The sequence below is a fragment of the Caretta caretta genome, chromosome 26 (genome assembly GCF_965140235.1).
Source record: "Caretta caretta isolate rCarCar2 chromosome 26, rCarCar1.hap1, whole genome shotgun sequence".
Classification (NCBI taxonomy): Eukaryota; Metazoa; Chordata; order Testudines; family Cheloniidae; genus Caretta; species Caretta caretta.
This window is the reverse complement of record NC_134231.1, coordinates 2,231,123-2,287,628: the sequence shown is the minus strand read 5'-3', so window position 1 is coordinate 2,287,628 and position 56,506 is coordinate 2,231,123. Positions and strand designations below refer to the sequence as shown.

The following is a 56,506-nucleotide window of genomic DNA, read 5'->3' as shown; positions in this document are numbered from 1 at the left end:
GCATGGCTCTTCTTGGCTCACCAGAAGGCAACTTCTTCACTGCTTGTTGCTTTCAGTCCACTAGGGTTCCAGACCAAGTGTTTGCTTGCATTACATAATTCACTACTAGACGTCTCTGTGCTATATGGAGTTTCAAACAGCATGTGGTCCCTGATAAGCAAGCTGGAGCTGCATATGGGTCTGTACTTTGTGGTTGTCTTTAATAAATTTGCCCTGCTTAAAATGGACAGTGATGACACGTATCATGACATTACATACAGCCTTTGCCTCCCCTGGATCGCACCAAGCTTCACCCCCCTGAAGCCTGATTACTTGGGCTTTATGTAGGTGAAGTACTTTGCACCTCTGACCCATATATAAAGGTTCCTTAACTGCATACACATTTTGATTGTCTATCTGGATTATTCGGGACTGTAAGAGTCAGTTAGAAGGCAGAACTTGAGGCTTTCACTTCACCATTTATTATTTTGCAGGTTTAGTTGCCAGAGTCAGGCTAAATGTATATTTGTTAATTCCTGGCTAATTTTCATTTGCACCCATGTTTTCCTCCCATATCAAAGCTTTGGAAATGAAGCCTGGCACCCAAGTATTTCTTGTTCCTTGTACTCATTAATCTTAACACATGGAATCAGTAGAATGTTAATGCTCCCAAGGAAATATGCTTGTTTGGCTATGGGGAGGGGGAACCTTTTATAACATTGGGATTTTGGGGCAGTCTGAATAAGTAGAATCAATTTATATAAACTGGCATAATTTCCTAATGAGAAATGTGATCTAATTAAAAGCAGAAAGCTAAGTAAACAGCAATTTGTTAGAGCCTTGCCTCGCTTTCTTTCGTATGGAAGTAGATGGCTGATTAACCCACCCACATAGATAATTTCCTGTGATTACAGCCTACTACAAAGGAGTATTGTTGGGTGCTGATACAGTATTTGTGTAAAACAAAACCCAGGGACAGGCTGCAAAATTGATGGGGAGAGGAGTGTTTGTGGGAAAGGAAAACAGAATGAAAAACTTGGATTCTTGAGTCTGGAAATTAAAAGAATAAAAGGGAATAAAAATGTCTGAGTTAATGAACGGGCTAGAGAAAGCCAGTTAGTTGGCTGCTTCTGTTCCCTTCACCGCATGGGACTTTGCGGTAGTGAAACAGGACTGAGACTCCTGGATTCTTAACCTGGCCTCCCTGACCAAATCTCTGTGTCACCTTGAACAAGGCAATTCACCTCTCTGGCTAAAGTTTTCCCCATCTGTACAAAGAGGATGATACTTACCTACTTCGCAAGAGGAGTGGTTGTCAAGGATTAATTCCACTGTAAATTGCAACACACCTTAATAGCCCCAGACAAAAAGTACTAGACAAAGGCAAAGTGTGATTCTTGATGCTAGTGCCAGAGGGCGCAAGATGAAATTAAGATGCAACAAGTTTAGATCACTAAGCGGAAAAGCTTCTTTAGGCATGGTACATAGTGAACCTGTGGAACTCACTGACACAGGATATTACTAAATAGCTTAATAAGATTCAAAAAGGATTAGACACATACATGGTTAAGAATGGCACCTAAAGCTCCAGTGACTGCTACAAGGGTTGAGCAATCTTCATGTTTCACAGAACAGGCTGGCCACCGTGAGGATCAGGAAGGAATTCCCCTTATTGTTCTGTTGTTCAAGTGCACTGGGGTTTTGCTTCTCGTGAAGCATCTGGTAACAGTTACCGTATTAGATGGATCATTGATCTGTTCAAGGACAGCAGTTCCTATCTTCCCATTATACAAACAAAGCCAATGTTACCTGAGCATATGACTTAAAAAAGGAGGAAGGATTGATTTGCGGCTAAGGCGCTGGTCTGTGACTCAGGAGATGTGGGTTCTGTTCCCAGCTCAGCCCCAAGTTGCCTTTGTGACCTCAGGCAAGTCACTTACTGCCTCTGTGCTCCATCTGTAAAATGGGGAAAACAATTCCTCCTTCCTCTCACCCTTTGTCTGTTTAGCCTGCAAGCTCTGGGGCAAGGACTGTCTCTCACTATGTGCTCATACAGCACCTTACACAACAGGGTCCTGGTGTTGGCTGGAGCATTAGTGTGCTCCTGGAACACAGATATAATCATAAGTTTCAGAGTAGCAGCCGTGTTAGTCGGTATCCACAAAAAGAAAAGGAGGACTTGTGGCACCTTAGAGACTAACCAATTTATTTGAGCATGAGCTTTCATGAGCTACAGCTCACTTCATCGGATAAATGTTTGGCCTGTAAGGCCTGTCTCCAGCAGTTCTGTCTAAAAATTGGCAGGTGACATGTGGCTATGCCATGCTGGATGGAGTCAGGAATCCCCTCTCTGGGCAGTGAGCTTTATTTACAAAGAGCTATTGATGTGTTCCTGCCTAGGGTCTTGTTTTTCTTGCTGTCTGACTGTCGAGCCCGAAGTGCCATCTGTGAGATTTGTTCTCTACTTAGCCATGACTCGACACGTACAGTTGAGGGCAGGCAGAAGCTGTGTACTGTACACTTTATCTTCTGCAGCCTTCTCTCTTTCAGAAGGACTGGTTCTTAACGGCTTATGCGTTTTCTGCCACATGGCAGCACAGGACTAGTTTACAAACCGCACAACAGGTTTAATGAAAACAGGAGTTTGGTACGTTTGATCTAATGCGAACAGAGAACACTGCAATAAACAGGGGATGGTTTCCCAATGCCCCATGTGGAATTTCCCTGTTTCAGATGCAGCACACAGGCCCACAGCTGATGCAATAGGCTTGTTTTATGTAAAGACTCTTAGTACTGCATTGGTAATCGGAATGAAAATTGCTGTTATGCTTCAAAGCGTAGAAACCTAAAAGACATTCCAAGATTCTTTTTAAACCTATTCCATCTAAAGGATCAATTCCATATCAAAATAACAAGAAGACAGGAATTGCCAGATGGGATCAGACCAGGTCTGTCTAGCTAGTACCCTGTCTCCCACAGCGGGAAGCACCAGATGCCTCGGAGGAAGGTGCCAGACCCCTGCAGTAGCAGCGATGGGATAACCCACCCTTGGGAAAGTTGCTTTCTGACTCACTGGACTTAGGCTCTTCCATCCATGAATCTGTTTAGTTTGAAGCAGACTCGGGGTGGGGGAAGTTTTATCACCTTGCTTTGATTTTTCAGACTTTGGGCCTGATTCGTCACTCTTACATCACCATTTGCCTCTGTGCAGTGTGAGAGTAAAAGGCTCCCCCCAGTGGGAGTGGAGACATCTGACTTCATAGCATTTTACATTCACACTGGACTGCTGCAAATGACCGCACAGGGTGCAAGGCAATGGCGAATCATGGCCCCAGAATTCAATGGATTTTGAACTTCTGTGTACTGAATCGATGGGCCCAACTCGCACCAGTATCAGCGCTGCAGATTCCCACCTCTTCCAGGGTATTCCATGGAACAGAGTCCACCCCACATTCCCTACTGGCCTGTGTTGCCCTTTAAGCACCCTCTGTACACTCCCAAATTCCTCCAGGCCACTGAGACCAAAGAGGGGACATGTGACAGGCTGAGAAGTTCATGTACCAGAATATCATCCATGCCAGCATCCAGAGGCCTGGATTTAACCAACTACTTCCTGCACTGAGAATTGCACAGAGAGATTCCCCCTGTTGGAGCCAAGAGAAGGTTACTGAGCAGACTGAACACTTGACAGAGAATTCCCTGGCAAAGACAGAGCAGTGAGCACCTGCATGTGTGAGCACATCCTGGGACAGAGCCCTGCAGCACATCTGAACGACACTGGCTACCACGAGCACATCACACCTGTCCTCCACACCCTACACTGGCTTCCCATAGAACGTGGAGACAAGTTTGAGGTCATTATCTTCAAGGCTCTCCGTGGCATGAACTCCTCCAGAAATTCAGGACCATCCCAGCTCTCCCTACCTTCCACGTCAAGTGCAAGGCATGTCTTTAAGCTGCCATCTCTAACACATACCTAGCAACCTGTGCATGTAGATATAAAAGAAAGAAATCTAGAACTAGACACTCCCCTGCACACACTTCTCCCCCTGGTGAGAGCAGAAGAGGAACAGTCCTGTTGCTTACTGCACGTCAGGAAGGCATTCCGATCCCATGGTGATGAGCACAGAACAAGTACCCATATAGAACAGAACAGACCAATCTGCTCTGTTCCCTGCCTTTCCCAGCATCCCTGCTCATTGATTTTCAGGAGGCACAACTGCTGCTTTGAGGCTGGGCTCAGAATCCACAGGGAGCATTTAAAAAATCGAAGAGAACACCAGCTTGAAGGCTCATCCTCTCGCTGGCACCTGCGAACTCCCTGCTAGTCTATGCTGTGTAAACACCAGACTAAGTCTTCCTGGACACCTGCTAACTGAGGCAGTTCTCCTCTAGCGTGGTTCAGGTAAGGGGGGTGTGATCTGTAGGTTCTGAGGGGCTCCCCCGCCATTAGCATTCAGAACTCGCTGAGCATTGCGTCCAGGGTTGGTCAGTTCAACGGCAGGCACTTCTGCTTTTTACTTATTCATCTCTAGGTAGGAACAGAGAGGATCTAGCGCTGCAAATGCTGACCAAGGAATGGCTTTAAAAGGACTCACTTTTTATTGCTCGGAACAAAAATATATACATACAGGACCTGATCGTCAGTGGCAGTGAGCTCTCCCAATCCCCAGTGACCTTGGAAAGGGGAGGCCATGGGCCAGCGTGTCTGTAAAATCAGCCCCCGTGATACAGACAGGGCTGGATTTTCAAAAGACCTCTAGCTCCCGGTGTTTGCAGGCCGCTGAGCACTTTCTTGACCACCCGGCACTCATTTGGATGCCTAAATGGGAGCTGTGAGCTCTGAGCAATTCTGAAAATCTGTCCCAGAAACGATCTGCTACAGGTATGAATGGGACGTAAACCATGGGTAACCGGCTGAAGTTTCCGGCCATAGGCAGGGCTGCAGAAGGGCTGGGCTGCACTGGGAGACACCAGGAGGAATTCTGACCGGCTCAGCCAGAATTCCCTCCTACAGGCTCCCAGGGAACACAACTCAGAGCAGCAGCATGGAGCAATATGCAGTGAGCTCCTTGGGAGACGAGAGCTGCAGGTGCAGGCAGGAGCCATGTGGGCTGTTGTGCACCTGAATTATGAGCGGCCTTTGGGCAGGGAGAGAAGGTGGGAAGTGTGTTCTCAGGAAGGGGAAGCGGCCACTTGGAGTAGAGCATGAGCTGCTGCCTGAGAGGGGAAGGACAGGCTTGTGGAGAAGGCAATGGCCTGGGACTCAGGAGACCTGCATTCAGTCCTGAACTGTGCCACAGACTTTCTGTGACCTTGGGCAAGTCACTTGAACTCCCTGTGCCTTGGTTTCGCATCTGTAATATGGGGATAATGATACTTCCTTCTTCCACTTTGTCTGTCTGGTCTGTTTCTTACCATGTGCATAGCATAATGAGCCACTGATCACACATGGGGCCTGCCTGTTCTGTTGTAAAACAAATTGTAATCAAACATGCCACCTTCCGGCAAGTTCATTTCCAGATACTCCTGCATGCTACACCCTCCCATTGAGACAGAGGGCCAGATCCCCAGCTCGTGCACATGAGCGGAGTTCCATTGACTTCTGGGTAGTTATGCTGATTTCTGCCAGCTGGGGTTCTGGCCCAGCGAATCCCAGCTGGAGGGAGAGACTGGATTAGAATATGCTCCTGCCGACTCTCCAGCACCATCTCTTGTCCATTCTGCAGAGTGGAACAGTTTCAGAGCACAGAATGACACTCAGCTGACCTGTGGGAGCGGGGTTAAAAAAGGAAAGCCTCTTTTTTCTCCAGGAATAATGCAGTGTCCTCCCACCCTCCCCCATCCTACTTCCTGGAGCAGCACTGGTGACAGCAGGCAGACTCTGTGTCTCTGCACCAAGCCCAGCTACTCAGGTGTGAAGGGGAGGACTGGGGCTTTCTGAAGCTGCCTGGTCTGGGTCATGGCATTTCACAGGCACTGAGGTGGTGTTAGGTATTTGCATCTGCAGAGGAAGAGGTTTGTGTGTTTAGTATTTGTTCTTTTCCTTTGTGGTGCAGAAGATGAGTGTGCAGAAGACATACGGCTGCGTGGCCAGTTGGGGGCACTCTTGCACCACACAAAGGGAACTGGGCCGTGATGAGCCATTGCAGAGGCAAAGTAAAGAGGATCCCCATGTTCCAATGGGAGCCCCATTGCAATCAATAAAACAATCACTCTGTGCAAGGCCTATGGAACACTGAAACCCCCCCAAAGTCCTCCAAGGAGGGCTGAAGTGGTGCCTGGACTGTTCACTGGCCCTCTGCACATGGGTGAATGTCAGCTGAAGGGCCTGGTTCACCCCTGCAGCCATTGCCACCAGTTCAGAGTGGGGTAAAATGCTGCCATTCTCCTTAGGTAGCAGTTACACCCACTTTCCATTGGTTTAGATGATTCAACAAGCTGCAGGGCAAGAGTGAATCAGCCCAAAATGAGCAGGGGGTTGCAGGATTGAGCCCTTAGACTGTAAGCTCTTTGACGCAGGGACCTGCCTTCTTGCTTGTCTATAAAGCCCCTGGCACACTGTGGCTGCACTATAAAAAACAATCATAAAAATGCGATGGCAATCTCCCGTTTCTTTGCAATAATGAGTTTACCAGGACCACTGTACAACAGGGTACCGGATACCTCTGGGTAAAACTGCCCTCCGACCCAATGCTTATAGCCAACCACAGGCACAGAAAGTAACCAAGCTGAGAAGGGATTGCCAGGGGGATCTTGCCCTTCCATCACTTGTGAGAGCACAAGTCCAAACGCTAACAAGGCTACGCTGTAGACCGTTAATTTTAGTGCTGCACCATAATGGGTTCAGGCTCTACCTGGCTATGGTGTGGGAGACTTTGCAGGTTCAGATTATTTCTTTTATACTTTTTATTTCCTTTTTAAAAAGTATTTTTAAGAAAAAACACATATGCCTTAGATAAACACTGCTGCCCAACCAGTGTTAGACCGGCCCACATTCCTGCATGTTGTGTATCACAGCCAAATCACACAAACGTGCTGCCTGGCGAAGACACTTCTCAGGTCATCTCTGTGTATGCAAGAATGAGATGCAGACCCTGAGGTATAGTCAGCCCCCTAGCCCTGTTCCCTTTGAGGCCTGGTCTACACTTGAAAGTTTCCCTGGTAGAGTTTGTCGATTAGGGGGTGCTTTTTACCAAAATAGTTTACCACATAAAGCCACAACAGTGAACACAGTGATAGTGATAAAAAAGTGGCTTGTACCAGTATAGTTATTCCACTACTTGTACAGAATTACCTCTACAAGTATAAATATACCAACAGAACTGTGTGCACAGGAGAGGATTGTACTGCTTTAGCTACAGTGGTCTAAATAAAGCTGCACAACTTTGTAGCTTAGACAAAACCAAAGAAAGAAAGAAAGAAAGAACTTTTCTTTCCAGATGTATTCTGTAGGTCAGTTTGCCTATTACAGCTTTTTGGTAAATGCTTTAGGACAGCGTCTACTAATATTTATGTACATTCCCTTTAAAACAATCTCAGTCAGGACGTAAATGCAAAGCCATTTCCAAGGGTGACAGACAGTAGCTGACACCTTTCCCCTGTCCTAGGTCAGCCTATCATTTGGGCATCTTCATCTCCATACTTCCTAATGGCATTTGTACCCCACAGCTGCCTTCCACAAAGCCAGCAGGGAGAGTTGTAATAGGGTGCCAGGCCAGCTGTGTCCCATAGATTTAACAAATTACGTCCTTTGCATTAATGCAAACATGTGGCCAACCTTTCATCAGCCTGCTAAAGTGCCAGCAGCCCAACAGGGGGCATGCAGATGGAAATGCTGCGGGGTGAGAATGGACCGCACTGGAACTGGAGTGGCAGGGTGGTCTTGCAGACTGCGTGCTGCCAAATGACTCATCACAAAGATGGGGGACTTTGCTCCAAGGGACAAACGCTGCTCATCTTAGCCACCTGGGTGGCTCCAAGAAAGCTTTAATCCATAGAAATACCCAGCCACCAAGTAAAACTAGACTTACACATGGCTATTCACAGCATCTAGCTGGGGCTTAGGTGTGTACATCTGTATACAGTAATGGACAAAACTCTTCATAATAATGCAGTTCCACCCAAAATACACATATGAGTTCACTCACACACACGTACTCACACTCACATGCATGCTAAAACACCTATGTACACAGAGTAACATGCCTGAATGCTAACACACATGCATATCCACACACTCTAACATGCCTGCATGCTAACACACATGCATACACACATATATCAAACACAACAAGCAAACTATAAAATGAGATGAGTCCAATAGAGCAGCTGCCAACTGCACCCAGGAGAGAAACCACATTTCAAAGGTTAAATTTGCTTACCATAGCTCGCTCTCCTTTTTTACCTTTTTATTCATTGCCTGTCAAACTAAAGCTGAATTCACACCCCCTGGGTTCCTGAGAGTTATGATTATTACAAAACATCTATCCAGTCCTGTAGATGTATTCAGTGCTTTACCAACACAGCCCCTTCCCTGAGAGCTCATATTATTATCCAACCAGAGGACAGTGAGACAACATTCCCATGTCAGGTGCCTTACAAATAAATATATATAAAAGAGGGGGGAGAAATGATCCATCCCTTTATTCCTAAATAAACAGGTGACAATTCTCTTTTTAATGGAGTAATATTAGAGGAGGCAGTGTGGTCTAGTGGTTAGCGCACTGGATTGGAAGTCAGGAGAGCTGGATTCTATTCCTGGCTCTGCTAGTGGTCTGCTTGGTGACAGTCATCAAGTCTCTTCACTTCTCTGTGCCTCAGCTTCCCCATCTGTAAAATGGAAATAATGATACTGACCTGCTCTGTAAAGCACTTGGAGATCTACTGCTGAAAAGCGCTAACAGCTAGGCATTCTTCTTTATATGGAATTTAGCATTTTATAGGATTCCCCACCTGCGTATGACACAATTAATTATTTTACACAGCTCCTCCTCCCCAGCAGATAAAGCACATACCCACAGCACCAGTTCCCATCCTTCAGCTGCAGAGACCATAGAGGCACTGGCTGTCGCAATCTAATCAACTTTTAATAGTAAACACTCAAGAGGGGTGTGCGCTACCATCCAGGCCATGAGACACACAGTTCCTGACACAGCAAAGGAACAATGAGGGCAGGAAAAATTGTAATAGTTTTTGTGGGAAATTAACATTTTTTTCTTTTTTGTCAATATATTTTCAAATTTTTCCATTAAACATTTTCAGTTGTCCCTTCTGTCCGCTCTCCCCACCACCACCATCTTTTCTGGTACCACAGTGGAAGTGCCAGAGAACACAGGCACAGAGAACCCCCTCAGGTTAAATCAATGTAGGTATTTATAGACTGTAATAAAGCCATCCCTGAACCTTCTCTTTGTTAAAACTAAATCGATGGAGCTCCTTGAGTCTATCACTATAAGGCATGCTTTCTAATCCTTTAATCTTCCCGTGGCTCTTCTCTGAGTCCTCTCCAATTTATCAACGTCTGTCTTGAACTGTGGGCACCAGAACTGGACCCAGTATCCCCGTAGCTGTCACACCAGTGCCAAATACAGAGGTAAAATAACCTCTCTACTCTTCCTTGATGCAAGCCTATCTCTAGAATCAAAGATGGTTAGAATGACTTTGAAGCTGAGCAATCATACACCATGGTGGTGAGTGCAGTATAAAAAGCCTAGGTAGACAGAGAGAGAGAGAGTAGATCTCTTGTATGCTATCCGGTTGCTGTCTTCTGTTCATTGGGGCATTTGCTTGGCTCCATATGATCCTGATATTGAACCAGGGACCCCAGAAAGGGCCATTTGTGATGCTTTGTTTCAGCCTCTCTCTCTCCCCTGTCACCTCTACAGGTGAGCATTCAGCATGAATGCAGGTTCACACGTTTGTGACCCTCATTACTAGCCAGGCACCCAGAGGAGGAGCAGGCTGTGAAATCTGTCACTGCACAAGTTTCGCGAGTGGTGCTGAAGGCCACCCAGGAGGGCCACCCTTGCACTGGCTGCCTTCTCAGGAGGCAAGTGGGGCATGAAGAGCTTAGCTGCATGGAGAAACTGGGTAGCAAGAGCCTGAACTTGGCACGGGGGCACAACTGCCTCCCGTTCCTTATGGCTAGATGGGAAGCATGTCCCAAACCATGTTTCGTTTGTTGCATGGGAGCACAGTATGGGACAGGTGGAGAACCTGTGCCCCAGAAATACTTCATTAACCCCCCTGCCACCAACCCAGCCTATGGCCATGGGAATGACGGGGATGCTGAGGGTAGCTCCCTAAGCGTATCGTTCGAAGGTACTTCCTTCCTTCCTTCCTTCCCCCACTGTCTGCCTTGTCAGTCTGGATTACAAAACTCCTTGAGGTGGGGACTGGGTGTACAGTGTAGGAGAGTTGTAGGATGTTATATGTCTCTGTTGCACGTGGTGAGGGAGCAGTGGGGTGAGTGAATAGGAAGGGGCGATCCAGGGGGTGAGGTGGGTGCATGGAGGGGATTGGTGGAAGCGGTGGGATGTGGGATGGGAGGGGTCAGTGCATGGGATGGGAGCTGGGGGGCAGTGGGACTGGGATGGGGAGGGATCAGACCTTGGGGAAGGGGCTGAGGGTGGCAGTGGGAGGGGTCGGGGTATGGGGAGGAGGCAGGGAGCACTGGGATGGGGAGGGGCTCGGGGTGGCAGTGGGAGGGGTCAGGGTATGGGGAGGGGGCCAGGATCAGTGGGATGGGGAGGGGCTGGGGGCAGTGGAGGGGTCGAGGTATGGGGAGGGGCGGGGGGGCAGTGGGAGGGGTCGGGCTGTGGGAGGGGAGGGGGGCAGTGGGATGGGGAGGGGCTGGGGCAGTGGGAGGGGTCGGGCTGTGGGAGGGGAGGGGGGCAGTGGGATGGGGAGGGGCTGGGGGCAGTGGAGGGGTCGGGCTGTGGGAGGGGAGGGGGGCAGTGGGATGGGGAGGGGCTGGGGGCAGTGGAGGGGTCGAGGTATGGGGAGGGGCGGGGGGGCAGTGGGAGGGGTCGGGCTGTGGGAGGGGAGGGGGGCAGTGGGATGGGGAGGGGCTGGGGCAGTGGGAGGGGTCGGGCTGTGGGATGGGCTGGGGGCAGTGGGAGGGGTCGGGCTGTGGGAGGGGAGGGGGGCAGTGGGATGGGGAGGGGCTGGGGGCAGTGGAGGGGTCGAGGTATGGGGAGGGGCGGGGCGGGGCGGGGGGGCAGTGGGATGGGGAGGGGTCGGGCTGTGGGAGGGGCTGGGGCAGTGGAGGGGCCGGGGTATGGGGAGGGGCGGGGGGGCAGTGGGATGGGGAGGGGCTGGGGGCAGTGGAGGGGTCGGGCTGTGGGAGGGGAGGGGGGCAGTGGGATGGGGAGGGGCTGGGGCAGTGGGAGGGGTCGGGGTATGGGGAGGGGCGGGGGGGCAGTGGGATGGGGAGGGGCTGGGGGCAGTGGGAGGGGTCGGGCTGTGGGAGGGGAGGGGGGCAGTGGGATGGGGAGGGGCTGGGGGCAGTGGAGGGGTCGGGCTGTGGGATGGGGAGGGGCTGGGGGCAGTGGAGGGGTCGAGGTATGGGGAGGGGCGGGGGGGCAGTGGGAGGGGTCGGGCTGTGGGAGGGGAGGGGGGCAGTGGGAGGGGTCGGGGTATGGGGAGGGGCGGGGGGGCAGTGGGATGGGGAGGGGCTGGGGGCAGTGGGAGGGGTCGGGGTATGGGGAGGGGCGGGGGGGCAGTGGGATGGGGAGGGGCTGGGGGCAGTGGGAGGGGTCGGGGTATGGGGAGGGGCGGGGGGGCAGTGGGATGGGGAGGGGCTGGGGGCAGTGGGAGGGGTCGGGGTATGGGGAGGGGCGGGGGGGCAGTGGGAGGGGTCGGGCTGTGGGAGGGGAGGGGGGCAGTGGGATGGGGAGGGGCTGGGGCAGTGGGAGGGGTCGGGCTGTGGGGGGGGCAGTGGGATGGGGAGGGGCTGGGGGCAGTGGGCGGGGTCGGGCTGTGGGAGGGGCTGGGGCAGTGGAGGGGCCGGGGTATGGGGAGGGGCGGGGCAGGGGGCGGGGTCAGCGATCGGCCACGCCTACGCCCTGCCGCCGCCGCCGCTGTCCCCCCCCCCGGGGCCGCGCGGGGGGCGGAAGGGGCGTGTCCCGCCGGCGGGCGCGCGGGCAGCGCCAGTCGCCATGTCCGGGAGCTGCCGCCGGGGCCAGACGGCGAGCCGGGCCATCCCCGCCAAGCGCCTCAGCCTGCCCGACGGGGCCGCGCTGCCGCCCGGCGACTACAGCACCACGCCGGGGGGCACGGTGTTCGGGACCACGCCGGGCGGTGAGCGGGGCCGGGGCCGGGGCCGGGGCGTGAGCGGGGCCGGGGCCGGGCGGTGAGCGGGGCCGGGGCCGGGGCCGGGGCGTGAGCGGGGCCGGGCGGTGAGCGGGGCCGGGGCCGGGGCGCGAGCGGGGCCGGGGCCGGGGCCGCCCGCTTGGGATCGAGCCGGGCTGCCAAATGCACAACACAAATGAATGGGGGGGGGGAGGATTTTTTTTACTTAATCTTACACGCTAGCGACCTTGGGAGGAGCCGGTTAGGGTAGTGAGCTTTAAAAAAAAAAATTCAGGCAGAAGCCTGACGCTTCAATCGGCGTCTCTTTAAAAAAACAAATAGCAGCAGCAGTTGGGCTGGTCTAAGAAAGTTTGGACACAGAAACCGAAGGTCTTGGCGTCTTTTGGGCGAGGCACCCGTCTTGTTCTCGGGGAGCACAATCAGCAGGACCTTAGGTGCCTCTTCCAATCGTTGGGCCACGGGTGCAGGAGAGTTAGGAGCCACGGATTATTCCTCAGTAGGTGTTTGCATGCCGTGGTAAGTGACAGCTGTCACTCTCACATGTTTCACCCCATTGATGGGGGAAAGTGAATGCGACGGGAAGAGTGTCGTAAAGGCAAAAAAACTGAACACATTCTTAAATGAAAAGCCTGTTTTGGCTAGAAGAAGAAGTTAAATACTCAGAAGGCTGAAAGATAATCAGTATAGAATAGGACAGATGATTAAAAAATAGCAAAAAGGGATGGGGAAATTTTTCAAAATATCTAGTCACTAGTAGTAGCCTTTATTTTCAAGAATTCTATTTAATTTCTCAGTGATCTGGGTAATCCGGAGAATTAATATTTTAATGCATGCTTCTTTATGGATTGAAAAGTATAGGGTGAGTTAAAAAGTTCCATGTAGTAATGCAGTTTGGTTCTGCTTGTTATCTGTTAACTTGCATTTTATTGCTGCTGGGTAGTTACCATATTTTTATGTTCTCATGCCTGCTCCCCTGTAATTTATTAACAATGGAGTTTTCATCTCTCTTTCCAAAACTACTATCAATAGTCTAAAATAAAATTCCTTCAAACCTCACTTTAAATGTACTGATCTGTAGACCAGCTTGAATTAAGAAATTGCTAATATTTCTTAATATAGTATAGTCTCCCTGATCGTCCTTGTGCTGATCCATAAACCCAGTAGTTATTATGAAAAGACCATTGGACTGTTCAGTAGCAGAGACAGTTCTCAAGTGCAGTCCTGTTTTACATAAATACTTGTTCCTTTGGAAGGTTTAATTAAAAAGCTTTAACAAAATGTCATCATCCCTTTACAGGTGTACTGTAAAGTATTGTAAACAATCCATCAAGTTGCACTATTCAGAATAAAGGAGCAAATTTAATTAGCCATGGAACACCCATGACTAATTTTACAGAGCCAAATGTTCTCCACTTTAATCTCCCAAGTAGTTCCATTGAGGCAAACAGGATTTAGTGCCAAAATCAGAAATCCCCAGTAACCGTCCTGGCCGTTGATGCAAATTATCACAGTTTGGTTCTGTTGGTCTTAGAGGCCTGGTCTATACCTAAAACTTAGGTTGATCTAGCAGTGTCACTGATGGCTTGTCTACACTACCGCACGGGGTCAATCTAAGATACGCAACTTCAGCTACGTAAATTGCATAGCTGAAGTCGACATACTTAGATCTACTTACCGTGCTAAGTCGACAGCTAATGCTCTCCCATCGACTCCACTTGCACTCCTCTTTCTGGTGGAGTATCAGAGTCGACGGAAGAGTGCTCAGTGGTCAATTTATCACGTCTATACTAGACCACGATAAATTGACCGCTGCTGGATCAATCGCTGCCCACCAATCCGGCGGGTAGTGTAGACAAGCCCTCAGACTGAGGGACATAGTTAAGCCCACCTAAGCACTGGTGTAGACACTGCTAGGTTGGAGGAAGAATTCTTCTATCAACCTAGCTACCCCTTTTGAGAGGGTGGATTTACGACAGTGACAGAAAAACCCCTTCTGTCTCTTTAGTAAGTGTCTGCCTTGCAGCAACATAGCTGCAGCTCTGCTGCTGTGCTATAGCGCTTGTAGGAGAGACAGACAGACCCGTAGTTGGTTCTGAGGAAGTTTGGAAGGGCAAATACGTTCTCTGTGGCTTTTGGAGATTATTACCCTGAGATTTAAAATTGGTTTGACTGTTTATGATCTCCCTGTTTCTGATACGTTCCAAGCAAACTCAGTACGTGTTTTCTTCCTTTACCTTGGGTGAAAATGAAAGAATTGGAAAAATCCAGATATGAACCCCAGGGAGTCATGTTAAGTCATTATGGGATGATACTGGAATATGATTTCTCAGAGAAAACCACAGGAGAGCTTGACTATTTTGTGTTCCTGAAATAGTCACTTTAGTCTCATGTCAATATTATTACAGAATGAGTGGGCTTTTAGTTTTTGAATAATTTATTTAAGGCCACTGATTAGGAAACGCTTCACAGCTACCAACTTTTGCAGGCTCTGTGGCAATAGGCTAAACTCCATTCTGCAGAAAGAAAGGGAAATAATTTGCTTTTTGAGTCATTGGACGTGTGCGAGTTAGCTCTCCTTTACTTCTTGACCCCTAGCTCTGGCTTTACGATGTCTCCACTGCATAGAGTCTAACAAAGATGAGCTCTTCCTTGACTAACGTGTCCTGAGGTGACCCTGGGAGAGCTGTAACCCTGAGATGTACTGCCGGCGTCCCTCATGTACACTGTTGGAAGTGGAGTTCCCTTTATCTAACTTGCTGTTTTCAGTGGCATCAGGAAAACACCCTCCAGTCATCCAAAGGAGTTAGTGAGTCCCCAGAATGTACTTTAGTGAATAGAAATGTTCCTCCTGGGAGAACATCTGGGCACTTCTTTGGGCCCTCTGGAAAGCCAGGATTCTCCATTCGCAGGAACATGTGGGCAGAGATGTTCACATTGGGCCGGAGTAATTCCTGGGTCTGTAAAATTCAGCTGCTGAAGTAGATTTAAAACCTTTGAATTGTGGTTTACTGTGGGTCCAAGCTTAGCCTTGGTGCCACCAAAATGAGCTAAGGATTCAGATGCGCCATCTCGGAACTGTTACCTGATCCTTCTGTGCTCCAAGAGCCCCATCAGAACGGGATCAGAGAGCAGGGGAAAGGACCCACTACCCTGTGGCAGCACAGGAGGTGAAAAGTGGTTTTCATTTGCAGCAGTCGGGAACAAAAAAATAAATAAAATTAAATCAGACCTCAGCACCAAGAAGTGAGAGTGGGAGGGTTGTGGGGAAGAAACAGTCATAACCTTTAAACCTACGGAGACTGTTCTCTTTAAAAAGAAAAGGAGTACTTGTGGCACCTTAGAGACTAACCAATTTATTTGAGCATAAGCTTTCGATGAAGTGAGCTGTAGCTCACGAAAGCTTATGCTCAAATAAATTGGTTAGTCTCTAAGGTGCCACAAGTACTCCTTTTCTTTTTGCGAATACAGACTAACACGGCTGTTACTCTGAAACCTGTTCTCTTTAATATTCCACTAAGGGCTTGTCCTGGATCCTTGCCAGGGCACATGGATATTGTCCTTCTCTCAGTAAATTCCACATCAGCTAATTGCTTGGGAGCTGTGGCCAGCTCTGCTTCAGGCACTCAGTTCCTTGATGTAAACACACATCATGTAGAATGTTCTTGTCCGTGGGTTGAAATGAGCAGTGGAGAGTGGGTGATTTTGAGTGTAGCACTCTGATCGCTGGCAGAGGGATTTGCCAGTGAGAAGAATGTTTCTACAGTTTTTTATGGGGAGTGTGTAGTGCTCTGGGTTGGGAAGGCTTCTCTGTGCTGTGTATGCTTCCAGCTCAGTATACCCACACCACACCATACAGTTTTTGTGGCTGGGGGGAGGCTGGTTACCTTGTCCATCTTGACCAGAAGGCAGCTGAGAGAATAAAGTATGCTTGGCCATGCTGTGAGAATGCTGAATGACCCCTAAAATGAACCAAAGGCAGAAGCTGAAATCACGCATGGCTTTTTAATGAGTTCAGCAGCTGGGGAGCTGCAGCAGGTTGTCACTGTCAGGGCCTGAGCCTGCATTCCTTGTCACCCTACACTCCCCCGAGAGTCAGTGGGAGCCTGGGGCACACAAGGAATGTGAGGTTGGACCCAGGGACCATACAGTTAACAGGTTAGAGCCATTAAACTTTTGAAGACAATAACTGCTGAGCCAGAAACGTGAGCACTTTCTAGGATTTAGTAACTTGTGCATCACTTCCAAGAGGTATATCATTGTCCTTAAGAAGGAAACTGATAGGTCAGGATGTCAAATTCTGGAAAAAAAACTCTCTTAATTAGGAGTCTGTAGTGCACTAGTCTAAGTTTGCTAGGGTTTCAAGGAGCTTTCTTTGTTGTTAGGAATGCATCCGATGAAGTGAGCTGTAGCTCACGAAAGCTTATGCTCAGATAAATTTGTTAATCTCTAAGGTGCCACAAGTACTCCTTTTCTTTCTGCTATTCAGAACCCCCTGTGCATATCTGGGGCTCTATTGGAAATGAGGGGCAAACCCATGAATCAGCTGTCGTGGGACAGGGAGTAAAGCTTGCTTTGCAGAAGCTGATGCAGGTTATTTCACCAAATGGTTCTTATAATAGCGTGAATTGAAACTGAGATTTTTTTGTTAACAGATTTGCGTGCTTCTCTGATAGAAGAGGCCCTACCATCCCCTTGTGTTGACAACTGTTGTAACAAATCAAAGCATGGTATACAGGGTATTTAGTTCCATAAGTAATAGCTCAAGGCATGTGACTCTGCGTGAATGAATGTAAACCAGGAATTGCAGTTCTTCAGCCTGTTATGAAATGTACTCCTAGTACCTAGTATACTAACTGCAGTTCTAGGAACCCGTCCTTATTTTGTAAGTCTTCCAGCTACCAAAGTCTATAACTGCAGGCTAGGGTTGTTTCTTTACCCGAATCCTGATTAATTGCACTTGTACTGGAGCATAGATCTGAACTGGCGACATTGCTGGTATAATTCTACCTCCTTGATCTGTAGAAACTAGTCACAATTATCTTCAATTTTGAAAAGGTTCCAATGTCTTGGAAAATCATTAGCATAATTTCCTCGAAATTTAATATCTAGTTACATGACTTTACAGCCATGATATGGAATATAGGAGTGTGCCTAGCATTCCAGGAGAGACGTTATCTCTGATTTCTTCTTGTCCACATGCATACCACCAGCTGAGATCATGGGGGGCTGGAGGGAGGGAAGGGATTCCTTTGTCCTATTTGGTTGGATGGGGGTAACGTATTAAATGTCCAATCCTGAAATGAGAGGTTGCAGCCCTCGCCTCGGAGTGCTGTTTTGAATTATTTCTGTATTATGGATGTTTTTACTCTGGTTTGATATTTTTCCAACATCAGATGCCTTGGTAGGGGAATGGGCGGCTCAGCCTACACAATGTTCCTTCTAAATCCTTGCAGGGTCTCTTGGTCTGAACTCTGCCGTCACCTCAAGGGTTGCTTTCTGCCCACTAATAAAGATGTAATTTTATTCTGCTCTAACAAACCAGCAACAATAGGGTGGGGTCCCATTCACCACTAAAATAAACAGCAAATAAAATGGGAGTGATGTCTTGGTTTTAGTTCTGTAATCCTGACAAATGTAAACAAAGTTTTCTGAGCTGGACAGCCAGCCAAGACCGCACAAAGGCAATACCGCCATGCAGAAAACTCTTCTCCAATAATATTAAACATCTGACTTAACAAAGAGAGGCAATTTCCACTACAAATTTCCTGATCTATCTGCTTAAACATGTGGGCTTTCAGAATTCTAGGTAGTCTCAGAAAAGCATGTGAAATTTATGTACTGCAGCCAGAAGGGAGATGGGATGAGACTAACAGAAGCAGTTTAAATCTTAATTTGACTGATTTTTTCCTGGTTTTGCAGGAGCGTAAATATTCTTTTCATGTAGACTTTGTAACTAGGTGTTCACTGGGAGGCAGTGTGTCCTAGTGCATTGAGCACTGGACCGGGTCCTGCATTCTGTTCCCAGCTCTGCTACTGGCCTCTCTGTGGCTCAGTTTTATGTAAGTTAGGGCTAATGATACTTGCTTTCCTTGTAAAGCACTTTGAGATATGCTAAAAGCTGACAGTATTTCACATTTTTTCCCCTGTAGGTACAAGAATTATTTATGACCGGAAGTTTTTGATGGAATGCCGCAATTCCCCAGTTGCCAAAGCCTCACCTTGTGACCTTCCAGACATTCCAGGTGTTACCAGTCCAAATGTGGAGGAGTTGAAGATTGAAAACAACCATGTCCACAATTACGAGGAGAAGGTGGGCGTAGGTGAGTGGGCACCCCCTGGCAAAGCCTGAAAATAACTTGCAAGTTGCACCTTTTCTCCTTGGAAAATACACAACAGCACACCCGGACTGGAGCCAGAGTATTGTTATAACAGCTCGGGAGGAATTGAGGCTTGTGTGTGGATTGTGGATACAGGCTAAATCAAGATATCTCTGGGTCTGACATTGTTCTTATACCGACCGCATCACTGTAGTATGAGCACCTTCCAGTAATGCATTAACATCTATCACGCGTGGTTCCTTCTTTCTCTCCCTCTGTCTCATTCATATTAATTTAGCAGCAGTGAAACGTACTGCTGGATTAACAGCCCAGGAGACTGAATTCTCTATCTGTAGAACAGGTGCAGCCCAGCTTTGCCAGTTACGTCCTTTGCTAATGTGCTTCTTCCCTACACCAGAAAGGTATGGGAATTGAGTTTGTGGCCCATACAGTTCTTGATCTCTCTGCAGATATGTCTAGTCTCAAGGACCAATTACTGTAAATTGCACTGTCAGTGTTGTGATGTGGGCATGTGTCCACTGAAAACTAAGAAGGTTGAGTTTCCTAGCTTAGCTCACATCAACTACTGAGCAAGATTTGGCTGGTAACTTTTGGTTACTGTCTCACTCCCCTGACTTCAAATATCAAAACTGATCAGCCTACAAGTCAAAGTAAGATTTGTTCCTCTTCTGAAAAGTTTCTTCTGCATCACTGGCAATAAGGAGCGTAGCAGAGCTGACCATTTATGTCGTTTGCAGTGTTGTAGCCGTTTCGGTCCCAGGATGTTAGAGACAGGGTGGGTGAGGTGATATCTTTTATAGGGCAGTGGAGTAGTAGCATCCTTGCTTATGCTGGCATCCTATCAATAGCAATCATACATGCAACAGTAATTGCATCACGCTGTGCTGACTAAAAATTACATTTGCCTCTTGTTGCGAACAGAAACCCACATTCATGGTCAAATGTGTCATAGGGAAAAGGTAGAAAATACTTCTGTTGTTGTGGATTTTTTTTGAGAAGGGCTCCAAATGAAGAGCGGAATTCTCCTCTCAGATTTGCTCAGATGCATCATGTTTCTGAGGCTCTGTGTGCTCTGTGCTGGCAGAGTAGATGTTCTTTGTGTAGAAGAAGAGCAGAACATCAGACCACCTAAGAGGAATGGTTTTCCCCCTAAGACAGAGCAAGCCTCCATCTCTCACAACAGTTCTCCAGCAAGACTCAATCCCTATACCCAGCAGGCTGAGAGTTTCCCCAATCTTCACTGCCACATCCAAACTTCTGTGCTCTTGTGAGGCTGCTGATCTCTGAGTGTCACATCCGTGTAGTGTTTGATATTTAACATAGGACTTCATCAAGTACTCACCTGCATTTTTGTCGTTTCTTTTCAACAGGCGAGGAAGCTCAATTTGACATGGACATCTAAAGTGTGTGCCCTGAGAGTGTTTGTCTGGTGAAGAATGGGACCTCGGTGTGAGGGCTCCCACCAGCTAGGCTTTTAGAATAGCCAGGCTTTTCTGAGTGACTTGCTCTTTCCTGCAAAGGGCAGTCCATTCGCTTTGACTGAGAGCAGAACACATTCTATTACGTGAGGACTGAAAGTATCAGCTGATTCATATGGGTATAAATCCATGAGTATGGCTCCTGCTGGCGATGGACAACAGTGAGAGGAAGAAAGCTCTCTATGATTTTTTATTTCATGTTTCTATGCCTTTGTTAATTGGTGTATATCAGTACTGTAAAGGTGACCGAAATGTAATATCAGGGGAGAAATAAAATCATTTAGGGTCTCCAGGTTTGGCTGTTAATGCCGTACTGTGGGTATTTGGTCTTTGCTGAGTATAGCAAGCTAACTGCTGCCTATTACTGAGCTGGAAAGATATACTAGGGCAATCCCACAAACTGGATTGAGGCCAAAGTCTTTCATACAAGGGCCTGGGCCTAAGTGCTCCAAAAAGAGACACTGGGCAGCACCCACTGATGTACCTTAGAGTGTAGGTGATGGAGTTCCCCCTTGGTGTGCCAGAGGATGGACTTGGCTGGGGCCACCAGAATCAGAGACCACCTGGACTACAATCAGAGGGGCTGGGTGCATCCTGCAGCACTTGACCAGCGAATGGGGCTGCCTACCCTGTGTGTCCCTTGTCGTGTGCTTCGGGAGGTGAGGGCAGCCTGGTCTCCTGCTTCTCTTACTTTCCTTGAGCTGGTCCTGTGGGTGGGTGCTCCCACCCCTCCCCTTCCACAACGTGTCATTGGGCCTCTACCCCCACGCCACCTCAGCCAACTGAAAGACATCCAGCTGGTCTGGCTCCAGACTGCGTCCGCAGCACATCTGTACACACTCATGCCCCATAGCATCCCTTTCCTTGCCCTTATGCCCCACACAGGGTGGCAGGACCTGTTGGTGCATGGGGAGGGTGAGGAACTCCAGTGGGCCAGAGTATACTCTGGGCCCACCAGGGATCTTGGTGGCTCCTCCGTGGAACCATGAGCACAGGCGTGTATGTGACATGGTTCACAAATTCCCTGACACTTGTCCCTTCTGCAGTGAGAGGGAGACCCCGGCATACATTCATGTAGCGCATCAGGTTGCAGCCCCTCTGCCAGCTCCTCCCAAACCTCTTCCTGAGGTTCCGGCTGCACTCTTCCCCACACCTGCTGATTTATGGACACCCTATGCAGGACCCCACACTTACAGGACAACCTTGTCAGCCTCCTCCTGGCACAGGCCAGGACCGCTATCAATCACTCCAGGAGGGGTGGGGGCTCTGCAACTTGGGGATTATTTCCAGTCCCTTGTCCAGTCGTGTCTCCGGGCAGTGTCCATTGACTTCTTAGACACCTCTGAGGAGCGGTAGGCCTTCCTGAGGGTTCTCTGCACAGTGTCCTCCTCTAGAGCCCTCATTTTTAACCTGTGACCTCACTCCTATTCCTGTTTTCTCCTTCCTTGTCCCATGGATGCCATTGTGCCCCGGGCTTGGTTCCTCCCTGTTAATTGGCAGGGCGGGGGAGGAGCAGGCATTTAGGTTTTGGGGAAGGACCTAGACCTGCCAGGCCTAGTCTTGCAAATAGCACACACTGATAATCCCCATTACAAAACATCTAGAATGCCCCAAAGGCCAGATAGCCTTTTAGGACTGAGGTCACCTTTAATGCTTCCAAGGACTACTAGAAATCCACAACACCCCAATGTCTGGTCACTTGCAAGAGATTGAAACGTCTTCCCAGCATGCTTCCAGAATGAGTTCTCAAGCCCTGTGTCATTAGAGGCTCTGTAGCCATCTTCTCTGGTGGTTCATCCTTTCACAAGCACCCCAAAACACCCCTCTTGCATACAATCACCTCCCCTCCTCCCTCAAAAGAGGATTTAATAGCTTCCTTCTGTAGCAGGGCGAGCCTCAGCAAGCCCACAGGTGGAAGCTCTCTCTAGCCCATCTAGTCTTAAAAGGAGACACCTGCAGCTATGTCTGCTTAAGAGGAGCAATTCAGCAGCTCCTCTGCTCCCAGAGTGGAGTCTGCAGCAAGTCTCCTACCCGCAGTAGGAAGGACCTCAACACCTGTCCCCCATTCTACCTAGCATCATCTTCGAGGTAGGTAAGTCTGAGCCTCCAGTTCAAGTGTATTGATTAGGGACTCCCTGCAATCCCTCTTCAACCAAATCACTAAACCCTTTCATCATATAAATGATGACTGCTTATCCTAGTTCTCTCTCGAGTGTCTCTTCTTTCTGACCTATATTAAAATTCTTGCTTAGAGCTTGTCTTTCACCAGATCACTTTGGTACAGGGCACCAGGCCCAATCCAGCATTTCTGTACTGACAAAGCTAATTGAAATCAATAATTTTGCTGGAGTCAGGACAACTGGATCAGAGCAATGCATGGTAGCAGGTTGCAGACAGCACTCTAGTGTCTTGCTAGCTAGATACTGTCTTTAAATTCTGAGTTTCCTTTATAATTCTCTGCTTTTATTGGGCAGGGATTATTTATAGCTTGACAATAAATACCAGCTTTGACCTGATGTTTAGTTTTCAATGCTGTTGAAGGCACAATGGGCTGCTGGTTTTGTCTGACTGGGTGCTTGAGGGCGGGAGTGAACACAGTGTAAAGCATTGGGATGTGGATTGGAAGTTGGGCTTTCCACAAGACTATCTGGGGGAGAAGGCAGATCATGTGTCTTCATCTGCTTTTTACTGTTGAAAAGTCTGCTAATGAATTACAAAGGACACATCACATTAAACTACTCTGAAACCTGTCATTAAATTACTCTATTACTCTGAGAATTACAAAGGAAACAAAGACAAAAGAAATGACACCGATCAAACTGCATTGAAGATAAGGTTTGAAATGAAACACTTGCAATCTGACAGGAACAGGTATTCAGTTGTCATTCCATCCCTATCTTGACACTAGTGCTGAGCACTTGTGTAGGGTTTTAATGTGATCTGTATCCAGGGAACTTTTCCTACCATTAGCAGAATGTGTACAATAGAGCAAGTTACTACTGGAACTTACTGCCTCTCTTTGTTAATTGGTAAATCCATATGCACCTCACTTGGCTGAGTTTTCTTTCTTTCGTTCAAGGGCTGGTAGCTATGCACAAGAGTTGATCGTATTCATGTTTTCCAAAAGGAATCCAATCTTCCGGTCACTGATCTAACCAGCAGAGAACTGGGGGTAACAGCTTAGGTGCTTTGTGTCTGTGCTGAGATGGCTTTTCTGGAGCAGTATCCAGACTGGGCATTAAAGATACCAGCACAAATATCAGAACCACCAGAGCAGAACTTAACATTTCAACTATCCTATCCAAATTACGGATGTTGTAGAGAGAAACTAGAGGGATTAGCACATGACATGGACTATTTGCTCTAAATAAACACCCATAAACAGAAAAGGAGTACTTGTGGCACCTTAGAGACTAACCAATTTATTTGAGCATGAGCTTTCGTGAGCTACAGCTCACTTCATCAGATGCTTTCAGGCCTGCTCCGTGCAATTTCTCAACCAATGTAACTATTTTGTGAGGGGGTGGGGGGGGGGGTTGGTTTATTTGTTTTTAAATTGAAATAGTTACACTGGTACAACCCGGAGGGGGACAGTTCTCTCAGTACAAAGGTGTCTTAGAGCATTACAGCATTTTCACTTTCCCAAAACTATACTGGTCTAAAACTGCGTCTATACGAGGGGATGCTGTACTGTTTTACCTGCACTGGTATAGTTAAAGCAATATAACTTCTGTGTGTAGACAAGCCCAGGCTGTGCACTCATTATCTTGAGCGGCCAGTCAAGTTTGGCTCTGCAGAGAACTGGATAACATGAGTTTCCATACACCAGGATGCTCAGGTCGCATTTCAAAAACAGGGTTTTTTCAAACCAGCTGAGGGACACTGGCAGACAAATGACAAGGTGAGCCATTTACAAAACAACTGTTACATGTTTGACACTTCAGGGTTTTGCATAGACTGCAGGATAAGCCCATTCTAAGCAGATTTTTCTCTATTAGAGAGCATGCTGTGATGTTTATCCAGCATCAGGTTACAATAAGGAGCACAGTTATTAAGGATTTAATGCAACCTAAGTGTATCTAACCTGAACTATCAAAAGCAGCTCTGTTGTAGGAATACTGGTTACAGGAGTCATACGTGATGTTCCTTCCCCTTTCCAAGGGGTGACAATAGATCTGCTACAGGAAATGTTGCACAGTTTATAGGACAGCCTGCAATAAGCTGCTACAAAAATAAAAAGGCATGTCCAGCTGATTTGTCTCTGGAAAGATGGTCTCATTTTTTGTGAGAGTTTCTCAGCCCATGGGATTCTTTAACAAAGCTCAGCTAGGAAGGGATGTTTGATACTGTAGGTGTTTGTTTTGGTGCAAAAGTGGCTGGACATTTATTCCCATTAAAATCTTTATGTGCTCCCAGTTGGACTTTTCAGATGAGCACTGCCTCTTGCTAGAAGTAATCACGGTAAATTAACTTTCACTGATTCTGTTTCCCACATCATCTACAATAGCCACATTGAACATATAGCAAATACTTCCAAATATCGTTAATCCTTTCTGCAATTACGCATAGGCAGATATGTCACTTCTGAGTATAGGTCAAAGATTTTCAAAAGTGCCCAGTGACTTTGGGTGTCTAATTTGAGACATCTTAACAGGCCCTACATTTTAGAAAGTGCTGAGCTCCCCTGCGATCCAAACTTTTTAAGGTTCTCATGTTGGGCACCCAAAATCACTGTTCACTTTTAAAAATCTTGGTCATAAGAGCTCACATATCAAACGAAGGAAGTATTATGGCCTGTTATACAGGAGATCATAGTAGATGATCACAGTGGTCCTTCCAGGATTTATAATCTATGAATCAGACAGTTGGCCCCAGAGCCACAAAGGTATTTAGGCTCCTAACTTCCACTGAAATAAACAAATGAAAGTTAGGAGCCTAAATACCTTTGTGGATCTGGGCCTTGGCCCTTGCCTCATCAAAGCCAGTGTAGCCTCCACAGGTGATTCATACTTGATGGTTCAAAGAAAGGCAAAGTATCACCGTGAAGCACCTAGTCAAGTATGAAATGCTCTAGTGGAAGGCAGAATTCCTTCCTGACTCCTGGAGCGATCAGCCCTGAAGCCTGAGATTTGATTACCTATATATTTTCCTTATCCTAAATTGCTTAGAAATTGTGTTTTGCAAGCTGTAAAGAGCTTGGTCATATCCAAAGCATGTACAGAAAACTACAATTGATCAAATAAATCACTGAATAATTTTTTGGTAGATTCCACGATATCTTTTAAATAAGCTATTTGATGTTTATTATTATCTCCCATCCAGTTATAAAGCTGAACCAAAGAAGAGACGCAGCTTCTCTCAAATCAAGAAACATCCGGCACACTGTACTGTAGACATCTGTCGCCATTATTATGTACCCTATCACTGAATGATGGAGTTTTGTGATGTTCAGTTTTATTAACCCCCCCAATTAGTTCATAAAATAGGAGTCCTACTGTATATTCATGAATAGTTTATTGGAACTACATGCTATTTTAAAAATGCATGTTGATTTGTTGTGTATTCACCTGGCTGGTCCCCTGACACCGATTCTCCTTTGCATTCATTAATCCTTACACCAGTCCTCTGAGTTTGTAAGCAGTAGGAGTCTCAGTTGCCTCCAATGAAGTGAGTTGTAGCTCACGAAAGCTTATGCTCAAATAAATGGGTTAGTCTCTAAGGTGCCACAAATCCTCCTGTTCTTTTTGCGGATACAGACTAACACGGCTGCTACTCTGAAATTTACAGATGGAGCAACATTGGCCCAGATCTTGCCCCCCAAAGATTACACAGGGAGATTCTAAAAGTCTGGAAGAGCTCTGGAGAGTGGTGCTGCCTTACAGCCCTCTGCTCTGACCACTCTGTAGCCCTTCTTCCCAGGGCAAGGTATAAGAGTGGGAGTTTGCCTCCCACTCCTTTGTTCTAACTACTAGGTAACACTGCATCCCCGAGCCCTGAGGAACCTTAATTTTCCCCTCTTTTTGCATAAGATGTGCAAAGAGCAGCTAAGCCCTTCCAATACAGATCTCTGTGTTTTCTGGGGTTCATTACTTGTCTGTAAACCATGTGCTAAAATACAGGCTTAGCTGCCAGCCTAATGCAAGTGTTGCCCCTATCATTAGTACCCACAGACCTTCCACATGTTTAATGGCAGGTGATTAATGGAATTGTTGATTGGGTTGAAATGGCACAGCTGGGATTTTTTAACATAATGGTCTGGGTGTCAGTATTTGCATTAGATTTCCTGTCTCTTGTCACTTTGCTGCATCTTTATGTGGAAGCCCAGTCCCCAGGTATTTGGCATGGTTTAAAAATCCCTATTATTCCTTGCTGACTGTCTTCCGGCTCACTCCTTTCTAAGCCTGGAAATCAAACCCCTTTCCTTACCCAGATTGTGTTTGTTGCATGTGTGCATTGATTCCTTGGACAAACAGTTTTATAATGTGAGCACCCACTGACTTCTTGTTACGGAACCCCTCATAAACGCTGGGCTGTGTGTGTTGGTTTGTTGTTGTAGGGCCACTCTTTTGAACTGGGCTGCATACACTGATTTGCTCCTCGGTGCTGGGCTTTGCCTGCTGGTTTGTTGTTACAGGATGGCATGTGAGTGCTGGGCTGCGTGTGTTGCTTTATTACTGAAAGGTGTTTCATAGGCTAGTTTGTTTTGTAGCATGGCTCAGGAGTGCTGGGTGGGTGCTGCAGTTTTTATTTTTTGTTTGGTGAAAAAATTGAAACCTATTGCTTGATAAAGCACAGGCCACAGTGGAACAAACTTCCTAACAGCCGTGAGCCTGCAGGGGCCATCTCTGGGGCTGGGAAGATAACCCTTGATCTCTTTGCTCAGACTGCTAATGCAGGGCCAAACAATAAATGACTGAAACCTCGCTAAGGAGGAAATGGAGACTCCTTTAAACAACAGCATGACACAATGTGTTTTCCTGTTGTCCTGATTTAGTCGGGTGGAAATACACGATGGCTTGACAATGCATATAGGTTTCCTAACTGGTACGGATAAAACTAACTCTCCTGTGTTCAAGGGAGACCCAGCTCAGCTCTGTCCCAAAGCAAGCAAACCTAGAGTTTACACAGCAAATCTAACTGCTTTCCTCTGGATAGGCTCAGACTCACTGAGAGGGGTCCCTCCCCAAGAGGTGCGTTCCCCAGTGGGACAAAGAGGGCTGTGTGTACCAGCTCCTGGGGACCAGAAACGGTGCTGCTAAGCTGTGGATTGTGGGGGAAGTACACTGCAGAAAAGGCACCTGTGTGTCTCCAAACTTTCCAGACATTAGCTCTTCTCCTGGGGGGTTAACAGGTAGGAATGCATGTGACAGCAGCTGATTGCTTCTTCCTCACGTGGTTAGTAGCCTTCTCCTTAGCACACCTTTAATCCCAGTGAGAGTAACCACCCTGCAGGCATTGGAATGCAAAGCTGTCTGAAAATGATCGGTGCAAATCTGTCACTAGCTGCTAAATGCACTCTGCAGCTTTGGAAGTCTAGCTGCTGCATTTGTGCTGGGGTGACATGTCAAGCACAGGGCAAACCTCCTCCCAATTCACTTCCCATTGCTCAGCACAAGGCGGTGATAAACATGGCCAGCAGAGCCTGCCTCTTGGGTTTTGCATGCCCACCAACCCGCCGCAGACCCCTGTGTGGGCACTTTTATTTCTAGGTAATCGTGGCTTAATCTGGTTCAGCTTCAACCTGACTGACTGACGCTAACCTGAAATAAGCCTGATTTAAACCAAAATCAGACTCTCCACACGGGTTTGCAGCTTTGGTTTAACTAAATGGGTTTAAAATTGTGCCTTTAGTTAACCCAGTGCCTTGAAAACCAGACAAGCTCATGCTCAAATAATTGGTTAGTCTCTAAGGTGCCACAAGTACTCCTTTTCTTTTTGCGAATACAGACTAACACGGCTGTTACTCTGAAACCAGACAAGAAAGAGAAGTTGGTGTTACATGCAGGTGTGTGATCGTGAGTGAGAGCCTTTATTCTCTGGTTGCTGGTTGGGTTGCAAACCAGTGACTGCCTGTCATTACCGCTTGTGGGCTTTCTAAGGGCCTGGGTCTATTTCCTACCACATACGCATCTGCATCACCACAATCAGCACTAAGGATCACTCTCCATGGCCATCTCCGAGCTGCCTGGCCCCTCAAGGATTCAGGTTTTGTTCTCATTATATGCAACACAGGAACTGTCTGAGCTAGAAGAATCCTTCAGCACAGGGGACTTGGGGCCCTTAGGAAGTCAGGGATCAGTGGAACCCCATCAGAAACAACCCCCCACACCCTGCCCTCATCTACCCCTTCAGGGTGCGATGGTCTCATCTGCTTGTGTTTGTACAGAACCTAGCACAGTGTGGCCCTGCTCCCTCACTGGTGTCCCTAGGGGCTGCTGCAATACAAATAATAACCATAATAGGGGAAGGCTGTCCGCGGAGCGGAGCGCCCCAGGAACTGAGGAGGCAGGAGGCCCATGGCACAAGGCCAGACTTGCTCTCCATTACACCAGTATGAGACTCCACTGAACTAACTGTTCCTTCTCCTGCCCCCTGTGAAACAGAGCAGAATGTGCCGTCTCGTATACTATCCCCCCGAGCCTGCAACCCAACTTCCGTAGGGAGACACTTACACCTCGGCCAAGTCTCCTTCAATCAGTAGTGGTCTTTCTGCACAGGTTCTAGCGGGTCCCGTACCCCCCGCATACATCCCTCCACCCTGACCCATTTAAAGGATCGAGCCCTGTTAATAATTTTTATGCATTGTATTTTATTTCTGGCACTAGTGCTTTCAGTGCTGGGAAGTGCAGAGACTGCAGGACCTTATGGCAAAACCCTGTGGAACTGAACAGGGAGGGGACTCTTTCAAGACTGACCGGATTTCCCTCTCTCTTCAGTTCCTTCTGTTCGGTTTTGCATCCAATCCATTGCGGCTGAATCCTCTGTTCAGTTCTTCAGGGTAGTTGCTCAAACCTCTAACACTGTTGCCGTTCAGTTCTATGGGGATTTTCCATCGGGGGATAAAACTGAGCAGTAAAGGGGTGAGAGATGCAGGCTACGAAGGCTTTGTCATCGTCTACACGTAAACTGCTCCAGCAGCATGGCTGCAGTTGTGCCGTGGTAGCACTTCAGTGTAGACACCCAGGACACCGCTGGGAGGGTTCTCCTGCTGCTGTATTCATCCACCTCCCAGAGCTGCAGTAGCTAGGTCAATGGAAGAATTCGTCCCTCAACCTAGCGCTGTCTACACTGGGGGGTAGGTCGGTCTAACTATGCTGCTCAGGGGTATGGATTTCTTCAAACCACTGAGTGACAGTGCTGGGTGGATGAGTTAACCTTTCCTGGAGTATGAAAATCTCCACTTAACTTCAGGGTCAGCCTGAGGGCTGGTCTACACTGGAAACTTACACTGGCATAGCTGTCTCTCTCCTGGGTGTGAAAAATCCACACCCCTGTGAGACATCGTCAGCTGACCTGACCCCCAGTGCAGGCAGCGCTAGGTCGATGGAAGAATTCCTGCGTCGACCTAGCGACCACTTCTTGGGGAGGCGGATTCCCTGTAATGACAGGACAACCCCTCCTCTCGCTGTGGTGAGGGTCTGTGCTGAAGTGCTACAGAAGTGCAGCTGTGCCCTGGGAGCAATGTAAGTGTAGACATAGCCTGAATTTGGCATGAAGGTTCAGGGAGGATTTTACTTTATCTCACTATCTTAGGTATTTGTGAGATGCTCAGATGCTGTCCCTTAATGTGTCTCTCCTCACAACCCCTGTGGGGGAGGGCAGGGCTGCTAGCCCCATTTCACAGATGGGGAATGGAGGATAAAAATGTCAGAAGCTACTAGATGAGTAAGGAGACCAAGTCCCATTTCTAAAGCTAACTTAGGCACAGAGTCGCCTACGTTCCAAGGACTTCCACTGAGACTGCGGCTCATACAAAGAACAGGAGGACTTGTGGCACCTTAGAGACTAACACGTTTGTTAGAGCATAAGCTTTCGTGGGCTACAGCCCACTTCATCGGCTGCATCGAATGGAACATATAGTAAGAAGATATAAATATACATACAGAGAATATGAAAAGGTGGAGTAAGAGGCTAATTAATTAAGATGAGCTATTATCAGCAGGAGAAAAAAAGCTTTTCTAGTGATAATCAAGGTGGCCCATTTAGTGACTTGGGTGCAGACCCTGAACAGGTATTTAGGCGCCTAATTTCCATTCGTGTCTAGAGTCTAAATGGGACCTAGGCTCCCTACTCACTTGGGGTAACACTTTGTAAAGCCCAAGTGACTTCCTCCGGTCCCCTCTGCAGTCTGTGGTAGAGCAGGGAACTGACCTGAGTCCCAGCTAGTCAGTGCCCTGGCCATTGGGCCATCCTTCCTCTGAGCCAGTGCCTTATCCACACTGTTCAAAGGGGCCGTCTCCAGCTGAGCCAGTGAGTGAAAGGATCAGGGAGGGGAGGTGGAACCAGTGCTCCCCTCTGGCCCAGGTGCTGCCCAGGCAGGGCCGTAATCAACAGTTTGCTTTAGCATTAATCCTGTGCCTCTGATAAGCAATTTCCCCATAAACAGCCCTTCAGACTGTTTACTCCCACTCGCTCCTTTTCATATGGATCCAGAGCAAACTCCCCTTATCTTCCCCTCCTAGAACTCGGGCTCGGCCTTCCTGAGGGTGGATATTGTTAAGCAAACAGGCAGGTGGGAAGTCCCACAGGTTTCCATTGCTGACAGAGACCCTTGCAGGCCCTGAACTGCAGAATAATCAGGCTAATGCTGTCTGCAAATTTACACTGCTGTCAGGTCAAGTACAGCAGACTGGAGCAATGACTCAGACAGTCTCAGGAATCTGGCCTCATGCACTGAGAGAGGAAGCTAAAACGATTCTAAGGTTCGGTGTTTATAGATTCCCAGGATGGCAGGGACCACTGTGATGATCTAGTCTGACCTCCTGCATGACACCGGCCCTAGGGCTCCCCTGTAATAATTCCTGGTCCAGTAGCGCATAGCTTAAAAGAATCCAGTCTTGATTTAACAATTGCCAGTGGTGGAGAATCCACCACCTCCCTTGGTAAATTGTTCCGCTGGTTAATTACACTCCCTGTTAAAAATGGGCACCTTGTGTCCAGCCTGAATTTGTCTAGCTTCAACTTCCAGCCATTGTTCTATCTTTGTCTGCCACATAGAAGAGTCAGTCCATTATCGAATGTTTGCTCCCCAGGTAGCTACTCTCAGGCTGTGATCAAGTCACCCCGAACCTTCTCTTTGGTAAGCTAAATCGATTGAGCTCCTTGAGTCTATCACTATAAGGCAGGTTTTTTTGTCCTTTAAACATCTTCATGGCTCTTCTCTGAACTGTCTCCAATTTATCAACTTGACTAGCAACCAAAGCACTGGCTACGTTTCTACTTTGCAAATACAGTGAGGATATGTTTTCCCATGAGATTTGCTTCCTGATTCCAGCCAGGTTGGAGGTTGGAATCTCCTTCCTTAGAAGTTTTTAAGGTCAGGCTTGACAAAGCCCTGGCTGGGATGATTTAATTGGGGATTGGTCCTGCTTTTGAGCAGGGGGTTGGACTAGATGACCTCCTGAGGTCCCTTCCAACCCTGATATTCTAGGATTCTATGATGCAAGAACTGCATCTCTGTTGATTCTGTGGGATTTGCTCTTCCAAGTCCCCTTGCTTTGGTGCTGGAGTCTCCTGTTCTAACCTGCCACCCAGCTGGGGGAAGGTTGGGATGATTCCTTTCTCCCTGGAGACCAATAATTCATCCCTGCCCAGGCCAACTTGTAAAGATGTTTCTGAAGGGCAAATTCCCTGCCTGCAGAAGGGACCAAACTGCTCCAAATGGCAGGATGCTCACCCCATTCCTAAAAGGCCTTCACCCCAATCACCTTGTCAGTGAGTTAGCCGCTATGCTGCCGTGTCTGCACGCTCAGTCAATGGCAAACCCCCCACTGACTTCAATAGGACCAGGATTTCACCCAGCACGTTGATGAGGAGTCTACACAGACACACATGCCATGTCCCGGAGGGAAATTAGAACTGTACGCCAGACCTGGCTTAGGTGCAAAGCTGTTTGTCCCTCGGATTGTGTGACTTAGAGCAGAATCTTTCATGAGGACTAACGGTGCACGCCCCAGGTCAGCAGCCTGAGCCTCTGCAGAGCTTGCGTTATGGTCAGGATGGAGAACTGCAGGCTAGGAGCTGAGGCTGAGAATACTGCAGCTTGGCTCAAACTTCAACTTCAGCCTGACTCGGAGCTGCGCCCACAGCCAGTGGGGGATAGAGCCAAGCAGGGGCGCTCTCCTCCTCAGTAATCCAACACCGTGGAAGCTGTGCTATGCACCATTCCCCTGTTCTAACCCCAGTCGAAAGCAGCCAAGTGGTTTCCAGCACAGGTTTGTTCCTCTTTCAGTTGAAGACCCACTGGCCATTCTGCGGATCCCTGGAAGGGCGCTCAAGGCAGATTTCACTGGGCTGGTGAAGAGACCCTAAAGGAGTTGTTCCCCCTCCCCCAAGTTCAGCACATTTTGGTTGATTGATTTATTCGTTTCAGGCCCCAGTTCTACCCTCAGATACTTACAGTAGCACCATGAGGTGCCGAGGTGCCATGGTGCCAGGTGCAGTACGTACACAGCATGAGAAACAATCCCTGCTCTGATGAACTTACTGTCTAAACAGATTTCAGAGTGGCAGCCGTGTTGGTCTGTATCAGCAAAAAGAACAAGGAGGACTTGTGGCACCTTAGAGACTAACCAATTTATTTGAGCATAATAAATAGAGAAGACAGGGAAGGAGGGAACCTGAGGCACAGAGCAGGGAAGTGACTTGCCCAAGGTTATACAGCAGGTCCCTGGCAGAACAAGGAACAGAACACAAGCCTCCTGGCTTCTAGCCCAGGGCCCTACCCACTTGCCTGCCCTGCCTCTTATGGGTGATGGGCCTGCGCTTTGCATTGACTTCAGCGAGAGCCCTGGGCAGGCACCCAGAGGCAGGACTTTCCCTTCACAAGTGGCACTGACCTCAGAACACAGAGAGGAGGCTACTGCATGAAAGGCAGGGAACACAGTAACTGGCACTGCCCGTGGAAACTGCCTGAGCACTTAGGGTCTAGAGGCCAGAGCGTGCCTGGTCTCACTGCACTGCTGTTCTTCCCAACAAAAGCCTTCTCCTTAACACAGCAAATGTATATTGGGCTGTCAGAAGGGCTGATGCTCACAGGGGCTGCAAAGCTTTTTGCTAACAAAGATTAGGTCCCCATTCATAGTGCAAGCCCCAGAGCTCTATGCCCTTAAGTAGGCACCATGCATAGCAAGATCAATGAGATTTTTATCCTGAGTCTCCTGGTGTTTGATGTTCTTCTTAAAGCCCTGGCTCCCGGAGTTGTAGGAGAGTCTTAGCTTTCGAAGTACCCACTCAAAACCTTGGAAATGCAACCCATAAAGACTCAACACCGAGAAGGCAAAAAGAGCCCCCAGGTTCCTAGTTTGTTTTTTAAACCAGCCTTATAATTTTGGGGGCGTCTGACTCATGCTTGGCATTAGCACAGTGCAAGGCTTTCCCCCTTTTCGGAGCAGTTTAATGGCTCCTGCAAATGACCCTCAAGTGGCTTGTTAATTACTGGCGGGTCTCAGCAGGACATACCAGCTGAATATGTAAGCAGCGCTGGTGATCAATGCCGGGAGGAGGGCCTCTGCTGTGAGAACCAGACGCGCTTTGTTTATCCCTGGGCTTGGATGTGGATTGGAGTTAATCAGGCCAAAGCCCATGCTGGCGGCTGGGGGGATGTGGAATCCTCCTGCTGTTGGGGCTCTGCAGCAGGGAGGGGACTCAGGAAGGGCTTCTTGACCTCTGTCCCATCACGAGCCATGCTCAGCCTCTTCTGGGAGCCATCCCAGAATCCTTTGGGCTTGCTCTTTGGGGGCACCATGAGCACTGGCTCTGCGGTGTGGGGGACAGGGGTGCTCTGAGCATGACAAGCAGCAAGGGGACAGGAACCCGTATGGGCTCATCACCATTCCGATGTGGGTGGCATGATTTGCACCCCCAGAGAGGGTGTCTAGCTCTCGGAGGGAATGCATGACAGGGCTGGGCCAGGCCAGACCAGGCCAGTCTCTCGGGGTGTGGTAGAGGGGTCCGTGGGTCCTGTACAGATGGTGAGGGATGCACAAGTCCCATGGGTAGGAAACTTCCCCAGAGTCAGACAGCCATTCAGTAACAGACAGGACACCCTGAGCAAGGAGAAACAGGGCTGGACAGCAGGGATTGCTGGGGATGAGCCAGGTTAGGCTGTGGGGAAGGCCCCGTTGCTCCGGATACTTTCAGCTAGACTGGACAAGGCACTAGCAAGTGGGGAATGCCTTGCCTTGCCTTGCCCTGGGGACCTGTCCTGCTAGGAAATGCAGTCGGGCTTCGCAAGTGTGCGCTGGCTGATCCTGTTGGAAACATGACCGTCTCCTGGTCGTGATGTGGCTTCTGTTATCTCTTACTTCCCTGATCCTTAAAATGAGGGGAGTCCCTGGCCCTGGAGCAATGTCACAGGGGCAGGGGGCTGCTGGAGACTTATTGGCAAGGGATAGATGGGCTTGAGGAATGCTGTGCTGTAAAGCTGGCTGCCACCAACAGATGTCTGAGGAAAGAAAAATCATTAGGCAAAGAAAGTAGAGACCCACCCCCACCTCCAGACTCAGGTCAGGACCGGGCTGTGCAGGGAGACAGAAACCTCTCCCTTCCACTCTCTGCAATCAGAATGCTGTGCCCTTCTCTAGCAAACAACTCACAGAAGGTATCATTCTCCATACCTTACCCCGAGAGAAAGGCAGGCTCGGTGCAAGGCAGTGACTCGCCTGAGGACCTGCAACATGCAGTTCAGCCCCTTGTATTATGCATGATGATACAGTCTTTAATTACATCATTGCATGCTATGCTTTCCCTTGGTCCCCAGCCTCAGTCGGTGCACAGGATGGACCTGCTCAGGGAGGGATGTGTCCGGGTTGTGTAGTGAAGTAGTGGTGCCATAGCTGAGAGTCTGGCTGCAGCTCCAGCCCTCCTGGGGAGTGGGGTGGGCTGGGGCTTTCTCTTGTTTCACAAACATCCACCTCCTCATAAACCAAAAGGTCCCAGATGTGAGAGCAAAGGACATGGCTAAAATGTGTAACTGGGGGGAATCTCTTCCTTGTTTTTAAGATGTGGGAGAAAAGAAAGAGAGAGAAAAAATCCATTTAGCTCTTCCCTTCCCTTCCCTTCCCTTCCCTTCCCTTCCCTTCCCAGGATGACGGAGTTTCACAAGCTTTGTCCTCCAATGAAAGGCAACCTATGAATCAGCCAGTGAACGTTCTCCGGACTCATTCTCATACCACCGTGTGCATGTTCCCATTCATTGGGCAGCTTGGTTGTCTTTCACAAAACCCATTTAACTACATCATGCCTCCTGTATCAGTGTCCTGCTCAAATGCACACACGTGCTCACATGCACACATTATTTGTTTAATCAAAGGGGCCCAAATGCCACCTCACTATCTTCTGGGGCTTGAGAAGTAGGAAGGAAGCCAGTGAAAACCCCCCACCATCACCACCATTCACTCCCTCTGGAGTCTCAAGCAAACCAATCGCACCCCTAAGCAGGGCTTTTGGGAGCTTGTTGGGAAGTTGATATTTTTCCCATGGAAATTGTATGATGAAAACAAAACATTTTTCTTTATGTCAAAAATTGTCTTTGAAAAATGGAAACTCTTTTTCTGCAGTGTTTGACAACGGAAATTTTGGGTCCTGTGGGTTGTTTTGGTTTGGTTTTTCCCCCCGACATGGCAACCAAAACCATTTTTTCTACAAAAATTTCCATTTTGTTGCAAAAGCTGTTTTCTGTTCCAAAAAAAAGTGTCTTGATGGAAAAATTTTGCCCAGCTCTATGATATTGCAGGCTGCTGATGGATCGAATGATCTCAGCCTGGACACAGTGGCCCTACCCTCAGCTGGCTTGCCTTCCTTGTTCTTTCCCTGGGCTAAGCTGGTTCCCTGTCATAAGTTAGAGCAGTCTGGGGACTGTTCTAGTTCCCAGTGGCTGCCAGTGGCCCGACGGCCAGCAGCTGGGGAGCTAGCAGGGTGGGTGGAACCCTGGTTTGTCTGTTCCCAAGGCAGGATTTCAGAGGAGCTGTCTCTGTGTGGACAATACCTGGCAGCACTCGCTGCTTAGCTTGCGAGTTCATTAGTTTGGGCATGTTTGAGAGCATGAGTGGCTTGCAGAGCCAACCTGCCTCTGTGGTGAGCGCTCAGCCCTGCCACACAAGAGACAATCCACCCTCCCCAGGATCCCACTTGGGGGAAATGAGATCTCCTCATATTCTGCTGTGGGGAGTCAGCCCCTGGCACTTTGTGGCTTGCACAATTGCCAACTTTCACGGGTAAATAAGCACCCCGACTTTCACAATAAGACAAAAAACAAGCTAATCCTATTTCAAAACAAGCCAATCCCTAAAAACCCCAGCACTCTATGTGACTAGATCCCCCTGGCATGCAGTCTGGGACTATGGTGGGCCCGCTGTGCACCCCGGACTCTCTCCCCCCGCTTGCCCCTGCTTGCTACAAGCCAAAAACTAGCCAACAAGCAACTCACAAGCCAATTAAACCAAAAATTAGCTCAATTTCTGTCTGTTTGGTTTTTTTTCATGGGTTTGGCATGTCTGCCATGTTTGATCCTGCATGGTGCTGAGGGCCCCCCACTGCTGCTAAGGAATGCTCAGTGTCTTTGCAGCAGCCAGTGTTTGCTCCCTCGCCACCAGGGACAGGATCGGGGCCCTGTGCTCGGTGTTGCTGAGCTGTAAGGGATTCCCTCTGCCACAGTAGCTCCCTCCCCAGGGGGCCTCAATGCACAAAGGAAGTACAGAGAGTGTGTGTGTATGTGGGGTGGGGTGGGGTGGGGGTCCCATGGAGATTAAAGCCAAAGAAGTAATTGCAACGGTGAAAACAAAGCATGATTCTGGAATATGCCAGGCACCATTTTATTTAAATATGTCTGTCTGTTTATTGGTCAATAATACAAGAAAAGACCTTGTATTGTGGATCTAGTTATTTAATCATAGTGTAGTTATCATGGCTTTAACACCGTGAGTTAGATTTTAGAGGTAAAGGGGTACTGAAGAAGCTAGAAGCATGAGCTGAGCTGAGATTTTCAGTCCAGAGGAGTCCGGTACATTTCAGTCCAGACCTCTGCACCTCCATGATACTCACAAGTTTGCTTGCCAGTAGCAACCGTCTTGTTGTTTCTGGTTACGAGTGAGCCCTGCAGGGTTTGAGAGGAAGGATAGTCTTGTGCTTAAGCTGTTGGCTAGGGCTAAGGAGGCCTGGGTTTAAATCCTGAGACTGTTATAGAATCCCCATGTGACCTTGGACAAGCCAGTGAATTGCTCTGTGCCTCAGTTCCCCATCTGTTCAATGAGGATAACAATAGTTCCTTTCTGCCACCCTTGTCTGTTTAGACTGTAAACTCTTCAGGGCAGGGACTGTCTGTGTATGTACAGCACCTCGCACGATGGGGTTCCAATCTGTGTACCCAGTTACCCAGTGTAATACTAATCCTAAAAAGAATGCCATGTGTTCATTGTAATAGAAAATATCTAAATTCCCGAGACTGTCTTAATATTTAATCACACTAATGGTTGAGATTTTCAAAGCAAACACCTGTGCCTCTCCTCTCAGCCAGACTGTAACAGGCCAGAACATTTATCACACCTGGAAGAAAAACAAACAGCATTTGCCATGTTTAACAATAGTGAACAATAACAAAGGAGACCAAGCTAGTTGCATTCTCAATGGCTCTGTCCATTCCAAGGTCAAATGCTGCTCTCTGCCTCCTGGGTGCCTCGGCTGGGAGCAGAATTTGGCTCCTAACCTTTTTGCAAGAGATGCTTCACATCAAATATCCTGCAGACGAGAACATTTTCCCAGTGCAGTGTCTAGAAATACAGACTCCGAAAGGAAACCGTGCCGTCACAGCCCCAGAGGACAACGGCAGAGCAGTTAATGCCTATTGGTTTGGTTTAGACAAATAACACCACATGTAGATAAGGGGAAGCCCACAGAAAGGAAAGTAACTAGCACGCTCCATTTTTTATTTATTTATTTATTTATTTTGCTGGAAAACAGTTTTTGGGGGGTAGCGATAAAAATCTCTTGGCCTATATGCACGAAATATAGATCTATCTATTTACAACATTCACAGAACATTATGAAGAGCTATTTACACCTGAGTGAGTACCTTTTGCTGGCCAGCATTGGCCCAGTTCAGGCAAAGCTGCAGCAGGGGTTGCTGGGGGAAGGCAACAGCCATGAAATTCCCCTTGCAGAGCTTGCCTTCCCAGATTCTCCCATCGGGGGTGGGGTCTAATGTCAAGGGGGGTGTTGTGCATTTCCCACAGCTCTGCCTTTATCCTCCTCGGTCTTCTTCCCAGCCTTCTCTAGTGAGGGCTGCCTGGAGAGGCCAGGTCGGAATCCCAAGAGGACAGCTCCACCAGGGCAGCTTGATCCCTGTCATGCATTAATCTGTGGGTGGGTGATGACCTGAGCCTTTGTCTTTATAAGCACTTAGACTTCAGATCCTTGTGGACTGGTTCCTGGCTGCACAGGGCTTATTCCCTGCCACCCCCAGGGCAGGACGAGCCTCGAGTCTCATGTTGGTAGCCTGCCTGTGCTCATCACTGAGCCGCAGGATCTCTGTCACCCAGAGGAGAACAGCTTGCTTTAGTTGCAGCCACATTCCTCAATGATCATGTCTTCATGGTGGCGGAGGACGACTTCCCCTTTCTCATAGTACAGCATGGAGAGGGGGCTCATCTTGACCGGAGCACAGGCTGGACAGGGGACCCGGTTGGGCTGGTACAGCTTAAGCAAACTCTGTTGGGAAAGGGGAAGGCGTTAGTCATCTGGCTTGTACCAATGCAGCCTGTGGCCAAGGTTGGCCAACAAGTCTAGTGACCTTACAGAGGCCTGATTCTCAGAAAGTGCTGAGCACCCACCCTCTGGGAACCCGGCCCTGGCAAGTCCGCTCCAGCTGTGCACCCAAAATCACTAGTCCCTTTGGAAAATCACCAGCCAGGATTTGGGCCAGATTTTGCTCCCACAAAAAGTGCTGCTGTTATCTGTATCCTGGTAGCACACACTAGCCCCGGCCATGACCCAGGACCCCATTGTGCAAGGCACTGTACAAACAGAACAAGAGCTGCCCCTTGCCCCCAAGTAGTCCTTGCTCTGTGAGTAGCCCTGCTGAAATCAGTGAGGTTGCTCCTAGAGCACAGTACCCACTCAACAGCAGTATAGGTTCCCCTTATATAGCCTGGATGTACCAATGTTCCCAGGATAGGACCTGCTGCAGGTAAAGGAGCCAACCCTTGCACAGAACCCCATTGGCTCCGGCTGGCTGCAGGGCCTGACTGAGATTCCTGTGGCATGGAGGAGCTGCTTTCAGCTAGCGGATAGCGGCTGCTTGAGAACCTCCCCGCCACCCCAGTCTTAATTCACCCCAGTGTGTTTGGGTGGCAGAAGCCCTGTGCTCTGAGACATTTTAAAACTAGACTAGACTATACACTAAAAAGCACAGTGGCCAATCCTGCAATGGCTTTAGGATGGGAAAGGGGACATGGACTGTAGACTTAATGGGTCCTTCCCGTTTCGAATGTCTCTGGTTCTAGGATGCTGTAGTTGGCTTAGCATTTTACATGAGATGAAACTTGGGAAACTGCCCACTATTCTTTGTGTTTCACTATAATCTCCATGCTCAGCAGACTACAGCCTGCACAGAGCCAGGGGACCGCTCATCCCATAGTGCTGGGGGGCAGTTTAGGGAACCTCTGCTCTAGCAGAGAGGAAGAGGCCTCACTTACCTGGATATATGCATGGTTAGTTGGTTTGAAGGTCTCATCCACGGGCGCTGGGCACTCTCCCGCACACCGATAGGCGTTGTACTTCTTGGGGTAGACAATCCAGCTTCCCCAGCCAGTCTGCTCAAAGTTCACGATCATATCCACCCTCTTGCACAGAGACCTGCCTTCCTCCCCCAGGCCCGGGGTGGAGAGGTCTGCCATTTTAATCCTTCGCTTCTCCTGCTTGTTCCGGCGGTGCCGGCGGTTCCCCAGCTCTTTGGAGGCGTTGTCAATCATGACATGCTTGGAGGCCTCCGCAGTTCTGATGAGGGTGGATGCCCAGGAGGGCTCTGCTGAAGGTTTATCTTTGGAGAAGACGACCAGCAGGACCTTGTCCGTCACACCATGGGACACGGCTGGCTCCGCCTGGCTGGAGCCACTGGAATTCTGCACACCTGTCAAGTCAGTGACATTGCTGTCTGACCCAGTCCGCTCCTGCCCCTGGGAGCCCTGAGCATCTGCATGCTTCCCGTTGCCGGAGGCCACCCCTTGGTGGAGCCAGGCCTGGAGCAAGCTGGTGACGTTGAACACTCTCCAGGAGGAGTGGCTGACCGCAGGACTGCTGGTGAAGGTGCCCAGGAAGAGCCTGTCCACGCAGGTCTGGTTGCCCTGGCGCTTGTGCTCGTGGCTGTGGTAGATGTCCACCGTCACGTTGTGGGCCTGGGGGAAGGACTGCAGGCGGACCCGCAGTTCGGCTAGCCTCACCTCATCGCTGCTGGAGATGGAGGTCAGGTCGAAAGAGAGAGTCCAGTGATCCCCAGCCTGGAGAGAACCTGCGAGAGACCAACACAGTGCCAGAGATGAGGGACCTGTCCAGCACAAAGCATTCACCCCACAGCCCCTTCTGGGGACTGTAAAGAATCCAGGGGTTGCCCACGGGGCACTGGTACCGCAGTGAGGGGTGGGCAGAGCTGCAATGCCCCCAGGAGAGCACTGGGGGGGGGGGGTGGCACAATGCCTCTTGGAGCTTCTGGGGGTGCAGCTGCTGTGTGCCTGCTAACACCCTCACCCCCCCATGACCATGAAGGCCAGGCCTGCTGGTTGGTGCATGGTGGAGCAGGGCAATGGGCCAGGCCTGGGGGAGCAGTCCTCTCGCTTTCACAATGGTCCCTTTCCCCTGGGTGTGGGATGCTCTGCCCCGTTCCAATGGATCTCCCCCAGCCTGGACCCAGATTACCCCCCTACTCCCCACATGGGGAGTCGTATCTTGTTTCTTGGTTTAATTCGCTGGGTTCTGCCTAGGGTGCACAGCAGGTAGGGGCCAAGGGGGCAAGGCGCCTTCTCTACCTTCTTTACATGGGTCCCATAAGGGCCAGGGAGAACTGCCGCTCTGTGCACTGCTCCCTACACCCCGGCCCCAGCTCCATCCTTCGCCCCGGGGCATCAGCCGCCTTGCCCGGCCTTCACGCAGGAGAGCATGTTGCCCCTCACCAGGGGAGGTAGGAATAGACCCACAGCATCTGCACCCCCCTGGGGCTCCTGGGCACATCTGCCTCCCCCAAGTATTCTGCCTCCCAGTGCTGGCCCTGGGGCACTGCAGTACCACCCTGTCCTGGCCTCACTGGGCCTTGGTGGCCCTGGCCAGGCCTTTTCTATAGTATGTATTTAGGTGTCCTGTTCTCTAAAGGCACAAAGCCATCCCTCCCTGGGCCGAATGAGCTATGTAGTGATGCAGCAGCTTCCCCAGAGCCAGGAAGTATGGCAGGAGTGAACCTCAAACTTCACCCTGCTTTCCCCCACCAACGCCAGCCCCCCCGGAGCAGCTGAGGCTTTAATGCACCCCAATACTGCAGTCTAGTACTAAATGGTGGTCACACCCCCAACAAGAGGGGCAGGTCTAATCCTATGCCCTCTGCTCCACAGGAGGTCAAACTGCGACTCCTCCCCATATCCACCAGCTGCTTCTCCCAGTATCTCTTCCACCTTACCCGGACTGAGCTGCAGCCAGCTTGCCCTGACCATGCCCCAGTCTTACCAAGCACTGATTAACACAGTCCTGCCGTTAATGAGGGCTGGGGGGGTTCAAGGAACCTCTAAGGGAATGCGTGATCAAAATCTCATTAAAATTCAATGGGATTCTGGCTTCTAATTCACTTAGACGCCTTTGAAAATCCCAGCCGAAGTAGTTTCCTTTTGTTGGGTTGTTTGAAAATGTAAAGCACCATGGCATCCACCAGTCAGCCAGACTAGGCTTTGATATCCCATCCATTCCCATAGGATCAGAGTCCTGCGTAAATACCTACTTCTCACCTAGTGCTTTTCATCAGTTGTTCTCAAAGCCCTTTGCAAAGGGGATGGGAAAACCGAGGCACAGAGTGGTAAAGTGACTTCCCCAAGGTCACTCAGCAGCAGTGGCAGAGCTGAGTCCTTACCCAGGGGTCTAGCTCCTAACCCACACTGCCTCCTGATAGAATTGTTCATTAATGCTGTTCATGCTGTTGGGTAAAATTGGCAAATTTTACCCAAGTGACTTAGGGTAGGTGCTTTTGAAAATGCTCCCTGTTGTCAGTTATTTACAGCATTAATTAAATAAAGTCCTGCGACTTAGAGTGGAGAAAACAGGAATTATGCTGATGGGAAGAAGCCCCACCCTTATTCCAAAGCACTAGAATAAGATTTACCAGGGTGTCTGTTTCCTTCCTTCTAAGGACTTTGCTAGGCGGTTGGTTATTTCAAACTTTCCTGTATCTGGCCGTGCTTGCTTCTGCAGCTATTTTAATGTTTGCTTGCCATTATACAGTCGTTTTTCAGAATCAGAGGCCACTGCTGCAGTCGGCAGGCCGAGGGCTCCCATGAATGGAGTTAGAAATGCAATGCCCTAAGGCTTTGAAAACTGCCTGGTGAATTAGACAGTCTGCTCCCTTCGCCGTCCCAAGGGGCTGTTCTCCTTGCTGTATCCATGTTCTCCTTTGCATCCAACAAGCAGTTCATTAAAATCGCTGCACTGTGCCCCTAAATACTGCAATAGCACCCAGATTCTACAGCCTGAGACAGGACACCGGCGTGTTTAAGGGCACTAGCCAATCTCCCTGATCCCATGCTGGCCTGTGGCAGGCTGAGGAAGGGACCTACTCCTCTGTACAAAGATTTGCCTTTCCAAATAACCTGCCAGCCAAAGCTTGGATCCCAAGGGTAACACCTTAGCTTTTTTCAACCACTGGCAGGGGAAGCTAGGGCAAGCGTCCTCCCACTGCAGAGTTCAGGATCCAGGCTCAGGCTGACCCCTTCAGAGCAAGACATCCCCGCCCCACCCCCACTTCCCCCCTCCACATTTCTCTCCCCACATGCCACCCGTTAACAAAACAGCAACTGGCTATTGCCCAAGCTTGTTCCTGCCAGATGTCAAAACAGTACAGATGTGGATTGGGTCCCCATGGGGTCCCTTCTTCACAGACGTCTGGGGTCCCAATCCACAAAAGCAATGGCAAGAGAAGCACTGGAATAGCCAAGGCCCAACAGGGGAGAGTCTGATAAGCAGCAATCAGTCAATGAGGTCCTGACGAACCTGAGGGCTCAACCCCCATCACAGCATTGCTGCTGCTGAGCCAGGTCCTAGGGCAAGCTAGAAACACAGGGAAGGAAGGAAGGAAGAAAGAAAGAAAAAGAATAAATGAACATCACCTACTTCTAGCTACGAGGCTTAAGACTGAGTCAGATTCCTGCAGTGCTGATGCCTCCATGGTGGGCTGTCCCAGGTGTTTCCCAATCACGAGGGATCTATACAGCTGCATCATGTACAAGGGGTACCGGAGAGCAGGGTGTGGGTGCCGGAAGCCACGGACTGTAGACAAACTCTTTAGCCCTGGGCTAGATCCTGCTGTATGTAACTGCTGCTCATCCTTCTGCTGTGAGAGACCGGTCGACTCTGACATGCCCAGCTGCATGAGGATGAGAGCCCAACACACCAGCTCCAAGCCGCAAGTGTTCCTGGGTGGCATAGCTGCTGCTGCTTCTCTCCAAACTAAGCTTCTTACGCTTCCCTCTGGCTCCTTTCAACACCCGGAGCTGTCTGGCTCTCTGAGTCTTTCCTCTTCACTGCTGCCTATTGACACTATATACCTGAGGCTCCCTGAGCAGGCTCTAGCCTGCAATCCTTTGATGTCAACACTCCCTCCATCCTGAGTCCAGAGCTGTCAAACCTTCTACAGTCTCCACATGGTCCCTATTCTTATGCAACCCCTCCCTCTAATGAGGAAGTGATGGGAAGACACACAGAGCAGGTGATTAATTACCTCTCAAAACTCTTCTCCATTATGCATTGGCCCAAACTGGAATGTGGCCTGAGTGATCATTTCCCAAGGGCCTGAGAATGGTCAGATACTGAAATTCCCCTTCATCCTGGTGTATTTGCTGGTGGCTTCTGCTTTTATACTTTGCCCAGAGTGGGGGAATCTGGATTTGGGTGGCAATGTCTCTGGTTGTTAGATGCTCATGATTTCAGTCTGGGTGATTGCCCTGTGACACTTGTGAAAAGGGGGCTGTGGAGGTGAAGGGTGAATTGTTTTATCTGGGACACTTTGCAGTGCAATAAGTGCAAAATCGAGTTATTCGGAGCATGGAAACAGGCTGGCTGATTTTAACAGCAGCAAATTGGAAGTGAAGTGTCATGAGAGACAATATTAAGCTCAATCTTTGTATGATCAGGAAAGCACTGAGATTGCAGTACCAGAAGAACAAAGAGGAGAGATTTCAGAGTAGCAGCCACGTTAGTCTCAATGCTCAAATAAATTTGTTAGTCTCTAAGGTGCCACAAGTACTCCTTTTCTTTTTTCAAAGAGGAGAGAGAAGACCATGGAATTTCACTCCCTGTTTTTGCTTGTTTCTTTAGTTTTGTAAAGAACCTACAAGCTCCTTTTTACTGCAAGTCCCATTAGAAAATCAAATTTTCTCTGTATGCCCATTCTGGAGTGAAGTTAGATAATAACTGAATTTTACTAACCAATAACAGGAAGCAAAATGCTTTTTTTGAAAACATCCCATTTCAAAGCAGAATTTCATCTCTTCTTCAACCGATCAGAGAAACTCACATCAGTAACATGCCCTGAGATCAAAGGTTGGTCGTGTGTTCAGTCTGGTTTACGTTGTGCCGTACCATTTTATAAATCAGAAGAGTCCTCCTGGGTAACGCTCTTTACAGCAGCATTGTCATATTGCCGAGCATTTCCCTGGTACCCATCGCGGTGCTGGGAGAGTGCTGTGCCGCTGGGAGTGCTCCTGTCGCAGGAGGCATCCGATGTGGCCACTTGAAACCTGTTCATTTTTATGGCATCTTTCATAAAGAGTAAGGGCGCTGATCGAGTCCTGGCCAAATTCCAATTAGGATAATTATATTCTGGCTCCCTAAATTCCACCCCCAGCATTTTCAGTCAGATAGAATATTCTCCTCCTAACAATAGGGTTATTTTCGGGTAAAATGCTACTCCGCATGAGAAGGGGGATCAGAACCTGGCCTGGGGAGAGTCAGGACATACCAGGTGTTTGTGAGAAAAGTCAGGAATTGAACAGCGATCTCCCAAGTTCTAGTCTACTGCCTTATATCCAAAACTAAATCAGGCTCCTACATCTTTATATCCTGTCTATCTACTGTGCAATTTTTATTTATTATACGTGCCATCTGAAGCAGGTATATTGGAGGACAATAATGAGTGTAATTTAGGTCCCCAACCTTGATGGAATAATAGATATGTAAGGTCTGTAGGGAACTGTCTGGCTCCATGTGATTCAATGGATCTTTCAGCTAACACGGAGTTCCAAAGGTGAGCTCTGGCGTACAGAGATCTCTTGTGGATTTGCCACTCCCTGAAGGATTTTGGGCCCATAAGCCAGCAATCCTGTACCCATTTAAGGACCCAGTGGTTTCCTGTGTGGAAGCTTATGGAGGAAATTTGAGTGCAGGATCTGGTCTTGTCATTTTTTCCCACATCTGTGATGGGAATAAACTGGATAATAATCTATGGAATAAAAACATTTTTTTGCTTAATCCAGTTGTACATTGACGCAAGCCGCTGCTGTAGGTGAGGCATGTTCTTTGCCTTGCAGCTCTCCAGCTGGAGGGGCCATGAGGGAAAGTTTCGATTCCTGCTCCACCACAGACTCCCTGTGTGACCTTGGGAAGTCACTGAGTCTGTCTTGCCCCAGCTCTATCCATACGATGGGGACAAGACCACATCTTTCCTGACAGAGGTGTGGTGAGGATAAATGCACTACTCGGTGAGGTGGGTCACACCGAACATACATAAATGGAGACCGCCCATCCTTAATAGGAGAAGAAGCGTATGTCCTGGGTCACCACCAAGCTTGCCCCCGAAACCAACGTCTGCCACTGCTCTAACCAAATCTATGCCCTTGGAAACCCACCTCTCCCCGAAGAAACAGACCAGTGTCTTGGCCTCCTTCTCCTCATTTAATAACCCTCAAGGACTCTCCAGCCAGCTACCATAATGAGATCTGCAGCAGCAAGACCAGCCACCAAACGCTAACCCCTCCCGACAGAGGGGAGGAAGCTGGGACTCTAGGAAGAAGGGCACCAGCCTCTCTGGTGCCGTGGAGAACATCTCTGAGCACTCTCTGTTCTCCCAGCCAGCAGCCCTGCCAATACATGAAAGAATCCATCCTTGTTCTGATGCTTCAGATTTCACTTGAATGTCCAATCAACTTCAAAGCAAATCCTTTCATCTTCTCGATTTGAAGGAACGTTCCAGCATTGATCCACAATCTACTCGGGTTTGTTTCCTTTCATAGTTCCTCGGGCCTTGGCAATGTGACGCCACGTGTCTGGAACCTGCATCTGACCTTGTGTCTGCCACGGGCAGCGGAGGAGTCGCAGTTGCCGCTACAAGAGGCAATGATGCCCCACCCATCGGATTGCAAGGTAAGGCAAGACGGCTAGAAGCTCATTGGAGGCTAACCCAAACAACGGGCCAGATTCATCCCTGGCACAATCCCCTTTACTCCCATGGAGTTACACCAGAGGTCAACTTCATCCATTATGCTAAGCTCTGAAAGCTGCTGAATGCAGCTTCAGTGGACCACCCAGGAGAGTGGGTTACAAAGACAGAGGGTCTCCTAATGAGACCTCCCTGCCAGTGGCCCTGGAGAGTTCAGCCCCTGGTACTGGGACCAAGAGCCTCCCAGCTGACCTTACCTGTTGGAATGGGATATAAAGTGAGAGGCATCTGTGGGTTAGTGGGTCCCAGACAGCTTAGTGCAGATTGTCACCAACAGCTTCATGGCACCCACAAATGAACAGGAAGCCAGTACCAAGAGCTGAACACGGGTGCAATAAGACCATAGTGACCTGCCTGCTTAGATCATCTGGGTATATCTAATTTAACCAATTCCCTGCCATTGTAGGCATCACTCCAGTCCCTCCTACTCTCTGCCTGTGGCATACAACAGTTTAGTCTCCTGAGGGCTGTAATATTTTGGTCTAATTCAGGTGGTTGTGCTTGGTGTGCTGTGGCTGGGTGGGGCTTAGTGGCCTGTGGTACACAGGCAGCCAGACGATATGGTCCGGTAAGGCCAAAAGGGACCAAACTTTATGGCTCGGTCAGAAGGCAAATTGCTTCATTGCATTGCATGGCAAAGGCATGGATGTCCACTGTGAGGCCACCATCTCTTGGCCAGCCACAGATGGGGAAAGGTCCTTGTGCCCACGAGCTGTGACGGATCCAACTGGAGTCCACCTTGCTGAAAGGCCGGCAAACATTCCCAGTACTTCCTTTTGCTGCCACTATCATGGCAACCTCCTTTTGCTTTTGCAGCAGCTGGCTTGCTGGCACCCAGGTCTGTCAGCCACACATTTTGGATGCTACAGTCTCCTTCAGCTTTGATGATGACACCTCCTTTTTAGTGTATACGTGCAGTCCAGGCTGTTTCACCATCTCTCCGGTGTCTTCACACACTGCACTCATTGAATAGAAGGGGAGAGGAAACCTATCCCTTTATGAGAGCGCAATTTCCCTGGGCTGCCCTCTGGGGTTTCTCACAGAGGAAGGTGTTGGAATCACTTTCAGAGTAGCAGCCGTGTTAGTCTGTATCCGCAAAAAGAAAAGGAGTACTTTTGGCACCTTAGAGACTATACTCAAATAAACTGGTTAAGCTTTCGTGAGCTACAGCTCACTTCATCGGATGTGTACGCTCTTTGGGCCAGACACTGTGTCTGCATACAGGAAAGAATGTATGTTTGAGGCAGGAATGGCGATAGTTAAACTGACTCGAATGGAATAGAAGTAAATCCATTTTTTTTTCAATGTGCCTTAGGTGTTGTAGAGAAGAATTAGTAATAATTAAAAGGGAAGCTGCTATCTTGATGATCAGATAATGCAGAATAGGCTGGAAAACCTCGGCTCTGAGAAAGTGCTGGAAATCAGTGAGTGCCTGGAAAGCAAGTTCTGTCACTTGTTATGTTTTGCTTTTAGTTTGTTTTATGCAGTGCACAGCTGTCCAACCAACTGTAAGATCAGCCAGGCATAAAGTTTGAAAGAAATGGTAGAACTTGTCTAACACAGATCAGTAGCTCTATTGAAACAGAACTTTTAAAAAAAAAGTTCTATCTCTCTTGCTTATCCCTGAGTGCATATATCCCTCTTGCTTATCCCTGAGTGCATATATACCCAAACATTTAGCTCTGACGTAAGCAGGTACAACTTTGTGGGTTTCAAGGCTGTTCAAGGAGCAGCCTCAAATTCAGCCAGGTCTGAACATTTTCAAAAGCACTTAAGTCCTATTTTCAAAAGTGACATGGGCACTTACGCCCCAATGAAAATCAATAGGAGTTACGAGCCTAAATACCCTTGTGGCTCTGGGCCTTAGGAGCTTACTTTAAATTCAATGGGGGTTAGGCTCCTAAGTCACTTTACATGCTTTTGAAAATGTTACTTTGGGTCTAAAATTGCAAAAGTAAAGTATTTCTGGGGTCCACTGACACTAAGGAGCCATAAAAAGATGTCTGTCTGCTACAGACATTTTAAGCTTGGACATTTTGTGGCAGTATTGTTTGCATGTTTCCCTTTACTCAAGCAGAGTTGTTATTATTCATGGATTCATTTTTCCCTAATGCAAATACAGGAATGTTGTCTCTGGGAACGTATTGTACTACATTGCTTTCTAGCATTCATCTTTCTCTTTCCAGGCAAGTCCCCATGAGCTGGTCTCTGACGTGGGTTCCTACTGCCACCCAGCGGCCACAGAAGTAAATCTTCTCTTTTCCTTACTAGTTTCAGAGTAGCAGCTGTGTTAGTCTGTATTCGCTAAAAGAAAAGGAGGACTTGTGGCACCTTAGAGACTAACCAATTTACTTGAGCATAAGCTTTCCTGAGCTACAGCTCACTTCGTTGGATGCATCCGATGAAGTGAGCTGTAGCTCACGAAAGCTTATGCTCAAGTAAATTGGTTAGTCTCTAAGGTGCCACAAGTACTCCTTTTCTTTTTTCCTTACTGTCTTTTTGGTCTATTTTCCATTTCTACCCAGCACGCAGTTAACATACAAGATTCCAGCGCTCTCCACTGCTATTAACTTTTCCCCAGCATGCAATATCTGGAATGAAGTGGGGCTATATTTCCCCCATCTTGTGAAACACACTGTCCATATTCTCACCACAGTTATTCTGGCCTACCGAGAGGAACCAGGTAACTATAGCTTAGTTAACTTGACATTGATCTTGGGGGAAAAATCATGGAAAGGCTGATACAGGACTCAGTCAGTAAAGAATTAAAAGGTGGTAGCATAATTAATGCCAATCAGCACAGCTGTCTGGTCAGCTAAACTCAATATCATTTTTATGAGATTACAAGTTTAATTGATAAAGGTCATTGTGTTGACATGGAAAAACTTGAATAAAGCATTTGATTTAGACCTGCCCAGTAAGAGCACTATATAAAATCAGTATAGCTCATATTACGTAGATTAAAATCCAGCGAACTGGTCGATTTTTTACAAGGCAATTGTAAGTGAGGAATCCTCCTCCAAAGGAGGGGTTTGCAGTACAACCCCACAGGGATCTGTTCTTGGCGCAATGCTATTCAATATCTTTATCTATGATCTGGAAGGAAATATAAAATCATTGCTGGTAAAGTTTTCAGATGACACACGAATTGGTAGAGTGGCAACTAATGATGAGGATAGGTCAGCTATACAGACCGGCTTGGATTGCTTGGTACGCTGGGCTCACGTGAACAGCAGGTGTTTTAATACAGGCAAATGCAAAGCCCTACATCGAGGAACCAAGAATGTAGGTCTCAATTAAAGGATGGGGTGGGGAAGTACCCTGGAAAGCAGTGACTTTGAAAAGGATTTGGGGGGTCACGGGACGTGATCTCCCAGCGTCATGCTGTTGCTAACAGTGCTAAGGCAACATAAGCTGGGGAATATCAGATAGGAGTAGGGAAGGAGTATTCGCTTTGTATCCAGCATTGGCGAGACCGTTACTGGAATGGTTGGATTCTTTATCACATAAAAGTCTCTAAGTCAAGACTGGATGTCTTTCAAATATATGCTGTAGTTCAACTACAAGTTATGGGCTTGATACTGGAATCACTGAAATTTGATGGCCTTTTCTGATGCAGGCTTAAAATATATTCATCTATGTATAAAGCTCAGAAGAACATAAGAATGGCCACACTGGGCCAGACCAAAGGTCCATCCAGCCCAGTATCCTGTCGTCTGACAGTGGCCAATGCCAGGTGCCCCAGAGGGAATGAACAGATCAGGTAACCATCAAGTGATCCATCCTCTGTTGCTCCTTCCCAGCTTCTGGCAAACAGAGGCTAGGGACTCCATCCCTGCCCACCCTGGCTAATAGCCATTGGTGGACCTGTCCTCCATGAACTTATCTAGTTCTTTTTTGGACCCTGTTATAGTCTTGGCCTTCACAACCTCCTCTGGCAAGGAGTCCCACTGACTGCATTGTGTGAATAAATACTTCCTTTTGTTTGTTTTAAAACTGCTGCCTATTAAAATAGTAGTTGTTTAAACTAGAAGTTAGTATTAAAATAGAAGTAGTTTGATCTATGTTAATAATGGTATATGGCTCATAGCACTGCATTTAGATGTACTGTAAGTTGCACATGAGTAAGTTGGTGTGAATATGAATTTTAATTTGAGGGTAAACTGTTGTAACTTACCCAGCAAAGGGGCAAAAGGGTAGGGTTGTAGCAGGAAAAGCAACAAACAGGAGAGCATAGGGAGCTGTAAGATACAGTAAAGGGGGAGACTGATACCTCTTAAACGCTCCTGTTCGTCTTGCTAGCAGGAGTTTGTTAGAAATCAGTTACTTCAAACAGATGATCCATATTGCCATTTTAGGATGAAAATGCAACGGGTTTCTTGACACATGATTTTGATCGGTGTCTGATCCAGCACAGATTGAAATGGATGCACATTCTCCCCCTCCCCACTCAACTCTGCACATGCTCAGAACGTCAAGGATCTGCTCTGTCTCTAGCTCAGGATCAAAGAGTCCAGTTATGGTCCCACAGCCACTTAGGAAAATGAAAAAAACATTTTTGTTTCTTCCTTCTGAAGTGTTCAAAATATTGATGGCTTTTAAAGGCATTTAAAGCCAAGAGAATTTTGACTTCAAACAGACTGATCTTGAAAGTCTGCTTTCGCTCTGAGGGAAACAGACTCATTAAACTCCACTGGGGCAAAATGCCACACTCTGATGCAGGCAACGTACCTCGATTCCCAGTGCATGCATAGAACTCAGTCGGAGAGGGGATCATAGGAATGGTCCTTTCAGTCTCACATCTTGTCTCCAACAGCCACCGGTACCAAGTACTTCAAAGGAAGGTGCAAGAAACCCCATTTTGGACAATAATGGAATAACCCACCCAGATGGAGAGTTTCTGGTGTGAGCAGAGATGTGGGTGAGAAGAATTGTGTATACTCCTGCAGCACTCGAGCCAGAAGGACTTGGAGAGACTCAAGCCCACAAGATTGCCACATCTGAAACCCACAACTTCAACTTCCCAGCCTCTTATGGGCCAGAATTGATTCCCTGCGGGTAAGGCAGAAGGATTTCCCTGTCTGAGTTCCACACCTCTGCTGTCGGTCTCAGCGCTTGGCAATGTGGGATGTCCCCTCCCCATGCTTGAGAGTCACCACTCCAGCCCAAGCCATAACATCTACACAAGCTCTGCTACCACTGACCTAGGCCTGGAGGTCTCCCCAGGTGCAGTGTTGATAGGCCCTGAGCGACCGAGGGAGACGACTGGACTAGCAGTGAGCACGCAGTGTGGTGATGCAGGAGATGGATGGGAAGGGGGTAGGGGGCTGAGAGAAGATCAGGAAGCTGGACAGGGGCCTGAGGAAGGAAGGGCAGGAGGAGGATGGGGTTGGTCAGTGTCTGGGGCGAGAGAGATGGAAGGACGCCATTAGTGGTAAATTAAGGGAGAGACTTTCAGCACCAACAGGCTGGACAGCAGCTCCCCTAGATGAGAACTCCAGGGCAAGAAGGCAGCTCCAGGGCATTGTTACAATCCCTTTTATTTCCTCCCTGGCCAAGGTGAGCCTTTGCTTTGCCTTCTGTCATTAGTTACTATTTACGAAGACTGCAGTGACTTCCCAAATTCACAATCATCTAGGCCTCCAACATAACCCCAGCCATAGTATTTCACCCAGTGATTCCTACTGAGCCCAGCATTTAGTACTGGAACTAGTGCACTCCATTGAAAGAGACATCCACTCTACCCTTCAGAGGGAAGGGTACACCAGCATCCCAGCAGGGACTGCTCTCCACAACTCTGCCCTCATTTTATGGCTTCTTACAGCTCTCATCATTGAAATATGTAGGTGTCACTGGACAATGATAGTTTTCAGAGGAGCAGCCATGTTAGTTTGTATTTGCAAAAAGAAAAGGAGGACTTGTGGCACCTTAGCGTAGTTAGAGAAGGAGGCTAAGATTTGCAATAACGGGTGCTCAAAGTAAAGCTCCTGAGTCCATATCTAGGCACCCACAGAAATAACCTGATTATACAGGTCAACTCCCACTAATTGAGTTAGACTCCTAAATCCAGACTTAGGTACCAAACTGGAGTAACGCATTTTTAAAAATCTTTCCCTAAATTTGGGTAAGATCCCTCTAGATGATCCTTTCCCCCTCTTTTAATAAATGAGCGTATTTGCCTCAACCTTTATCCATATTGTGCCATTCCTATTTGTCAGTTACTATATGTGACAATCTTATCTTCGCTATCAGTGTTCAGATACCAAGGTGATAAGTACCTTAGTGATACTGTTAAATTGAGAAAGAGACCAAGCAAAGTAATAGAAGAGCTGATCTGAGACTCTAAATAACAAAAGCATATGGGATGATAAGACAGCATTTGCTTCTGTACAGGCCTATTTCTTCCTGCTTTTTGTCTGTCTGAGCCCCAAACCGCTATATAATAGAGGGGAGCAGATGGGTCCTAATACCAAGGAGACCTTGTTTTCTTTGGTAAATTGGACATTCATCTTTAGTAAATTGGACATTTGTAGCACTCCAAGGCCCCCATCATGACTGGGGTGGGGTGGTAGGGGGTGTCATTGTACTGAGGAAAATCCAAACATAAAAGAAAAGGACAGTCCAGGCCCCAAGTACTTTACAACCGGAAAAGGGACAAGAGGCAACAGGACAACATGGCATAGACCAGGCTGACAGAAACAGGCAAGCAAGGTTGCATAGTCAGTTAGCTCAGCATGACATTTGGAGGTTTTAAATGTCCAAATAAGACCAATTCTGAAGAGATCATGGTGATGGGTGCAGCGTAAGGACATGAATAGGATAGAATATTAATGAATCACTACTTGGCCACACACCTCCGCCAGGATCACTAGGCAGTGTACCTGGGCATAGAGATGGGTCATTAGAAGGCACTGGTGTAGGACAGGGTCTGTGCATACTGAGTGAGCTGTAGCTCACGAAAGCTCATGCTCAAATAAATTGGTTAGTCTCTAAGGTGCCACAAGTACTCCTTTTCTTTTTGAGTTGGGGAAGGCATTTGTCCAACTCTTGCTCAGTTGGTACAAAGGTGGATGTACAGCTAATGGCAAGGTTAATGCTGTTATTTCATCCTTTGATGTTCCATGTTTTAAACCAGTCACATAGCACTTCAGAGGGCCTCGCTGAACAGATGGGAATTCTCCTTTGATGTCTCAGGCTCATTCAATCACAGGGCTTTTCCTTCTCTGGTGGAAAATATTGCAAACTTTTGAGAAAAGATTCGTATTCCTTTTGGTGATTCCTGACAGGCTGTGAAGGCTGGGGATCTGGGCACAGGACCAGGAGCCAAGAACAGCAGAGTTCTTCTCTTGGATCTGTCAGTGAATCATTATGTGACCCTGGGCAAATCACTTTGCCTCTCTATTCCTCCGTTTCTCCCCCTGTAAGATAGGGATAGTATTTCACACGGATGCTGGGATGGTCAAGGCCTTTGTCCCTCTCAAGATAATGGGACTATTGACATTGACTTCAATGAGAGCCCCATTGTCTGTGATGTTTGAAGCAGGTAATGTTTGTGCAGTGCTTTGAAGATGAAAGTCACAATAGAAGTAGTAATTACGCTGCAAGAGACTGGCTAGTGAACCACTTCCCTCTATTAGATTATGATCTGAGATAAACCTTACCTGTATTGAAGTAGTTCCTATAAGCTAGTGGTTGTCAACCAGGAGTCTGGGGGCCCCCTGGGAGGGCGACAAGCAGGTTTCACGGGGGCTGCCAACCAGGGCTAGCATTAGACCTGTTGAGGTCCAGGGCAGAAAGCTGAAGCCCCACCACATGGGGTTCAGGGCCCCGAGCTTCGGCCCCGAGCTTCAGCCCCATCCCCTGGGGCTGAAGCCGAAGCCTGAACAAGTTAGTTTTGCAGGGTCCCCTGTGGTGTGGGTCTCTGGGCAATTGCCCTATTTGCTAACCCCTAACACCAGCCCTGGCTTTTATATGCAGAAAACCAGTTGTTGTGGCACAGCTGGACCATGGAGTTTTATAGCATGTTGTGGGAGTTCGGAAAGAGAACCCCGATATAGGCCTCCAATGGAGGATCAAAGCCCCATTGTGGTAGGTCTGGATAGACAGACATATCCCTTCTTCAGAGTTTAAAAGCTTTATTTTGAGGAAAGGCGCAACTGGGGCGGGTGGAGGGGAAGTAAACTAAGGCAGGACAAAGTAATAGTGATACTGATGCATTTTAATGGAGACAAACCGATGAGTTGCAGCAATCTCAGGTCAGCAGCTGGCCTTTTGGCAGAATGGCTTATCTTCAGCAGTAGATAGATTCCTGCCTTTCCTAGATTCCTGGGAGCCTGCTGAAGTCACAGCCTAGCAGTATGACTTCAGCATCATGGGGCATGATACTCCGAGGCAGGCGGGGGAGTCATTGCACGGCGGTGGGGGGGCACGCAGCGCGGCACAGCACAGTGATGTCACTATGCTGCAGTGGGTGACGTCATGGTGTGGCAAGGTGATGTCACTGCATGGCCTGGTGATGTCACTGCACCGCAGTGGAGTGAGGTCACGGCACAGCACATCACGGTGATGTCACTGTGCCGCGGTGGGGTGATGTCATGGTATGGCAGGGTGAGGTCACGGTAAGGCCCGCTGACGTCACTGCCTCTCCATGGTGGGACGCTGCGCTGCCATCGCCCCTTTCGGGACGGGGAGGGAAATCTCGCGAGAGCCCAGGTGTGAGTTTGGCGCGACTGCGCGGGAGGAAGATGGCGGCGGCGGGAGCAACCGCGGCGGCGGCGCCGGAGGAGGGGGAGGCGGCGGAGGCGGCGGCCGTGGCCCCGGCCGGGGACCCCCCGGGACCCCCCGAGCAGGGCGCCGGGGACTCCGAGACCGGGTGAGGCCGGGCGCGGGGCCCCGGTTACCCCGGGGGGGAGGGGGCGGGGCCCCGGTTACCCCGGGGGGGAGGGGCCGGAGCGCTGCCCCCCCCCCCGGAGCGGGGGCCCCTCGGTTACCCCGGGGGGGAGGGGGCGGGGCGCTGCACCCCTCGGTTACCCCGGGGGGGAGGGGGCGGGGCGCTGCCCCCCCCTCGGAGCGGGGGCCCCTCGGTTACCCCGGGGGGGAGGGGCCGGGGCGCTGCACCCCTCGGAGCGGGGGCCCCTCGGTTACCCCGGGGGGGAGGGGCCGGAGCGCTGCCCCCCCCCCGGAGCGGGGGCCCCTCGGTTACCCCGGGGGGGAGGGGCCGGGGCGCTTCCCCCCCCCGGAGCGGGGGCCCCTCGGTTACTCCGGGGGGGGAGGGGCCGGGGCGCTGCCCCCTCCCAGAGCGGGGGCCTCTCGGTTACCCCGGGGCGCTGCCCCCCCCAGAGCGGGGGCCCCTCGGTTACCCCGGGGCGCTGCCCCCCCCGGAGCGGGGGCCCCTCGGTTACCCCGGGGCGCTGCCCCCCCCGGAGCGGGGGCCCCTCGGTTACCCCGGGGCGCTGCCCCCCCCGGAGCGGGGGCCCCTCGGTTACCCCGGGGCGCTGCCC

The 56,506-nt window shown here is 49.0% G+C and overlaps 3 protein-coding genes across 6 annotated transcripts in view; 2 read left to right on the top strand and 1 right to left on the bottom strand.

Moving 5' to 3' along the window:
- The first annotated feature begins 12,115 nt into the window (after nt 1-12,115).
- On the top strand, nt 12,116-20,402 carry EIF4EBP1 (eukaryotic translation initiation factor 4E binding protein 1). 3 transcript variants are annotated; one of them, XM_048829128.2, is made up of 4 exons: nt 12,116-12,282; nt 16,947-17,021; nt 18,444-18,614; nt 20,003-20,402. In XM_048829128.2, exons 1-4 carry the CDS (start codon nt 12,141-12,143, stop codon nt 20,032-20,034), a joined length of 420 nt encoding a protein of 139 aa, XP_048685085.1. In that variant the 5' UTR covers nt 12,116-12,140; the 3' UTR covers nt 20,035-20,402. The 3 variants fall into 3 exon arrangements, with proteins under 3 accessions (XP_048685085.1, XP_048685084.1, XP_048685086.1); XM_048829127.2 differs by having other exon boundaries at nt 16,947-17,030; XM_048829129.2 differs by lacking the exon at nt 16,947-17,021.
- A 17,901-nt stretch (nt 20,403-38,303) lies between these two features.
- On the bottom strand, nt 38,304-43,997 carry NODAL (nodal growth differentiation factor). The gene is made up of 3 exons (XM_048829126.2): nt 43,685-43,997; nt 40,021-40,832; nt 38,304-39,034 (listed from the first exon to the last, which is right to left on the bottom strand). The coding sequence occupies exons 1-3, from the start codon at nt 43,995-43,997 to the stop codon at nt 38,882-38,884; spliced, it is 1,278 nt and encodes a 425-aa protein (XP_048685083.2). The 3' UTR covers nt 38,304-38,881.
- An 11,730-nt stretch (nt 43,998-55,727) lies between these two features.
- Nucleotides 55,728-56,506, top strand: part of ASH2L (ASH2 like, histone lysine methyltransferase complex subunit) — a 16,187-nt gene continuing 15,408 nt past the window's right edge. The window contains exon 1 of one of the 2 annotated variants that reach the window (XM_048829119.2): nt 55,728-55,878. In XM_048829119.2, coding sequence (XP_048685076.2) covers nt 55,751-55,878 — 128 coding nt within the window. In that variant the 5' untranslated portion in view covers nt 55,728-55,750. The remainder of the gene's footprint in view (nt 55,879-56,506) is intronic. The other variant, XM_048829120.2, reaches the window with a different exon arrangement.

Coding starts and splice junctions, on each gene's coding strand:
- EIF4EBP1 (XM_048829127.2), top strand. CDS start 12,141: ATGTCCGGGAGCTGCCGCCGGGGCCAGACGGCGAGCCGGGCCATCCCC. Junction 12,283..16,946: donor GTTCGGGACCACGCCGGGCG/GTGAGCGGGGCC, acceptor TTTTGTTAACAG/ATTTGCGTGCTTCTCTGATA. Junction 18,615..20,002: donor CGAGGAGAAGGTGGGCGTAG/GTGAGTGGGCAC, acceptor TCTTTTCAACAG/GCGAGGAAGCTCAATTTGAC.
- NODAL (XM_048829126.2), bottom strand. CDS start 43,997: ATGCCACCCAGGAACACTTGCGGCTTGGAGCTGGTGTGTTGGGCTCTC. Junction 40,833..43,684: donor CTTAAGCCTCGTAGCTAGAA/GTAGGTGATGTT, acceptor GGTCTCTCGCAG/GTTCTCTCCAGGCTGGGGAT. Junction 39,035..40,020: donor CTAACCATGCATATATCCAG/GTAAGTGAGGCC, acceptor CTTTCCCAACAG/AGTTTGCTTAAGCTGTACCA.